The sequence below is a fragment of the Lolium rigidum genome, chromosome 1, assembly GCF_022539505.1.
Source record: "Lolium rigidum isolate FL_2022 chromosome 1, APGP_CSIRO_Lrig_0.1, whole genome shotgun sequence".
In the NCBI taxonomy this organism is placed as follows: domain Eukaryota; kingdom Viridiplantae; phylum Streptophyta; class Magnoliopsida; order Poales; family Poaceae; genus Lolium; species Lolium rigidum.
The window spans coordinates 254,276,835-254,348,242 of NC_061508.1; the positions used below are offsets into that span (position 1 = coordinate 254,276,835).

At 44.6% G+C, this 71,408-nt stretch overlaps 4 protein-coding genes and 4 non-coding genes across 11 annotated transcripts; 2 read left to right on the forward strand and 6 right to left on the reverse strand.

Moving 5' to 3' along the window:
- The first annotated feature begins 14,822 nt into the window (after positions 1-14,822).
- LOC124683520 lies at positions 14,823-17,278 on the forward strand. Of its 4 annotated transcripts, none has more exons than XM_047218017.1 (5): positions 14,823-15,146; positions 15,602-15,647; positions 15,747-15,819; positions 15,963-16,161; positions 17,187-17,278. In XM_047218017.1, exons 2-5 carry the CDS (start codon positions 15,606-15,608, stop codon positions 17,227-17,229), a joined length of 357 nt encoding a protein of 118 aa, XP_047073973.1. In that variant the 5' UTR covers positions 14,823-15,146; positions 15,602-15,605; the 3' UTR covers positions 17,230-17,278. The 4 variants fall into 4 exon arrangements, 3 of the variants coding, with proteins under 3 accessions (XP_047073973.1, XP_047073974.1, XP_047073975.1); XM_047218018.1 differs by having other exon boundaries at positions 15,969-16,161; XM_047218019.1 differs by having other exon boundaries at positions 17,213-17,258.
- A 4,776-nt stretch (positions 17,279-22,054) lies between these two features.
- LOC124683521 (plastid division protein PDV1-like) lies at positions 22,055-23,930 on the forward strand. The gene is made up of 2 exons (XM_047218020.1): positions 22,055-22,379; positions 23,253-23,930. The coding sequence occupies exons 1-2, from the start codon at positions 22,110-22,112 to the stop codon at positions 23,745-23,747; spliced, it is 765 nt and encodes a 254-aa protein (XP_047073976.1). The 5' UTR covers positions 22,055-22,109; the 3' UTR covers positions 23,748-23,930.
- Positions 23,931-27,655: 3,725 nt separating this feature from the next.
- LOC124692760 (ubiquitin-conjugating enzyme E2 10) lies at positions 27,656-30,722 on the reverse strand. Its single transcript, XM_047226194.1, has 4 exons — positions 30,530-30,722; positions 28,855-28,982; positions 28,155-28,259; positions 27,656-28,025 (listed from the first exon to the last, which is right to left on the reverse strand). Exons 1-4 carry the CDS (start codon positions 30,597-30,599, stop codon positions 27,882-27,884), a joined length of 447 nt encoding a protein of 148 aa, XP_047082150.1. The 5' UTR covers positions 30,600-30,722; the 3' UTR covers positions 27,656-27,881.
- Positions 29,156-29,227, reverse strand: TRNAH-GUG. Its single transcript has one exon. It is a non-coding gene; the product is annotated as a tRNA-His (tRNA).
- Positions 29,467-29,538, reverse strand: TRNAH-GUG. Its single transcript has one exon. It is a non-coding gene; the product is annotated as a tRNA-His (tRNA).
- TRNAH-GUG lies at positions 29,780-29,851 on the reverse strand. Its single transcript has one exon. It is a non-coding gene; the product is annotated as a tRNA-His (tRNA).
- TRNAH-GUG lies at positions 30,043-30,114 on the reverse strand. The gene has a single exon. It is a non-coding gene; the product is annotated as a tRNA-His (tRNA).
- A 5,358-nt stretch (positions 30,723-36,080) lies between the features above and the next one.
- LOC124692769 (BTB/POZ domain-containing protein POB1-like) lies at positions 36,081-43,554 on the reverse strand. Its single transcript, XM_047226205.1, has 6 exons — positions 43,344-43,554; positions 41,290-41,418; positions 37,886-38,004; positions 37,734-37,797; positions 37,133-37,412; positions 36,081-37,051 (listed from the first exon to the last, which is right to left on the reverse strand). The coding sequence occupies exons 1-6, from the start codon at positions 43,552-43,554 to the stop codon at positions 36,241-36,243; spliced, it is 1,614 nt and encodes a 537-aa protein (XP_047082161.1). The 3' UTR covers positions 36,081-36,240.
- Between the last annotated feature and the right edge of the window lie 27,854 nt (positions 43,555-71,408).

A 71,408-nucleotide genomic window follows, 5' to 3' on the forward strand; every position in this document is an offset into this window, starting at 1 on the left:
GCTTAAAAACTATTGTGGTATTGAATATGTACTTATGCACTTTATCTCTTATTAAGTTGCTTGTTGTGCGATAACCATGTTTCTGGGGACGCCATCAACTATTCTTTGTTGAATATCATGTGAGTTGCTATGCATGTCCGTCTTGTCTGAAGTAAGATAGATCTACCACCTTATGGTTAAGCATGCATATTGTTAGAGAAGAACATTGGGCCGCTAACTAAAGCCATGATTCATGGTGGAAGTTTCAGTTTTGGACATATATCCTCAATCTCATATGAGAATAATAATTGTTGCCACATGCTTATGCATTAAAGAGGAGTCCATTATCTGTTGTCCATGTTGTCCCGGTATGGATGTCTAAGTTGAGAATAATCAAAAGCGAGAAATCCAAAATGCGAGCTTTCTCCTTAGACCTTTGTATAGGCGGCATGGAGGTACCCCATTGTGACACTTGGTTAAAACATGTGTATTGTGATGATCCGGTAGTCCAAGCTAATTAGGACAAGGTGCGGGCACTATTAGTATACTATGCATGAGGCTTGCAACTTGTAAGATATAATTTACATGATACATATGCTTTATTACTACCGTTGACAAAATTGTTTCTTGTTTTCAAAATCAAAGCTCTAGCACAAATATAGCAATCGATGCTTTCCTCTTTGAAGGATCATTCTTTTACTTTTATGTTGAGTCAGTTCACCTATTTATCTCCACCTCAAGAAGCAAACACTTGTGTGAACTGTGCATTGATTCCTACATACTTGCATATTGCACTTATTATATTACTCTATGTTGACAATATCCATGAGATATACATGTTACAAGTTGAAAGCAACCGCTGAAACTTAATCTTCCTTTGTGTTGCTTCAATGCTTCTACTGTGAATTATTGCTTTATGAGTTAACTCTTATGCAAGACTTATTGATGCTTGTCTTGAAGTACTATTCATGAAAAGTCTTTGCTATATGATTCACGTGTTTACTCATGTCATTTACATTGTTTTGATCGCTGCATTCACTACATATGCTTTACAAATAGTATGATCAAGGTTATGATGGCATGTCACTCCAGAAATTATCTTTGTTTATCGTTTACCTGCTCGGGACGAGCGAAACTAAGCTTGGGGATGCTGATACGTCTCCGACGTATCGATAATTTCTTATGTTCCATGCCACATTATTGATGATATCTACATGTTTTATGCACACTTTATGTCATATTTATGCGTTTTCTGGAACTAACCTATTAACAAGATGCCGAAGTGCCGGTTCTCGTTTTCCGCTGTTTTTGGTTTCAGAAATCCTAGTAAAGAAATATTCTCGGAATCGGACGAAATCAACGCCCAGGTTCCTATTTTGCCCGGAAGCATCCAGAACACCCGAGAACCGCCAGAGAGGGGGCACAGGCCCACCAAACCCTAGGCCGGCGCGGCCAAGGGGGGCCCGCGCTCCCCTATAGTGTGGTCGCCCCTTCGACCTCCTGACGCCGCCTCTTCTCCTATATAAAGCCCCTGGACCTAAAACCTCGATACGAAAAAGCCACGGTACGAGAAACCTTCCAGAGCCGCCGCCATCGCGAATCCAAGATCTGGGGGATAGGAGTCTCTGTTCCGGCACGCCGCCGGGACGGGGAAGTGCCCCCGGAAGGCTCCTCCATCGACACCACCGCCATCTTCATCACCGCTGCTGTCTCCCATGAGGAGGGAGTAGTTCTCCATCGAGGCTCGGGGCTGTACCGGTAGCTATGTGGTTCATCTCTCTCCTATGTACTTCAATACAATAATCTCATGAGCTGCCTTACATGATTGAGATTCATATGATGATGCTTGTAATCTAGATGTCGTTATGCTAGTCAAGTGAATTTTACTTATGTGATCTCCGGAGACTCCTTGTCCCACGTGTGTAAAGGTGACGAGTGTGTGCACCGTGTGGGTCTCTTAGGCTATATTTCACGAATACTTATTCACCGTTATGAATGGCATAGTGAAGTGCTTATTTATATCTCTTTATGATTGCAATGTGTTTTGTATCACAATTTATCTATGTGCTACTCTAGTGATGTTATTAAAGTAGTTTTATTCCTCCCGCACGGTGTAATGGTGACGAGTGTGTGCATCCGTGTTAGTACTTGGCATAGGCTATGATTATAATCTCTTGTAGATTATGAAGTTAACTATTGCTATGATGGTATTGATGTGATCTATTCCTCCTACATAGTGTGAAGGTGACGAGTGTGCATGCTATGTTAGTACTTGGTTTAGTCGTGTTGATCTTTCATGCACTCTAAGGTTATTTAAATATGAACATTGAATTGTGGAGCTTGTTAACTCCTAGGCATTGAGGGTTCGTGTAATCCTACGCAATGGTGTTCATCATCCAACAAAAGAGTGTAGAGTATGCATTTATCTATTCTGTTATGTGATCAATGTTGAGAGTGTCCACTAGTGAAAGTATGATCTCTAGGCCTTGTTCCTAAATATCGCTATCGCTGCTTGTTTACTCGTTTTCTTGCGTTACTACTGTCTTTGCGTTGCTATCTGCTCATACTTATTCATACCACCTGTATTTCACTATCTCTTCGCCAAACTAGTGCACCTATTAGGTGTGTTGGGGACACAAGAGACTTCTTGCTTTGTGGTTGCAGGGTTGCATGAGAGGGATATCTTTGACCTCTTCCTCCTTGAGTTCGATAAACCTTGGGTGATCCACTTAAGGGAAACTTGCTGCTGTTCTACAAACCTCTGCTCTTGGAGGCCCAACACTGTCTACAGGAAAAGGAGGGGGCGTAGACATTAGTAGCATAATTTCTTTGGGCAGCATCAAGAGTTTTACTAGCATAATGAATAACATTCAACTTTTTATCTACTCGTTGTCCAAGAACAGCGCCTACAGCAAAATCACTAGCATCACACATAATTTTAAATGGTAAGTTCCAATCAGGAGTTTCAACTATAGGTGCAGTTGTTAAGGCTTTCTTTAGAGTTTCGAAGGCTTCCTTACAATCATCATCAAAAACAAAAGGTACATCTTTTTGAAGAAGATTAGTAAGAGGCTTTGAAATCTTGGAGAAATCTTTAATAAACCTCCTATAAAACCCAGCATGACCAAGAACACTACGAATACCTTTAACATCCCTAGGATAGGGCATCTTCTCAATTGCCTCAACTTTGGCTCTATCAACTTCAATACCTCTCTCGGAAATTTTATGTCCCAATACAATTCCTTCATTAACCATAAAAGTGGCATTTCTCCCAATTAAGAACAAGGTTAGTTTCTTCACACCTCTGCAAAACTTTATCAAGGTTCCGCAAGCAATTATCAAAAGAATTCCCATAGACAGAAAAATCATCCATGAATACCTCTACAATATTCTCACAAAAGCCATAAAAATAGCAGATATGCATCTTTGAAAAGTAGCAGGAGCATTACATAAACCAAAAGGCATGCGTCCATAAGCATAGGTTCCATAGGGACAAGTGAAAGTGGTTTTCTCTTGATCCTTAGTTTTAACAGCAATTTGTGAAAACCCAGAATAACCATCAAGAAAGCAAAAATGAGTATTTTTAGATAACCTTTCTAACATTTGATCAATGAAAGGTAAAGGGTAATGATCTTTCTTAGTAACCTTATTAAATTTTCGATAATCAATACACATTATATACCCTACAACTACTCTTTGAGGGATGAGCTCATCATTATCATTAGGCACAACAGTCATTCCTCCTTTCTTAGGAACACAATGCACAGGACTAACCCATCTACTATCAGCAATAGGATATATAATACCAGCTTTAAGAAGTTTTAATACCTCATTTCTTACCACATCCTTCATCTTAGGAATTAAACGACGCTGATGTTCAACAACAGGCTTTGCATCATCTTCCATATTAATGGCATGTTGGCAAATAGAGGGAGAAATCACCTTCAAATCACCAAGAGTGTAGCCAATAGCTCCTCGGTGCTTCTTCAATATTTCCAATAACCTTTCTTCTTCAAACTCTGAAAGCTTAGAACTAATAATAACAGGATATATTTTCTTATCATCAATATGAGCATATTTAAGATTATTAGGCAATGGTTTTAAATCAAAAACAGGATCCTCTTTTGGTGGTAATGTTGTACCTAGATCTTCTACAGGCAAGTCATGTTTAAGAATAGGTTGACGAAGGAAAATTTCATCAAGCTCATTTCTTTCTTCCCTAAAAACTTCACTCTCACTATTCTCCAAATGTTGCTGTAAAGGATTATTAGGAGCAAGAGCAATAGATGCACACTGTTCAACTCTAAAATCATTATTAGGCGAATCAGCTTTATAAGGAGTTTTGGCAAATTTAGAGAAATTAAACTCATAAGACTCACCAGCAAATTTAGTCAATATTTTCTCTTTCTTGCAATCTATAACAGCTCCACAAGTATTTAGAAAAGGTCTACCAAAAATGATAGGACAATACTTACTAGCAAGCAGTAACCAAGTACCAAAAAGTCAGCAGGATATTTAATCTTACCACATAGAACTTCCACATCTCGAACAATACCAATTGGAGAGATAGTTTCTCTATTAGCCAGCCGAATAACCACATCAATATCTTCAAGCTCACAAGAACCAATTTCGTGCATAATCTCCGTGTAGAGCTCATAAGGAATAGCGCTAATAATTGCACCAATATCGCATAAACCATAATAACAATGATCACCAATTCTAACAGATAGCATAGGAACACTAGTTTTCTTGGACTTATTAGGATGTGAAACAATATTAGAAGCATCTTCACAAAAACTAATATGACCATCCTCCACATTTTCAGTCACAAGATCTTTAACTATTGCAACAGCGGGTTCAACTTTTATTTGTTCTTCAGGTTCTACAGGTTTCTTTTCACTTTTATTAACCGCACTATTTATAACAGAGTATGATGCGTGTAGTTGACACGTCCGTTGGGAACCCCAACAGAATACTCCTTCATTTTAGTAGGGAAGGGAGTTTTTTCAATATAAGCTTCAGGAATAACATGATCAACAGTTTTAACTACAACACATTTATTTATAGATGAATCAATTTTATCTTTATACGGTTCATGATACTTATCAAAGTTCTTCTTAGGCAATTAATAATGAGAGGCAAAGGCTTTATAAAGATTTGCAACAACTTGAGAATCAAGACCATAAGTAGCACTAATGTTACGAAATTTATCAGTATCCATAAAAGCTTCAATGCATTTATAATCATAATTTATACCTGACTCTCTACCTTTGTCGATCTCCCATCCTTCAGTATTCTCCTGGATCCGATTAAGAAGGTCCCTTTTAAACTCTTATTTGTTGCGTGTAAATGATCCAGAACAAGAGGTATCCAGCAAGGTCTTGTCTTGAAAAGAAAGACTTGCATAGAAATTATCAATAATAATATTACCAGGAAGCTCATGAATGGGGCATTTGAGCATTAAAGACTTCAATCTCCCCACGCTTGGGCAATACTCTCTCCATCATGAGGCCAAAATTTATATATGCGGTTCCGATCCTTGTGAATTTCACTTGGAGGATAGAACTTAGAATAAAATCGGGGCACAATATCATTCCATTCAAGAGAATCCCCATTATCCAGTAATTTATACCAATGCGCCGCTTTACCAGACAGCGATATAGAGAATAGCTTCTTCCTCACTTCATCCATAGCAATACCTGCACACTTGAATAAACCGCATAATTCATGTAAGAACAGTAAATGATCTCCAGGATGGACAGTTCCATCCCCTGTATAGCGGTTATCCACAACACGTTCAATAATTTTCATAGGTATTTTGTATGGTACTTCTTCCTCACCTGGCGCCTCATCCACTACCTTTGCAGTAGTAGTAGATTTTCCAAATAAAAATTCAAGAGAAGATCTCTCCATAATGAATTATAGCAGCAGGCAGGAATAAAATCAGCACAAACAGTAAAAGTTTCCCTTACCAATTCCACTTACCAATAGCGCTTCACTCCCCGGCAACGGCGCCAGAAAATAGTCTTGATGACCCACAAGTATAGGGGGTGTATCGTAGTATTTTCGATAAGTAAGAATGTCGATCCCAACGAGGAGCAGAAGGTGTTGACAAGCAGTTTCGATGTAGGAATCACTGTAAATGCTCACGGACAAGTATTCAGGGGGTTTGATGTAGCAGTTGAATAAAGTACGAGTAAGTAAAATGCGAGAGTAACAATTGCAGCGAGTGGACCAATCCTTTTTAGCACAAAGGACAAGCCGGTTTGTTTACTTATAATGACCAAACGTTCTTGAGGACACACGGGATTTTAGTCTAGTGCTTTCGCTTCATATAGCCGATTAATCTTCATTGTTTTGATAAGTGTTGTGTGGGTGAACCTATGCTAATGCATCGACCTTCCTAGGACTAATACATACTTGTGATTATACCCCTTGCAAGCATCCGCAACTACAATAAAGTAATTAAGATAAATCTAACCACAACCTTAAACTCTGAGATCCTGCTATCCCTCCTGCATCGATATACCAACGAGGGTTTAGGTTTCTGTCACTCCGGCAACCCCGCAATTGGCAAACGAATACAAGATGTATTCCCCTAGACCCATAAAGGTGAAGTATCATGTAGTCGACGTTCACATGACACCACTAGAAGAATAACACCAAAACTTAAATATCATAACATTGAATATTACTCAACCATAATTCACTATTAACATTTAGACTTCACCCATGTCCTCAAGAACTAAACTAACTACTCACGAGACATCATATGGAACATGATCAGAGGTGATATGATGATGAATAACAATCTGAACATAAACCTTGGTTCAATGGTTTCACTCAATAGCATCAATAACAAGTAGAAATCAATACCGGGAGAGTTTCCCTATCAAACAATCAAGATCCAACCCAAATTGTTACAGCGGTGACGAGGTGCAGCGGTGGAGACGGCGGTGATGATGATGGAGATGATGGTGATGGTGATGGAGATGATGTCCAGCTCGATGACGGTGATGATGGCGTCGATTTCCCCCTCCGGGAGGGAATTTCCCCGGCGGATTTCAGCCTGCCGGAGAGCTCTTTTCTCTCTGGTGTTTTCCGCCTCGCATAGGCGGCTGTGACTCTTCGCGACTATCCCCCGGAGCTTAGGTTTTCGGGACGAAGATGTACGCGAAGGAGAGGAGGCCAGAGGGGGCTGTGGGTCCCCTCCCCACAAGGCGACGCGGCCAGGCCTTGGCCCGCGCCGGCCTGTGAGGTGGGCCCATGGCAGCCCTCCTCGGCTCCCCCTTCTGGCTCCCTTCGTCTTCTGGAAAAATAGGATTTTTCATATAAATTTCGTCAATTGTTGATCTTCCGAAATATTGCATTCTGACGGCGCTTTTTTCCAGCAGAATCCTGACTCCGGTGCGCGATCCTCCAATAATCATGAAACATGCAAAATAGGTGAAATAACATAAGTATCATCTCCAAATATGAAATATATCAATGAATAATAGCAAATTATGATATAAAATAGTGATGCAAAATGGATGTATCAGTACTTCCAAAGAAAACTAGGTTAACTTCGACTATCCCAGGCCATTTTGTTTCAAGTTTGTCTCATTGCAAATGTGCAATTAAGATAAATGTTGAGACAAATAGTAGAAATTCACATATTTGTGCTAAGTATCACAACCTAAACCTATCTTATGTGGTGTTATATATTGCACATCTACGCCTGATGTTTAGAGATGTCTTACCCAACTATTATATTCAGGCATATAAGGATGTGTATTATAAGCACAAAGTTGAATCTTCTTGGATTTTATTGGATTTTCATTGTTTGACTAGATCCATACATGAAGTTTGACTTTGATATGCAAATGCATGTTGCAATATCAAGCTCTTACTTGATGTTATAGATCTAGAGGGTAAAGGTATTCGTGTGAGGAAGTGATGAATTCTGAAGATTTTGAAGATAAGATGAAGGTTCACTAGAAGAAGGAAGTAAAGTTGTGGGAAGCAATCACAACAATCTGAAGGAAGGACCAATCAAAACTCACTTCTATCCTTAATCAAGGAGTACTTCAACATGAAAGTACCATGAAAGTGAGAAAAATAGTGAATATGGAGCAGTAGAAGTGGAGCCATATTCATTATGGAAGAAGGGGTTGCAAGTAGAGTCACTTACGATACTATCTTCATAGTATCAACAAGTGGTTATCTTGCAAAACAAACCCTAGAAGAAGCAAAATAGACAAGTGAAGTCGCAACTGGTATAATAAGACCGCAGCTGATATAGGATAATCATGAAGAGAAAGTATGTGAAGTGAGGTATATCTTAACTAAAACTATAAAAGTAGCCACAGCTGGTAGGTAGATATTGACTAGAACCATAAAATAGTCCACAACTGATATCAAGTAAGCCACATCTCGTGTTAGATAGTCTGCAGCTGGTAACAGATAGTCCACAGCTTAATCGTTCTTTCACTCTAAAGGAAAGAGGGATTCCGCAGCTGGTATCCCGTAGCTGGTGACATAGGCATCCCTAATGGGCCTGCCGAAGAAGGTACCCGGGGTTTACTGAAGGCCCACGACCCGAAGGATAAGAAGATTCAGAAGCCCGGGATACTATTAAGGAAAGCTAGAGTTGTAATAGGAAGCATTATTTGTAATCTTGCGGGATGAGTTAGAAACTTTCCCGGACTCTGTAACTTGTACATCACGAATCCCTCGGCTCCACCTCCTATATAAGGGGGAGTCGAGGGACAAAGAAAGCATCGAATCATTGTCTTACAAACCCTAGTTTTCATATCGTCGAGTACTTTTTGGCTGAAACCTTCGAGATCTACTTGCTCTCTACTTCCAACTAAACCCTAGTCTACAACCCGTAGGCATTGACAAGTAGATACCTTGTCAGCTGGTAAATATTTAGTTGGAGGATTCACAATGGATATCCACAATTGTGTGGATACACCACAAAGAATTCTTCGTGAGACTCTAGAAAAGTACAATGATTAGAAGAAAGGAAGTTTGAAGATCATTAGTAAACTCCAAGGGGGAGAGGAAGGCTAAAGGAGAAGTATTAAGATATGAATTGTAGTGTGATAGACGGAGAAAAAAAAGTCTGAACGGAGAGGAAGTCCGGTCTTATTTTTTATAAGGTTGTTGGGAAGTACCCATATGAAAGTACTCTGAGGAAGTTGTCAGACCAGAAGCCGAGGTTCATATCTCGAGGAAGTAAGGGTTAGACCTTAACTTGAGTGGGTAATTGTAATTACTCGAAACCAAGAGAACTTAAGTAAGTCTTAGATTATGAAGTTGGAGGAAGAAGATATCGGAGGACAATCAAAAGCCTAAGAAAACAAAAGACCAAAGGGTTTGACCATACCAAAACTAATGATTATTAGAAAGATTCCTTTCATGGAACCTAAAGAAACCAAAAAGAAAATCTAAAGGTATAATTGTTGCACCCCCATGGGGCTCTCACAGCGATTTTAGCTTCTCCACCGTCCGATCTTCCTGGCAGGTTAATCTCGGCCGTTGATTTCTGGCTCAGTTCTGCTAGCTAACCCCATGCAACGGCCAATTGTTACCCGCCTCCGGCTGCCGTGTGGGCTCCACCTTTGTCGGCCCCGCACGTCAGCGACCGTGGCTGGGATCTCCGTCGGTGCACATTGGCGTCGGCAAGGGGATCTCCATCCCGCAGGGGTATTTTCGATATTTCAGCGGTATGGGTATAAAAGGCAGCATCCCACGGAGGGAAACCCTAGCCGCCGGCCCTCCAATCGCCTCGCGTGCTCGTCTTCCCCAATCCCCTCCCGAGCCTCTCCTCCAAAATCCCCTCGCGATCTCCTCGCCTAATCCCGCCGCCACCTCCCCTCCTGCGCCTCCTCTCCCAATCACCTCCTGCACGAGCGACGCGCGGCGCGGCCGACATCAGCGTGGGCAACGGGCGGCGCGGACGACGGGTGGCGCGGCCAACCTCGGCGCGGGCGACGAGGGCAGCGCGAGCGACCTCCGCAGGAGCCGGCATGGCGGGGCGGCTCGGGCGACCTTGGTTACTCTGGCGAGGACGGCGCGGTCGCGGAGGAGTGCCGAAGGACGGCTAGCAGGGGCCGCGTGGGTGAGCGGGCGGCGCGATCGAACTCCGCCAAGGCGAGCTCCGGTAGAGGGAGGTCCGGCGCGGCATAGGTTCGTCCTCTCTATCTCTCTCAAATCCCGTCCCGCATCCCTACCTTCGCCAAGCTAACAGCGCCACGCCTCTGCTACGCCCGCGCAGGCAGCAACACCTCAGCCCGCTCAGCCCTAGGCCGCCAACAACCATGCAGCAGCACCAGCATGCTCAGTCCCCTTGCTGCCCGGCGACCTGCTGAGGTATGGCGTACGGCATCGCCCGATTCTCTGGCTTATCAGCCCCAACTTTCTCCTATTTTATGCACTCTCTCATCCTCTTCCCCACTAATTGCAGGAGGACGATGACCACAGCTTCTCCCCGAGATGACGACAAATATGAGCGGAGGAAGCCACCATGGATTCGTAGTTTAAGAATGGCATTTGGTGGACACTACTGTTTTTTTCATATAAACAACTCAGATGGCATAACTTGTGGTTTGTTTCAGCTTAATGAACAGGTCTCTGTATCGTATTTTTATTTGGTATGCCTTCTAGTGTTCATAAGCTCCATTAGAATTGTCTCTTATAAATATTGTGATTCTTTTTATTAGCAGGGCAACCATGCGTATGGACAAATCTCAGAGAGGTTTGTTGAATACTTCATGAATGTGCTGGAGGAGGAAATATTACGAGATTCAAATGTTTGTGTGTGTTTCCAAAGAGGTATGTCTTTATGCATGTGGAAGGTCACTCCATGGTTGAGTTTACAAGCTACAAACCCGTCGTTCAAAGAACTGGACTGGATGCGGAATTTGACTTCAGTGATGTAGAGCGACGGCGAGCGCAACACGTGGTGGAGCAGTCATGATGTCGGCAGTCAAGATGACATGCAGCGATCAAGGCCACGGGCGGCTCGGAGATCAGCGTACATCATGTGATGAAGAATGACCACTGTCCCATAATTGTACTGCCTTTTCTACATTATGTACTCTTGTGTCACAAAAGCTATGCTGTTTTGGGCTATGAGCTATGATTAGTTCAAACCTTTGCACTCTTGTTTTATTGTAGTGTTGATGAGAAGAGCAGACCAGTGAGGATGCCAATTGATGTGGTGAGGACTGATAGTTGCGGAGCATCGGCAGTGTGTCCATAGGTCTCGGTGGATGAGCATCGCTGGTTTGGTGAAGAAAAGCTAACACAGAGGAAGTGAAGAATGCTGCAAGCTATGGTTCTTATCTGCATTTAGGTAGCCGATTGTACTGAGGTAACCTTTCATGCCATGTAAACTCAATTGTACATAAGTTCCCATTTGTGTAAAATCTTAAATGGTTCTCCTATTTCCTCATCCAATATTTGGTGAGACCTTGTTGTTCCTGTAGCGATAAGGCTACTTTTAAGCACCAACAACACTCAAGATTCCGCTCCTTTTCAGGAGTTTTTTTCTGGAGCGACAACGCTTAATCTAGCGAGGGCTAACACCAGTGTGGTATTTTTTTTAGATCAAGGAGCAAAAACGCCCCAGCCTCTGCATCAATTGATGCACACGGCCTTTTATTATAACGTATCAAGTATTAAGTATGAGAAACATAAAGCAAACAAAAACAGAGCAGGTCCGACTTGGTTGCCACATAAATCAACCAATCGAACATCAGACATCTAAATAGGCTAGCCATACTCTATCCTATTATTATGTCGCCACCCAGTAGCCCGGTAGTAGAAATCCTGCGTAACCGCCAGTAGTCTGTTGCAGCCAGTATCCATATCCTTGCGCTGGTCCTCCGGTAGCAGGAAAGCCCATAGCTGTATCCAATGCACAGCTCGAAGAATTACCTGCAAAAAGTTAGTACCCTTTTGATTATTAAAAATCATATCATTTCTAGTGTTCCATATTGTCCAGCATATAGCAGATATACCAATCCGAATTTTGTTTTTATCTTTCTTTGGAACTCCATACAACCAGTTCCCAAACATGTTAGTAATACTCGTAGGTGGCGGAATATTATAAGAAAAATAAATCATCCGCCAAATAATAGTAGCGAATGGACATCCAAGGAACAAATGGTTAACAGTTTCATTTGCATTACAGAAACAACACTTCGGAGATCCTGTCCATCTACGTTTTGCCAAATTGTCTTTAGTAAGTAAAACCTTATTATTAAGAAACCACATGAAAATTTTTATCTTAAGAGGGATTTTGAGTTTCCACAAATATTTGCGCAGAAATCTAGTATGGCCATTCATATAATCAAGATACATAGATTTAACGGTGAAAATTCCCGAATCTGTCAGCTTCCAAACAAACTTATCAGGTTCCCCAGTGAGATTAATAGTTATAAGGCGTTGACACAAATGCAACCATTCAGTATATTTGTGATCGTTTAGACCTCTCCTGAAAGTAATATTCAACGGATTTTGAGCCAACACCGTGGAAACCAGAACATCTCTATGTTGCACAATGTTGTAAAGAGAGGGATATTGTTGTGATAGAGGAACATCCCCTAACCAAACATCTTCCCAAAAACGCACCGAACTACCATCACCAATGGTGAAATATCCTCTAGAAAAAAAACACCACCAGTGTGGTATGTAGCCTAAGGAAATTATATCTTCAGTATCTTCTCTGAAATAGCCTTTACATACTTGCATACTATAGAATCATGTAACTTTCCATCCTTGATGACTCTTGGCGATTCACTTTTCGTCTTTGCTGCTGCTTTTTGCAGGCTGAAGTGCTTGGAGTTGATCCTAGAGGAGTCAGTGTTCCGGTTGTTGGTGACCATGCATGGATCACTATATTTCCCCTCATGTCCTAGGTATCATATGTTGGTGCCATCACAATAGAAATTTTAATATTGACTATTAAGAAAAATTCTCTAGCTTTGGAGTATCAAATATTTGACTATTAAGAAAAATTCTCTATCTTTGGAGTATCAAATATTTTAATATTAAGAAATTTTAATATCCTCATTCTCTTCCGATGAAATCAAATATTTGACTAACCCCATACAAAATAGTAGTATCGAAGTTGTTGAGGTATGGTGTTGTTTAAAATTAGTAGATTAAAGCAAACACTGAAGAAAGACAGAAGGATAATTTACCATATATTTCTTGTCTTATTGGTTGATTATTTATAGTTCATAAAAATTACACTGAAGAAGAAAATTGTTATTTCGAAAATTCCCCTCCTCCACATTCCACACACAGTGCCATTGATTTCCCTTTCACATCTCCATATTCTTAATGGACATTCCATTGTATGGTTATGCGAACACCAGTGTGAATCTTGGAGTAATATCTGTGTAAGGGGTGTGCTATATTGTAAAACACTCCTAAATACTTGACACCGTTTAGCTATGGCCAACTCGGCAACCAAATTTCTTTTTATGTTTCAACATGTCTCATTTCCCACTGTTTTAAGTACTATTGAGATTTGAAATTCAACCAGAGGTATCTTTGGAAATATATAGAACCTATCTCAGCTAAAAATCAGTGTCATGGAACTGTTTTGAAAGTCAAACTTAATATCTACTGAACACTGCAAAGATTCCGGTCTGAGGGTCCCACTGGCACCTAATTTCAGCACCAAAAACACAGGAGATGGGTATATAAATTATTAACCCACCAACGTACCTCTTGCAAATTTTATCCAGTCACAAACTTTTTTTAATCACGAAACCGTTGGGCACTGAAGTTTTTCCTCTATAATCGTTGTTATTATTTGGTCATTTAGACTTGAAACAACTTAATAAGGAAAATGTAGTATTTTATCAAAGTGGAAAAATATCGAGTGTCAAAATATGGAGTGCTATTTTGCAGTTACAATGTACAATGTGTAGTATGATCGGGTAGCAAAGTACAAAGTGGTGTATGATTAAATTTCCCCTTTGCAGGTTAACCTATATCTCATTATCTACCAAGCTTCTCTCTGAACCGTGTGCTCCTGCTATGTCTTCCGATGGTTCACACAACCTCGGGTAACTCCTTTCTTAGTCCTGCTGCGTGTATGCATGTTTATATCGAACCATATATCACTCAGTCGGGTTCTGGTGGATGTGGTAAATGATTGTGATGGTGAGGAGGATCTTATTGAGTAGGAGACAAAGTTGCACTTATGTATGGTCAATTGGTCATAAGATGGTTCCATTTGGATAGATGAACGAACAAGCAGGCAATTCTATTGGTAATTCTAGCAGAGCAAGTAGTTGGTCTGATCTGCTGACCTATTTACTGATGTTGTTTTCATGGTAACCTACCTTGTCCTTTTTTTTACATAAACCTGCAAAAAAAATCTTTCATTTTTTCATGAGTTCACCTTGATGCAGATGACCGTCTACCTTTTGTCTGATCTCTAAATTGGTAATTAGTTGTTGGCACATTACGAGTACATATCACGCCTATGTCACCATCACACTCAAACAGATAATCGAAACATCTGGCAGATGAGTCTGGTTTTCCTCCATAGAAAGGCTACACCCACATAGGCTAGAAATTTCTGTACTTACAACTATCCCAAGGCACAAAGATGATATATTAGCGTGTATACTTATAATTGTACCAATATGCACATTTTATTCATGATGATAAAGTACACTTAAGATTGTCATAATTTCTTTCTTTTTTAGATGTAGCACATATAGTAATTTAACTAGATTTACATATATGGTTATTTTTAGCTGAAGATCACATGTGTAAAGTAGAACTCCAAGGCGTGCAGTGGCCCCTATCCTTAATGACAAAGTTTACATCCAATTTTAGTTGGAAAACCTGTTCAAGCGTTTATGTCATTGTTTCAAGCCTTTTCAAAAGGATTACCTAATAATCCTGTATCAATGATATTGTCTATATCGGTTCATCTGTATCCAACCTTATTCCTTTTCTTTCTTCATCCCTTCTATGAAACTGTATTGTAATTGCACTCATATTCGACTATATTTTATTGGTATAGACATGACTGGGTATAGATGCAGATGTATGTCTTCAACTTGGTTGACCTGTAAATCACCTAAAAGATGAACCAGCATGGCTCAGACATGCATAGCCTTTTGAGCCGGTGAAGGCTCGGATAACTGGTGGGCACCATAGTAAAATTTATGACTATAGAGTGATAGTTTTTAATCAGTTTGTGCTTTGTTTTATCTTACATTTATATGTTAGCTGCAGAATCAAGAGTTTATAAACATGTTTACCTGTTATTGTATCATTTTTATTATCATTTAGTCTAAATGCCTTTCCGAGTAAATCGTTGTGCGAGAAACAAACACTGGTGGCAAGATGTTTTATTCATAGTTTATTGCCCGCCCTTTTGGGGCAAGCCCTGATCTAACATTCTGATCTTAAGTGGTTACTTATAGTGGTCTTGCTTATGGTCTGTCGGTTATGGTTACACTTTTATGCAACCATGAGATCATGTTCTTGGAGTTGTCCCACTAAAATTCAAGAAAATGCTTTAGCATACCATGATTACTTATGCTGCATGATTGGTCTTCACATATATGCTCATACCCATCTTCTTTTCTTGCCGCAGATACATGGGTGATCGTGGTGATCGCCTCACTCCGGCTTGCAGTGATGTGTAATATCAAATGCCTGTTGCTTTGTGTCTAGATGTACTCCTGCCCCTTGCAGTGAATTGTAATATCAAACTTCTTTGTCTTGTTTTGCTTTTTCAGTGGCATAAAAAGAATTGGAATGAATGCTTATGTTCAGATACGACCCTTCAAAGTTATGGATATTCCTACACAGGTAAATGAACACCCTACTTATTTGTTAGTTAGTCAATCAGTTAGGTAAAATGAGTGACGCTCTCTTCCTCCACTGCTTAATGAGTGACCCCATGTGTCGCCCTGGAGTTGACGCCTACTGATCTACATTGCTTGTTGGGTGAGAACCAGGGCGCCCCTCAATTTACCTTACAGAGGTAATCAACGGTGGTGGCAAGGATTTGGAAGGTCCATATGAGCTCCTCCTTCTGGTGATGTTAGGCAGTGAGGTGATTGGAAAGATCTTCCTTGTCTCTCCACATCTGGGTGACCCATGCCTAACTGAAGATCCTAAGACCCTTCAAAGCTACGGATATTCCTACAGGTAAATGAGCGCCCTAACACATGCAACTTCAGCTACAATGCAGCTAGCAGCACAAATTTATTTATCACCAGTGAACCTACTGCTTATGCAATTGAACAAATGAATGGGCTTACAGGTCGACATGGTTGCTTGTACGTGCATTTCTCCTGTATGTGTTTCCTGCAGCTATTTGATATACAAAAATTCAGAGAATGCTTCAGGTTATGAGCAGCTAGGTCCAATTATTCCCGGGCAAACTTCAGCAGCTAGGTTTAGATCATGATTCAACTCATGAATGTTATCTGGATGTTAGTTATTTATAACTTGATATGTCTTTGATTTTATACCTCATGACTAGGAATATCATCTGTCATTTAGGTGATGCTTCAGTTCAGGCATGGCTATAAGAATTTCGATGCCATCATAGGACTGCAACTCCATTTTGGTGATATTTTGATTTTGTAACTATTGTACAAAATTTCTACTCAAAAAGATAATTCGGTGGTTTATTATTATAGCTTTAGGAAATGGAAGTAGATCATGCTATAGATGTCCTTGATTTCTATTTACTCTGTAGATGATGAAAATAGTTCTATCTTTTTGGGTGTCCCATCCTGCTGTTCGAACCTCACTATTGCATTTGGAAATAAAGTCTTGGATTGATTTTCTATGAAGGGATATAATTGAGTATCCTCATGTGCATATATTTATCTACCACTTCGCGTTGCTGCCTTCCACGCAACCTTGTGTTTTCCTATTTCAGAGATTTGCTGAGTAAGAAGAAAAGATAATGTTGTTCTGCAGATCCTAATTTTTCGTTCATCACATATTGCCTTTTCTTTTAGCATGAACATTGCTTAATTGCACTCTCAGCATTGTCGAACAGTCCCTTCTATTGTTCAATTAAATGTGATCAAAAGATTTATCTACTATTTTAGGGACAACTCCTTTGGGAAGTTTACAAGGATGCCTTATGTTCAAGTTAGAGCGATTATTGTATTTGGATGTTCTTTATGAAAATTCAAAAATATTTTCCTATATTTCAGTCTGCTAGGTTCCTACATGTGTCCAGATCTATGTAACTATTGACTACACACGAGTGGTGAACTTAAGTATTGAGCGAGGGAAGAAAATGTCACCAAGGTAACATACTGAAACACTTGAGAGTTTGTATCTGAGAAAATTTAACATTTACTACTCACATAAAAAGGCATGTACTAACATTCAGGTAGTAAGATATAATTATGGACAAGCAGCGCCCCTTCAGTTTAAGCAATAATTTAATTTAGTTAGGTTGAATTCAGTGTGTAATTTTATTCTAACCCAGTATATCTATGATATGCTATTTGCATAGATTTTTCTTCTTTAAAACGGAAGTCCCATCATTTGCTTGCATATTTGTTTGCCCACAACCAAAATGTGGCTTTATTAAACTGAACTTTCTTTAGCTTTTGCCCTACAGCTGAGAGCAGGTATTATTCCCTCATCAAGCATGCGATTCAATCTATTTGATGTTATCAAGCGATGTCATCTTGCTGCCAACTACTGCATTATTCAATCTATTTGCACATTCATGTATTATTATTTTGCCAATGGTTTACCTTAACTGTCTATTCATACATTGACTTAGTGTTCTACCTTAGTCTGGTGCCAACGCGGGCGAGAGCTGGGGCGGTATCGCCCGCGACGGGGCGATAGCGGGGCGAGTTGGCGGCGAGACGGCAGCGCGGGGCGACGGATCCACCGCCCGGCGGTACCGCCCGCTACCGCCCCGCTGCCGCCCGCGCTGGCGCGGAGAGGGAGGCGAGAGCAGGGCGAGAAGGGGGCGAGAGCGGGAGCGGCGCGCTGGCGGGTGGGGGCGGTAGCGGGGCGAGAGCGGGTGGCACGATTTGATTCGTCCACGTCAGCAAGCCGTTGGGTGATGTGGAGCAGAGAGAAGTGAGAGCTGGGACTATAGCCCGTGCACTGGCACCGTGGGGTGAGAGTGGGGTGAGAGTGAGGGTAAAAGCTGACGTGGCGAGGCTATAACCTGTGATGCATTGGCAGAGGACTACCGCTATGACTTTGATGTGAATCCAAGATTACTTCAGTCCAGTATAGTATATCGATGCAATAGTTAAAGGAAGAGGCCTACCGCTATGACTTCGATGGGAATCCTACAGATTACGAGGTTTGATCATCGTTACCTGAACTATCACTACTTGTGTGTTAGTACCTCTGGTCTCTCGTTTCGAGTATTGATCTCCGATCATGGAGTCATTGTGTTTGAACAGACTTTGCTTTAAACCTGAATGGTACCCACTCCATGTGTTTAGCTATTGTAATCTCTGAACAATGTGTTCATGTCCGTATTGTAATATATTTTCCTATTTTCTCACTTGTGTTTGGCACATTTCTCTACTTCATTATCTGTAATTACATCTCTGATGGTCAATGGAATGTTAACCACTCATGTTTCCTCTACATTATGGTGGTTCTCACACACGTCTGGTAGAAAAGGAATGCTTTAAATATTTGTTATTGTTTACAGTCTCTCTGTATGTTTATTTAGATTCTCCCGAAGTGTTGAGGTACCATTTAAGATTATTCGAGTCATTCTATATATCATATACATTTCCCCATTATCTTCGTTGGTTACTTTTATTTGGTCTCATTTTCTATGGTGGCTTGAAACATGTTTTTATAATCTAAATATTATTTGTTTATAAGAAAAAAATGTTAAGCCAAATATAGATATTTGCTTTTGTACTTCGTTCTGGAGCGCCATGCCTTATTCATGTGTCTGTTCTTTTGCACTTCACGTTTTCTTATATGTTTCAACTTCACGAGGTAATGACTTTGAACTGGATAATTCAAATTTATAAATATTATTGTTTTTTCAACTAATTTTTACTGTAGTTATACAAGATGTGAAATCCACGGGGTCGTGCGCCAAGGCGCACATCTAAATCTAGTAACTAGTATAAACTAGAAGCCATGATTGGATGAGCTAAATGAGTCTAATCCATTCGTAGGACTAAACCACCAGGACCATGCCTATTATAAATACCTTGCTAAGTACCATTATTATAGTTATGGTAGTAAGGGAAAACAATACCTTAATTTAAACAAATCCTTTAGAATTAAGGTTTGGGCACCGCAGCTGGTAGAACCAAGCTTTGAGTACCCAAATAGGAAGATGTCACCACAACCATTAGTAAAGTCATTAACATAATAAGATGTCCTAATCCAAGAATCTTTGGAGAGTAAGCCTATAAGCTTAGAGTGTTGGAAGAAATCATAGAATTGAAGAAAATATCAGTACCAGACATCAAAAGAATCTAGGAAGGATCTGAACAAGGGATATATTCAATTATATCTAATGAGATCACTAGGGAGTTTGAAAGGATTGTGATCTGTTCAAGTCAGTTCCACGTTCCGAAACCCGAGAGCGTTCGAACTTCGGGACGAAGTTCAGTTTAAGGGGGAGAGGCTGTAATATCTCAGGTTTAGAGGCAACAAAATGAGAGAACACCAAAGTGTGCATTGCATTCATGCATAGAAAATCCGGGGAATTTTCGCGCTTTCAAATAAAACTTACCACAGTAATTGAAGTTTTACTTGACTTGCTGGAATTGAAGTAGGTTGGGATGGCCTTTTGAATCCCCATCCGTGTGGATGACTGGCTCTACCGTCTATGATGGATTGTCCAAAGTACACCGTGGGTAAAGCCGTATGATCGGGAGACGTCTACCGGGGGTGTACGGGTGGACAAAAGGGTGGGTTTGCAGGGTCGCGGAGAAGGCAGTGATTGGCTTGGTTCTTATACTGGGCCTCACACCAAAGGAAGTGTGGACAGGGATATACTCCTGACCGGCAACAAGGATAAGTTCTCTTATGGGGTAAAGTAACGCACCTCTGCAGAGGGTATCAAAATTGTGGCTGTCACTCCCTGTTCGGGAAGGGAGCTGCGAACGCGGCGAGGAAAGGAACTCCACGAAGTTCTGTTCAACCTGTGAAGACTGACGGGCATAGTTTTCAGAATAAAATAAACCTTTTGAAGAAATGTTTACAAAAACTTGCATTCGCCTATGACTTTCTGGTTTGTGGTTGTAGCTAGTGCATGATACACCTATTTCCTAATATGAACTTGCTGAGTACGCTCGTACTCATTCCCTCCCATTTGAACCCCCTTCTTAGATCAAGGCACCGAAGGAGAAACTACCGTGGAACTCAAAGACAAAGGAGTCAAGTGCAACAAGGTGAAGAATCCAATCAAAGAAGTCAATGGAGTCAACTTCTGCATCAGATATAATGGAAACTTAGACTAGTAATAAAAGGGAACCTTTCCCTAATCATAGCACCTAAGTAGTTAGATTTCTATAGCAAGCCAAGTAGCTCTTAAAATTGGGTTAGCTATAAGTTAGACTACGAGTCGTTCTTCTGGAGCTTTATTTGAAGTTTTACCTCACTGTAAAGTAGGAGGTTGTGTTGATCTTATGTAAACAGTTCGTGTCTACTTCTGTAGACATACCTTGGACTCGCATATGTTTGTGTTGTACCACTCTGAGGGATGTAATATGAGTGGAACGGTGTTTCACTTGTGTTATGTCAACGATTTGTGTACTACACCATGCAGTGGTACGCTGGGTCACCGAATACACAAAGTCACGAAACTCGCACCCGTTCCCTCTGCTTTGTCCCAAACCACTCCCATCTATGTTGAGATATGTCACTTGTTTTCTATTTTAAACCAAATCGATTTGCAATTTTGGTCCAAGGGATATTCTGCATTTATTATTTCAATGCTGAGTTGCAAAAAATCTGTGGGAATCTATCGGTATTACTGGAATAATTGAGGATGCAACCCATGATGATCGAGCAGGGTCGGCTGTCCTTGAGCTTCTACTGAAGAGGGAAGACAACAGTCTGAATGGAATGCCTAATATTGGCTTGGAAGAAACAATCTCTATAGCATGTTGGTATCTCTGGTGGCTCAGGTGGTGTATTACAAATAATGAATCCATCCCATCTTTATATAACTGTAAAATGTATATCTTCTCAATGGTGGCAAATGCAGCTAAGGCAACAGTGGTGGGTGGTATTTCTCAAATCGTGAGATGGTCAAGACCTCAAGTCAGATATATAAAAATGAATGTTGATGCGTCATTTCATGTCGATCGCAAGGCGAGGGCCACGAGCTGGCGTAGCCGGGATCATCAGGGGCGCTTTGTTGCTGCTGCGTGTAAGTTTATACCGCATGTAACCTCGGTTGCTATGGCAGAGGTGATGGCTATGAAAGATGGTCTCAATTTTGCAAATCAATTTGGGTGTTCCCGGATCGAAGCGGAATCGGATTCTCTGGAAACTATGGAAGGCTGCACTGGTGATGACACCTGGTGGAGTGAAACTTCTGCGATCTTTGCTGATTGTCTGGACGTGACCGCAGGGCTTGATGATGTGAAATTTAAGCACTGTCCGAGAGAAGCTAATAAAGTGGCGCATGAGCTAGCTAGGTTTTGTTTTCAGAGTGCTAATTTTTGTAATTGGGTCGATGAACCCCCTAACTTTATTCTGCAAACTCTTCTAGATGATGTAATTATTATGTGACTCGCGGCGGCAGGTTCCACACACACTCTTTTCCTTCCAGGGTACCTGAGGGGGCTGGAAGATTTTTAATGAGGCGGCATGCTTGTTTGCTTAATAGAATATAATGGTTTGAAGTTTAAAGAAAAACCAAATCAATTTGCCACCTGTCTTCTCCAAAGTAGTACTTGCATATTTCGTCTGAGAAAACTGTGTATTGCTGAATGATTAGCCCTCTCGTGACACCACCATCATCACCACATGACACAAGGGAAAAAAAAGTAAAAGGAAAAAAACAAATCCCCAACCCGTCGTGCGCCGGGGTGCGGCCTCTGCCTTCTTTGTTCGACCCGCAGCCTCTCTCTGTCTCTCTCTAACGGCGACGAGCGAATCGTGCGAATGAGATGAGATGGGAGACGGCGGCGACGGGAGCGGAGGCGGAGGCGCTGCAGGAGCGCATCTGGGACCTCCACGACAAGCTCAGCCACGCCATCCTCTCCCTCTCCGCCTGCGCCGGCCTTCCGGGCTGCGGCTGCGGGCACGTGGTCGTCAAGGGGCGGCGGCCTGGAGGGTACGGCGACCTTGCGGCGGCGTCGGCCATGGTCGACGCGCGGGGTCTGCACGCCATCCGCACCGCGCTCGAGGACCTCGAGGGCCACCTCCACTTCCTCCATGTCAGTACAAGCCCCTCCCTCATCTCCTCCTCGTTTTTCTCTTTGTGATTATATCGCGTGAGGAAACCAGCCACACTTGATACTGCAATGGAACAGGTTGTTATCATGGCTATGCTTCCTCTTCCTTGCGCAATCGAACAGTTTCTCCTCGTTGTTAGCTAACTGCGGATCCATAAGTTCAGATTCAAATGAACAATCGCTAGAGACCGAGTTATTTTGATTTCTAGAAAACTTGCCCTTCCCATTCAAGACACTGTGGAAGGTGGGTGGCCGTGACCCGTGAGTGTATTGTGTGCTTGGTCCACAGAGGTTCCTCGTTTGACACTTCGCCGTGGTTGGGGGAAACAAACGATAGTAAGCCACATCTTTGTGAGCTGGATGATAGCTTTGTTTGCTCTCCTTGTTTGTCTGTGTCATGTTTCATTATTGCAGATCTTTGTATGCTTCAGCAATTTTGTCCTCTTGTGATTTGGGTGGTAGATTCACTCCTGAATGTATAGGTGTTCCGTTGGCACTTCTGTTGGCATGCATCTTCACTACAATTTTCAGGAGAATCTTATCTGTTGAATAGGGACCTCTCATTTCCCTTGTAGCCAATAATGGGGCCAAGACACCCAATTGGTACAGTTTGTTAGCCCTGTAGCTTGCCGTCTTCTGGCTAATGGGAGTTACCTATATAGCTTGCTCCTTGTTGTCCTCTTGTTTAAGGTATCAATAAGAACTGTTAAGATCTACAGTTTACTACCATAGAAGATTGAGTCTTCGCAAATAAGCTGATAAAAGGTTGCTGCTTCCTATAGCAGGAATTGCAAGTTTCACGATCATTTATTGCAAAACAATATGTGTCTTATTTTTGTCACATTTGTCTTGCAGGATGTTCAGTTACAACAGCGTGCTGAGCGAGATGCTGCGATTGCTAGGGTGCAGCAAAGTCGTATTCTCCTTGCTGCAAGGTTGGCTGAACATAGAGGAAAGAGGCATGGGGTCATTGAGGAAGCCTTAGGTTTTGTGGGAGATGTGCTTGACAAGAACCAATTTGTCTCGCCGGAAGATGTCTATGGGATGCACAACCAATCAGACGAAGATGAGGACCGCACGGGACATGGTTCAAACATGGTGGTGCGTGTGGTATCCTGCACTTTTGCTTTTGCCAAGAACATTTTAAGATTCGAGAAGATGGGTGGTGTGCTGGGTAATGCTGCTGTGCTTGCAGTAAGCATGCTTGCTTTCTTGCAGCTGCATCAGCTGGCCTTGGGTAAACAAACTCCAGCAGTTCAATATAGGAGAACCGATAATCGTTTTCATTCTGGAGGGTCAAGAAGAAACAGCAAAGAAAAGCATGTGGAAGTGTTATTAGCTAGAGGTTGAGGAATCATCGGACTGTTTGTACAGGAAGCTTCCTCCTCTTTTCAGTTTTCATCGGTTTTGTTAGGTCACTAGTCATTCAATTCTTTTGGATGGGCTGCTCTACAGTCTACCTTCATCATTATAAGGTGTACCACACAAGTTGTAAATGGTTTGAGATTAGCAATAGATGGAATACTGGAAGAATCTGCGAGCTGGTTTCTTTTTCTTCAACTAACTCAGAAGAATTGATGCTTCAAGGACTCTGCATTTGCTAGCTTATAAGGTACTAGCGCAACATATTACCTTTTGGGGTTACAAAATATTTGAATATGTTGGTTGGAGTTGCTGTGGGTGACAAAATTCATGTTCTATTGCTCAACTACCTTTATGGGATGAACTTGTTGAGGGTCCACGAGCTATTTTCTCCCTTACCAGCTTCTGGGCATGCAAATCGGGATGGAGCTTTTGAGGGCATGCTTCATTTTTTTGCCACTGCGACGTGCTCCATGACAGAAGGTTCTTTGCTTAACTGACTTCACTCTATGATATGTATATAATGGAGAAATAGTACAAGTACAACATGGTGCACGTGTCAAGTCTTCAGTCTGTGGAGTTGGGAATTGCTCTTTGTTGTGCCTTGTTTGTTCACACAAGTTAGGTAGTACTACTTTTTCTTTGCATATGTTCCCTCTCTTTGGAGATGCGAACTACTGGGCTGTTATATCGCTGCTTGCAGCAGCTTTGCCGATTTTGTAACCTCAGCGGTCGCGTGGTGTAAATCATTTGTGCCCGTGTTATGTTCTGTCAAAATGATATGTCTGCCGTTTTTGCCGGGTCATGTATTCTGGGAAAATGTTTTCGCCTTCTCATGTAAAGTTGGAATCAGTTGACATCAAAAGTTGGGTAAAGCACAAGAAGATGTGCTAATCTGGTGCTCGTTTTACTCTTAAAATAAGGAGCTGGCGTCTTCATTTAGAGTGCCATGACAAGATCTCTATCAGAATCTATAGCTGGCACTTTCGCAAAAAAAATATATATATATATATATATATATAGCTGGCAGCCTGGTTCTTTATCTTTTGTGAGCACCATCATAACGAAGATCTAGATCAACGCTGATATTATCTGAAACTAATCTCACTTTTTTCTTCATGAGGGAAATCGACCTCACCTTTTGGAAAGAAAGCAGCTCTGCATTTTGCAGTTCAGTATTCCTAGAGAAGTTTCGGTGCAACCAGAAATCAGCCCAGAGGCCACCTTTGAAGCGGGCATTGGATTCCCCTAACTCTTGGTCAACATTTGTGTGCTAGGGTATCTTATTCGTACGTTTAGTTCTCAGCAACCAAACATGACAGTTCTTCTGATGGCAGATCGTCTTGGTCATTTCTCAGCAACCAAACGCACGTTTAGTCGAGGCTGTGAAAAGCAGAGCAGGCAAACCAGTGCTCCAAGAGCTCTTTCACGGCTGCTTTTTTTTTTTTTTTTTTTTTTTTGCATTGCCTTCTTCTTTATGCTTTAGTTTTCTTTTCCTTTTTCCTTTTTTTTGTGGTGATAGCTTTAGTTTCTTCCTAGGGTTGAATGACGTTCAACGTTCTTCTATGTGATCCTTGATTGTAATTTTTTTTTTTGACGATCAGATTGTAATTATTTGAATGACGAACTTCTATATCTATAATACTCCCTAAAGAAGAAGGCACCGATTGATGCAAAGGCCAGGGTTACACTCCCCTTTAAAAAAACTGCTTGGAGCACACGGATTGCAGATCCAAGACATTGAAGAGGCGAAGGCGGCAAACTAGGACCAAGGATATGCAGGTGGTACTGAGGCTGCAAATCATGGCTCCTCTCTGCTCCTGGCGCTGTCGGTGATTAGAAAATCCTGATAGTATCGGTACGCAAGAGTTTATATTTCTGACCAACTCTGCTTTTAAAATAATTAAGATGGGTGGTTTAACACAAGATACTGCAGCATATCATAGCAGTAAATAAATTACATGAACGTCGCACCCGGATATAAAAAAATTGTTTGCAGAGGATAGAATCAGTTCATCATCCGTGGGTGTACTTAATCATGTCTCCAATGAAGTTATGAAGGGGGGCACTTGGGGTCACAGAGAGGGCAATTTGCCAAGCACTCGTCCCTTTCCTGGAAACATGGCAAGCCCGGTAGGTTCTGGCAGCAGAAACAGATATAATTACCACATGCATTCCTAGTGCAAAGTTTCAGAACAATCTTGCTCTGATGTAACGCCGTCGAGTTGACCAAGTTAGCTCTAGGATTCGCGTTCCTGTGATCGCTCCTGCCTCCATCTTCAAGACGACGGCCTGTTTTGCATACGATATATATTACGCGTTGATTTGTGTGCGCATGACAGATGATACACGCCAGAATACGCCATGGATGACACACCCACGCAAGATATATGTATGCTTACACTCGAACGTCGCTGCCAGGATTCCAAGGGACATGATGATCATCGCATACGCCAGAGTGCTCCCCCTCATATTGATCTCGAGCTTGTTGAAATACTAAGACAACCGGATATTGGTGTCGGCTAGAGTGTGGGAGCAACGGATATGACCGCCGCACACCGTATATGCCGTAATATAGAGCAGACATAGTGAAATATGCTTCCTATGATATATTTGTCTAAATATGGAAATTTAGAAAAATCTACAACACTTACTTTGGCACGGAGGAAATATAATTTTTTCTTTATGAGGCAAGATATATGTCAATTAATCTAAAAGATTATATGACATATGAATTCGTTACATTACGAACACAGTATATGTCAAATAGTATGAAAAGATTCAATCCTGTCATCCTTCAAATATGTCTCTATACTTTCCTATAATAACTGCAATTATTTTATTTATCTTACTGCCTTGTTTTAAGTATATTTAGTACTTTAGTTTATATTTTATTTATCTAAATTGATCCACCTTAAATAGAAAATATAAATTAAAATTAAATAAGAAAACAGAACATTCCCCCTCTAGTCCTAAAATAGAGTTTCTATTTATTTATTTTTATTGTATTACTTCTTGTTATACTGCATATATTAGATTTTTATTGTACTCCCTCTTATTTATATTATCTGCCACTAGTATGGATGTATCTAAAACTAAAATATGTCTAAATACATCTATATTAGTGGCAACTAATATGAATTGAATGGAGTAATTAGGTTCTAATTTAGTTTTCTCTCTGATTCAGCGAATAGGAGGATGTACTAGTATTCTAATTTTTATTTAGTAGTCTCTTATTGTAATATATAATTAAATAAAGAATAGAGCAATTCCTTTTTGCTAGGGAAAAAATATAAAAATATATTTTAAAAATACATATTTTGATGAAATTCCATTTTTTGGTAGTTTAGTTGGTTTTACTCTGTTTATCCTTAGCTTAATTCTGTTTTCATTTTAACGTATTCTGTAATGTAATGTAAATACAATGAAATTAATTTTGTAAAATGAAATTTTAATAAGCTAAATAAGAGTCGTATACGCTGTTTGGGGGCTTTACCAGGACTCACTAGAAAAACACCTGAATCCAAAATTAATCTAAAAAATAAATTCTATAACAGAAAAAAGGAGAAATGTCACATTCTGTCTTCTAAGAAAAAACAGAAATTATGTTTTTGCTATGGTAAGGACAATTACTTAAATACATACATAGTGGTAGAAACGCAAAAAGGTTAACAGATTTTATTACAATTACTTCAAATGCGTGCATAGTACTCCTCAATTTATTTCAATTAATTGTGGATCAGCCATTTTAATTAGAATGAGCCTGAGAAAGCTAGGAGATTCTCTGAAGCTTAATTCAGAATATCAACATGCCAATAGGGAACGTTGCCAATGAGGAAACAGCACCCAAGTTCCAATATAAAAGAGAGACAGAATAGAACAGGACAGCAATCAGGTCAAGCAGCGGAACAACTGGAGTTTCGGTTCCAGTTTCTTTCATTAATTTTGTTGTATGGGTGCACCCATATAGGCCTTCTGCCATGGTTTGGCAATATGGCATTGGAATTCAGTCAGGTGGGCAGTACATCCCATATAATACACCCCACATAGTAGAACAGGAACAAAGATACACGAGATGCAGCGAAGATGGCTACAGCATCTTCCACCTACAGACCTGCAGCTTCATCCCATCGCATACTTTTGGGTCCAGCTCCTCGCGGTGGACTCATATTTCACACGGTCGCTCTTGTACATGTGCGCGATCTCAGGAACCAACGGGTCGTCAGGGTTTGGGTCCGTTAGCAGAGAACAGATTGAAAGGAGTACCTGAGAATAGCAGCAGATTATTAGAACTGGAAAACAAAAGTCAACTGCTAGAACTCCAGTTCCATGTTATGGCATTGTGTTTGGCATGAAATGGTGTTACATAACTATTGAAAGGAAGAATCAAGTCACCTTGGAAACTGTCAATGCAGGGCTCCATTGCTCCTTCAAGATATCAAGACATATGCTCCCATTACTATTGATATTTGGGTGGAAAACCTTTGTCTTAAATGCAACCTGTAAAGTTACTTCCATTAGAATTAAGCTATAGCTCAACACAAGTATTTCAGATACACTTGAATTGTTAAAAAACACCTGGTCACGTACAATATAATCTTAGAAGAGAATTGTGCTAGCAATGGACAATTTAAGCGATTTAAACCACTCCTAGTCAACCACTCGACCATAACTATTCATACGCAATTGAGCATATAACAGGCATAATGATTTTCATTCTCGTTCTAAAGAGTTATTCGCTACAAGTTAACAAGATGACCGGGCATTGTACACTCAATGACCTCACAATAAGCACCATTTCATTAAAAACAATTACTAGAATATTTGTTATGAAACCTAGTGCATTAGTAGTTATCATACAATTTGTGGTACATGAAGAGATAACAAAACGAAGAAGTGCTTGAAGCTGAACCATGGTAGTAATTATGCACGCGCGCATGATTACATATGAAAAAACTATGCAAATGACATTGGCTTGGTATCTTATATCATTCCTTTGACCAACTTTGAAGTGCTACAGAAATAAAAATATGTATACTCCTAAGAAACAATGTTCAGAACATCGCCTGCACTGGAAATGATATTGACTCCATACCTTGGGTGGCTTGAACGGGTAGTCTGGAGGAAAGTGGATGGTAACCAAAAAGACACCACCGGCATATGGGCTTTCTGTTGGACCCATGATCGTAGCTTGCCAGTGAAACATATCTTCTGCCACAGGGCCTGTTCAGTGGTGGGAAAGAGCAGATGTTTTAGCCACACATTAAAGCCTCGATCTGAATTCTGTAATGCTATTGAAAACAGTGGAGTAAGATGATATACAGTGGAGTGGGAAACTGCTACCGCTATATGAAACAATGAACTGCTACCGAATTCGACAAAATAAAAATTGCACTTGTGGCTGCTGGGATTCGAGCCCAGGTCTCCACGGCCACAACGTGGAATTCTCACCACTAAACTACAGCCACTTTGTTGTAACTCAGCAGAAATCTTATGGCCATCTACAGTGGCAGGTATATTTGGTCCATTGCTACTGAACACAATGGAATGGAGTAAGAAGATATACAGTGGAGCACGAAACCGATACTGCGTGATGAAATAATGAACTGCCACCGAATTTTAGATACTAGCAAGAATAGTTCATAATCATTTTAAGTCCCTGTCAACAGCTAGAGGCAACTCTAGCGAAAAAACAAAAAAGTGCGATTGTGGCTGCTGGGATTCGAGCCCAGGTCTCCACGGCCACAACGTGGAATTCTAACCACTAAACTACAGCCACTTTATTGTACCCCAGCAGCAAACTTATGACCATCTGCAGTGGCAGGTATATTTTTGTCCATTGCTATTGAACACAGTGGAATGGAGTAAGATGATATACAGTGGAGTACGAAACCGATACTGCGTGATGAAATAAGGAACTGCCACCGAATTTTAGATACTAGCAAAAATAGTTCATAATCAATTTTAAGTCCCTGTCAACAGCTAGAGGCAACTCTAGCTACAAAACAAAAAAGTGCGATTGTGGCTGCTGGGATTCGAGCCCAGGTCTCCACGGCCACAACGTGGAATTCTCACCACTAAACTACAGCCACTTTGTTGTAACTCAGCAGACAAATTATGGCCATATTCAGTAGCAGCTATTTCGTCCACAATGGAGTAAGATGATACTAACATACTAGTGGATTAGGAAACTGATAACCGGTGATGAATAATGAATTGGTGCCGAATTTTAGATAGCAGCTAGAGGTGAGCTCAGCGACAAAAACAAAACAAATAGTGCGTTTGTGGCTGCTGGGATTCGAGCCCAGGTCTCCACGGCCACAACGTGGAATTCTCACCACTAAACTACAGCCACCTTGTTGGAACTCAGCAGACAAATTATGACAATATTAAGTAGCAGGTGTTTTTGTCCATTGCCACAGTTTTGGCATGCCATAGGCCAACCATACTACTTCTAGCAGTCAGATGCCTAATCGAAGAACCCTAATAAGGACTGCCGGTTTTATAGTGAAATTCCCACGAGCGCCCCCTCAATCCTCGCGTTGAGACGCCTAATCGAAGAATCCTCAACAGGCAATCGACAGATCTAGAAACGGCTGGCGCGAAAACCATACATCGTACTAGTACAGACAGGGTGGTAACCAAGCGCATCCGACACCGGGGAATCTCAAAGGAGATACGTATTAATTAACAAGTAGTAGAAACAGTTTAATAACTAACTAAGTAGCAGCAATAAATAAGTAGATCTGGCGGGCGGGCAGTCGAATTACCTGCGCTGCAGGAGGTGGGTGGATCCCGCTGCAGGTCCTTGAGCTCCTTGAGGATCCGCTTGGACGCCATGGCCTAATCTGCAGCAGCAAGCTCCGATCGAAATCGAGAGGAAAGTGAGGGACGGGATAGATCGACGGGGGCGCGCGTATAAGTAGAGGATGGTGGGGGTGGCGTGCGGCAAGGGAAGGGAAGGAGATTGGGTTCGGGTTTTGGTTGGATTGGAGCGGAGGACGGTCACGGCACGCGCACGCACGGGTGATGGGTGGGTCTCCGGAACCGGAAGCTTCTGGGCCTGGGAGCACGCGGTGACGACGTCGACGCGGACGCCGGGCACCTGCTAGGGTGGCCGGTGGCGCGCTCCGGCTCGGGTCGGTCTTGAACTCTCACGCGTGTTTTTCCCCGAAACATGGTATAATCGTAGACGTAGACGTTTCGTATATACGAACATATATTCACCTCTATAGGTATATATTCACCTCTATAGGTACATCCTACCTTTATGAGTATTTTTGAAAAAGAATGAGTTTAAGAGACTTACTCATGGTTTTGAAATTGACGATGCCACTACATGCGTCTACATGGAAATATCGTCTCTCACTGAAAAAAATATTTCATCTTTATAAGACACTAAAGTGTTAAACCTGAGGTTTAAACTCTGGTGAGCTAAGGGTGCCACTATCTTCCTTACTATCCAACCACAGGTTAATTCTCACCTCTCCTACGAGCCTGATTTTGCTACTCGACGTAGGATCGTGCATATTGCATAACTGGCTCAACAAGAGGGTTTTACAGCCAAATTACACGCTTCATATACACAAACCAATAATATTACAGATCGTATATTATTATTTTTCAAAAAAAAGTATGTAAAAGTTGATCGAGTTTTTAGAAAATAAAGCATTACCATGTCGTGAAATATATTTTCATACAATGTCATAGTTGATGATAATTTTTCTAAAGTTTGATCAAACCTTACTTGTTGTTTCACTTAAAATCTTAGTTATTGGAATGGATGAAGCAGTTATAAGACATTTTAGATATTTTAATGTGGGTTAGATACAGACCGAAATGATTCGAAATGGTGCACGCTAAAACACAACTTGATTGTTAAAAAAAAACACCTTTATATATGCATTTAGAAAAAACCTTAAACATAGCATAGAAGTGAACGGGAGGAGCATGTGTTATGGTTCTCTAATTCTACGATTGTTTTGGTCTGCGGAGTTTCAGAATGTAAGAATGAAAACAAATTGCATTATGATAAAATCTTATGATATTTCAAATTGTTTCACGCATCTAGTTGCATACAAAGACAAGTATAACTACCACACTACTCGTTTCCCATATCTTTCGATGTTTTCCATTGCCATATGGCTGCATACATAGAAATTGGACGTTTTCACACTCTTTTTACAGGGATTGGGCGTTTTTATTATCAAGGTTGATCTAAGGTCTCTTTTGCCAAAGGCATATGTAGTAATTTTGGAAGATTGTCGGGACTACTTTGCATGCAAGTTTATAGAAAAATTTCCTTTGATTCAACCTCGATTTCTTTTCTTCTTCTTTGTTTCAGTGTAACCTATGGCATGTACCTGGCTAGCAAGACTACACCGAGAGTTTGATGGCAAAAAAGATAGAAAGAGCCTAAACAGTTGTGAATCCATTTATGCCCCAACCTTGGAGCTTAGCTTATCTTGTGAGTCAGATCTTCATTCGTGGGATCGTCTTTTTAAAACGACCGTTTGTTTGTTATGTATGAAATGATGTGTATCTCTTTTGTCTTGCATTGGACTAGTTCCGATGGTCATTTTTATTAGCAGTATGTAATAAGATTGATATGTCCCTTAGATACTAGTAATTACAATGCATTGTATCTTACATAAGCCAAGTATGTATTAGGTAGACACACTTTTATTAAGAATGAAATGTCCATGGACGGTATATGAGATACTAGACCATAAAGGTGCGCGTTGCCGCACCCATCCATCTTAGGGTGAAAGATGATATAAATAGTTACGGAACAATATGCAATACAAACATCTAAGAAAAAAATGCACACTCCGAATTGCGGCTTCAAATAATCACCAAACCCGCCTATGTAATTTTGTTTGCATGATACCTTACAAATCTTTTGCAAATGAAATAATGGTTAGACGTAGCCATGAGCCCAGGATGTATGGTGTGATTGTGAAGCAGACAAAACAAAATAGAATATTGGATCTAACATTAACTACATCTGCATATTGGGTACCGCTATGGTAGGAAAGAAACTTTTTTTTTTTGAACTTATGGTAGGAAAGAAACTTGGTTACATGTCAGACTGGTTGTTTCTTTTGCTAGAGTTTTTGGAGCACCATGGAGCATGTACCTGCCAAAAGGGTAGTTATGATCATGCTCATCTGAACATCTAGTCACATATGAACAATTGTGGCAGTTTTAATAACAATATCAAAAGCAAAAGGAACAAAAAAAAAAGTGCCATAAAACCTAATTATGAAAATGAAGAGCGTCTCAAAAATCTGAAGTTGAAGTAAGTGAGACTATGCTTTTTAAAACTACTTTAAAGTTGCTGAAGCTTTTATGAAACTATCAGCTATATCTGAAAGATAACCTCCACTGAGCAGTACACACAGCACAATCCGAATAACTGGATGCATTAGTAAGCTAACAAACATCTACACACGAAATGGTGATAGGAATATAAAATCATTTGTGTATAAAAACTATTACTCCAAGTAACATCACATACTACTACAAAAATCCACGTCAGCTAACTGCTACTGGTTTTCAACCACCCGACCAGACTAATCATGTATTGAATCTTGCTAGCACGAATCATCCTCTCTAATGAAAAATTAGCACAATTCACAAAGGATTCTGGACAAAGAATAGCACAACTTCGCCACGACAAGAGAGCAATAGAGTTTTGACAGGAACTCCAAGGATAAACTGAATGTATCCCTTGCAAAACGGTCTGAGGGTAAGTAGTAAGCTAGAAGTTGAATGAACCCCCATATATAAATCTTTAGTAAAAGAAATAACCAACATGTGTTTAAGATAACCTTCCACCACCAAATGATATGAGCCTTAAGATGGCCTGGTCAAATCTATAGTAAAATGGAAACATCAATTAATACTTAGTAATCTACAGGAAAATGCCAAGATGGTAAGTCAGAAAACTTGTCTATTGGTGTAGTCGGCATAATAGTGGAGTAAGTGGACTTAAATTATGTATTGAACTTGGTGGCCATGAAAATGTAAGAAATCCCATGTACGTGCATGTCCATGGCTCCATTTACCGTCCCGGATCCCGACAACAAGAAATTATATCAAATGAAACGTCTTACGTCTCAGCATCGCCAAACCTGTTGTTTACATAATGCACCTGTATGTTCCCTCGGTCAAGAATCTGAAATGTGCAAAAACTTATGTTAGCAACTTAGCATAAGGGAAATAACTGAGCTATATCTACAATGCAATGAAGCACATTTACCCCGTTGCTCATCTTCACAAATAATTTGGTTGCTTCATTTTCTGAAGAAAACTCCACTTAGCCAGATACAACACCAAACACGGAAAGGAAGATCTAGCATGAAGCCCATTTCATATGTAGTCAGTTGCAACTTACGCTATCAGATCCGTCATATGGCATTTGGATCCAAGCACCAAACAAATCTACCAGATATTAAATAAAAGGCTTACACAATAAGAGACTGATGTAGTGAATCTTACCTCCCACAAACAAGTTAGAACATGAGGAGAAAGTGACACTCTGTTTACAGGATTGTGTCAATTAGAAAGTGGTATATGGGGCAAAGCATTTCTTACCCAATTCAATATCACCACTAAACCCTAGAAATTGTACCGAAACCAGTTAAGAATAACAAGCAGGCAGTGCGGGAAACATACTGAAACGAAAGATTGTCACATGGGTGCGTGTTGGAAATGAAATTGAAAATTACCTGGGAGTGCCCGGCTGGGCGCCAAAATAATTAAGGATTGCACAGGCGCTAGAGATGCTTCCATACATAAGAAGGTTTACTGTTGGCCGCATCCACACGAATACACGACAACCTGCCCTGCCTGTGTGCGCCGCCGCACACATCAAAGAGAAGCATCAATTGTCAGCAGATCTTGAATGGCCAGTGAGCTGATGGATGATACCTTGAACGAGGATTCGTCGTTCGACGATGCATCAGTGGCGATGCGTGTTGTTCCTCAACGGCGGAAGCGCGGTGACGGCGGCGCACTCGTGAGAGGAGAGATGCTAGTTGTGAAGGGAGAGGTGCGCGAGAAACACACCGGCGCCATTTGAGAGAGAGAACACACGCAAAGCACAAGTAGGCTCCTCAAATAAAGGAAGCGGAAGTGGCGATGTTCTAACTTACGCCCACCATCAATTTCCTCCGGCAACGGTAGTTTAATTATGCATCAATGACGGCGGCTAAAGGAAGCAGAGAAGATCTTGGAAAAAATGAGACGAAGCAGGGCGAACAAGAACCTAGCGAGGCCTATGCGTACACGGAGGAAGGGGAGTAGTCGACCAGGGAAGAAAAAATGGGCTAGCATGCCGAACTGCCCACACATCAGATACAGATCTTATGGGCTCTTACAGCCCAATTAACCATGACTTATCTAGCTCGATTTCGGGAGTAGCAGCCCAGCAAAGATGGGCTGGTCCGTTAGGCGCGGTTTGACGAAGCAAGCGACGTTCGGGAGAGAAGCGACGATCTCCAACGTGTAGATACGAAGGATCTGACGGCTGAAGGAACGAAATCACTGTGGTTAGTCTTAGCTGGTTCAGTTTTACTGTTAACTAATTAGAGGGGTTCATCCTCTCTACCGGGGGCACACCTAAAGGCCGCTCGGGGTTGATGCTGACGGTGACGCTGCCCACAATGATATAACTAAAGAGATCTTTTACGCAGATTAAATAGACAGAAACAACATCCTAGACACTTCGTATTTCTAGTTTGCTTGGGTTTCGACATGTTTCTGGGTCCACCATTGCCCTATACTGTTAGTTCTTCCGTTCTTCGTCACTAACAAAATCTAAGGTGGTGCCGAAGATACGGTGCCAAGGTGGAGCACTAGGTTAGGCCAAAGTGCAACAAGCTCCAAGGGTTAATTGTATCTGGTGGAAAGTTGAAGAACGAAACTGTGAAGCAGCATCGTCAAAGGTTGAGGCCTGAGATAACTTGCTCGTCTTCTTTGCCTTCCACTCTGCATCCTCTGTGTCACACTTCCTCATGCAGAAATATTCGAACCTATCCATCGGATCAAATTGGACGCATGATACGACCGTATACGACGACTTCCTTTGTCAAATTTGTTTTGCTGATTTGACCACCAACTTCCATCCTAGTCATCAAACTGGTCTCTTTGCCAGAGACAAGCCTGGTGGACTTTTTCGTGTGGATCAAGTACCTTCAGAAGTTTGAAAGGACTAAAGCATTGGAAATTCGACCAACTGCCAATTCAGCTCATTGGTCCAGTGTTAATTTTCAGTTTTCACAGTTCAATTAATGCATAGCATGACAACTTTCGATATAAAACAAGGGATTTTGCTTCTCGTTTCATAAGTGTCAGCCCGGTAAAAACAAAATGTTCTGACTCACACAAGATTTTCCGCACTAAGGCTCATCATTGCACGAATTTAGCCTTGAGCAACAACACAGATGAGGTTAGTAGTGCGTCAAGCACTATCTATCTATGGCTGCTTTATCGTCAATTCCGCTCTCAGATGTAGTACCCCGTTGATGAAGAAGAGGCTATCATCAGCCATAAACGATGGCCAGGGAATCGCAAAGAGATTCCGGTAGCCAACAGCCTTTCCACCAGTGAAGGTGTAGTAGCCCTTGTACTTGCTGACAAACTCCCCCGATGGCCTTGACCTTGCAGCAAACTCATAGTCAACGGTAACACTCGTTGAGCCTTTCTCTTGCATCCCTAAGAAGAGACCAAAGCAGTGGAAAGCACCTTGTTGATCCATGTTGCAATGTGCCGAGAGGAAGAATCCCTGTCCAGCAAGATGGAAGGCTTGCGAGTATATCCGCCCAGATGGGAAAAGTTTGGTACATTCCTCACGCTTCAGATCCAAATATGCGATGCACTGAGGATATGGTCGATCGAATTCCACCACCTTAAGCGGACGATATTTGTAAGCTCGTTCTGTATATTTCCCATAGGCCAACACATCTGCAGCAAGGGCGCGCTGTCGATGCGGTGCATCAGCCTTGTATAGAAGTGCATCAGTGACACTTTTAGTTGCTTGTTCATGATCCACATCATTGCATGCAAGGACCTTCCGCAACTTCCTGCATGTCATATGAGAGAAACGAACAAGTGGCAGCAAGTGAGTACCCAAGATTTCACGCCTTTCCTCCAATTTTGGGTATTGAGCACGCGCCCACTTGATCACGAAGTCATAGACTGCATCCTCTGATGCCACCTGAAGGTCATCACTCCATAGGATGGCTTCGATCCCAGCAAGGGGAATGTTCATCGCCTCATCCTGAAACCTGAAAAGAGGCATTCCTTTAGTGCACCATGTTGCTTCAATAATTTAGTAGTTTGCACTATTAATAAAGGAGACTACCCACTTGGTCAAATCCTTGTATTTGTTGGCAAGGAATTCCTTGGCAGCATCAGTCAGTGGCTGAACTGCAGCAGCCATTGAAATGCTGGAAGGCAGATCAAGATAGAGAAGTGCAGATTCTGTGGTCATCGGTAAGCTTCTTAGCAATTGACTGCAGTGTCTCATGCAAGAAACAACTTCAAATTTGTCAGACATCATCAAGATATCAAGCAGAAGGGCTGGCTGATTTGTTGTCAACTTTCCGCTGTAAATAAAGCTCAGAAGCTCCATAAGGGCATTTTCCTCTGCTCCAAGTAGAAATACAACAATCATACGTAAGGTAACTGATAACTGGAAAAGGAAACAGAAAAAATACGATGTTTGTTGTTGTTCGAAAATATTCAGGCGAGGCATATAATCCTTATTGACAAACGAAAAATGCAAATGGCACGGTATAGACAATCAACTGGATAACACAAACAAAAACTCAACCATTATACTGAGGCTGATCATATCAGTTCTACAAAATCAACAACTGAAATATTAAAGGAAACTATACAGAAGGTAAGATAGGATATTTAAAATTAAAATACTGAGTGTGCAGTATGCTAGAGCTCCCACATTACCTGAAGCAGTTATTCGAAGAGTTGCATGCCTCTGATCAGATTCTTTCATGCCATTTGAGAAAAGCTAACAAGAAGAATGTTATGGCATTATTAGCTTGATACAATACACTACAGTGCACACTGAGCTCATTTCATGCACGAATTAGAATTACCTTGTAAAAGAAAGGACTTTTTGCAGCTAGAATAGCAGAGCTGATATAGATAGATTTTACTCTCAAAACCTGATTACACTCCATATTCAATGATGAATCACTGCTTTCTCCATCCTCACCTGATAGAAATAAGAGAGTCCAATGAATCCAGTAGCAAATGGACAAATAGTATGAAGGAACAAAATGATGGATAGCAGCATCGCCTCTTAAGATACATGGGGCACAATATTCACATCTTTTGTGTAGACAGGGAATGGCACTTCATAAGCACAAGCACAACCAAATGAGGAGTATAATGCATCGAATCATATGGGGTATCAGTTATCAGTTTATCACATAGGCACAAAGATCAGAATTTTGGCTGGTTCAACAATCTAAGTTCGTCTGTCCACAAGGGTATCAATTGCACACAAACAGAACCACTCATAATTATTCTAGAATAGCTGACAGAAGTATAATGCATTAACCAAACCCAATTGATCCTAATTTAGGTGGAGTTGCAAGGATGATGTAATCAAGCCCATATAAATCTCAATTAATCAGTAGTGAAGTGAGGCCGTTTTCTTGCTGGAAGAAGAGCCGCTTCTTTTTTGCGGCGGGGGGCAATAAAATTATTACCTGATGTTTACTAAATATTGTAATTGTCAGGGCACTAGGTCAAAGAAAGGTTCCGAGTACCAACATGTCCCCTCAGTTCAAATACATTTGCAACAAGAAAATCAAATCCCTCTGGTACAATGTGCCAGCAGCTGGGTGACTTCTTTTGGGCTTAGGCTTATGCATAAGCCAGCTTATGAAAAATGGTGGGCAGAAACTGTGGTGAGGAGAAGCTCTTAGAAACTGTTCCTCCTATTCTTTTGGGCTTGTGACATTTTAGCTTATTTGTGGTGTTAAGTTGTGAAAAGTCCGAAACACCCTTAAATACAAAATTTGCCCAGCTCAATTCGTAACATCATTATCAATGAGCAATAAATAATCTAGACCATTTTTGTATATTACAACACGGAGTGCAATAATCATATCTGAGGAACGGGGGCAAAATAAACGGAGGAAAAATCCATGCGCATATCTAGACCACCATTCATCCATTAAACATGCATGTATGTGCATCTAAGCTGTACCAGCATCCGATTGCAGCGCCCCAGCTAAAAGAAATCAAAGATCATGCTAACAGGAAGACAGACGCGAGCTGGCCTGGTGAACTGGATCGGACGCTCACGTGTTCCAATCGAGCCAGGGCAGTTGCTCCGCGTGCCTGACAGAGGCGGAGCAGGTCACGTCAGTCGGCGGGGCTCCTGCCCCATGTGCTGGGAGAGATCCTGGGCTCTTCGGCGGAGGCGGAGCAGATCACGCTGGAGTGGATGATGAGGGCGAGCTAGGGAGACGGACGGGCGGGCGGGCCAGGCTTCAGCAGCGTGCCCACGACCGGCGGAGGTCGGAGGAGACGGGCGGGAGGCAGGATAGACGGAGAAGATGCGGGCGAGCCGCGGAGTATACGGCCAGTGGCGGGGAAATTTGGCCGCCGGCGGAGACCCTACATGGCATGCTTGTTTCTCACAGGGGGAAAGTGGACGGGAGGGAGAGAACAGGGTGTCGCTTGGGTTGACTGCGGTGGCAGTTTGGTGTAATTAATGGGAACAGAAGGGGTAGTGCCATATAGCGTTTGGTTCATCTGTGGAGAAGCTTGGGAAACTGCCAGAAACTGGTCCAGAGCAGTTTCTGGGTATACACAGGATTGGAGCTTCACGGTGAAATTAAGCTGGCCTCAAGCTGGACACTTCTTTTGGGATTCAGCTGCCTACAACCCCGAAGCCGGTTCACAAGCCCAAAAGAAGTCAGCCCAACTCTAAAAGCACAGATGACCAGTACCAATGATTGCTAACAATAAGGAAATGAGAAAATTCCTAATTTGACACCGGATGAAAATGTTCTTCCTTATTTGACACCGGAAAATAAAATCTTCCCTGTTTGACACCGAGTCAAAATTTTGTTCCTTATATGATATTCCTTCCATTTTGTTACACTGTTCCCTCCAGGTTCCCAAATAAACTGTCAGTTATTTTTGCTTCATGCCCTCAATTACCCCTTGCTGTACAAAACTGTTCGCTTTTGTTGCGCATGGTCAACGTCGTGACTCGTGAGCATCTCTGCCATGCCAAGGGCACGGTCAACGGTGTCGGTTGGGGATGTGATTGCACCATTGCTGAGAAGCGGTCAGCGTGTGTGGAGATCGAGAACGGGTGGCCAGCGCAGAACAGAGCCCTGGCGGTGCGGAGGGGCGCGCTGGTCTGCAGCAGCACGGTGGAGGTGGTGCCGTGCAGTGGGCGAGGTCATGGATTACGACTCGAGAGACTAGTCTAGACTAGTCGAGCGACTAGTCTAGAAGTCACAACTTGGCTTCTGACTCAGGTGTTCGACTCGACTCAAACCATGAGTCTATCGAGTCGAGCGACTAGTCCTGGACTAGTATAGACTACTCCTAATGTGTGAGTCGATCTACTCAATTTTTTCTTGACAAGTCACCTGCCTAGGAACCCTAGCGCTATTCTCAGCCCGCTTATGTTGGTCTTGTGCTGTTTGCTGTGGACCTATGTTGAACTTATATGTTTACCGTCTTCATATATCCTTTCCATGCCTTCAAATATATTTTATATTGTTATATATATTAGGTATTATATTATATATTTATGTTAGTCCACGTCAACTAGTCTACTGTGAGTCTAGTCTTGACTAGTCCATGAGTCGGTACCCTGACGACTCGGCTCGACTCTTCGACTCGTAATCATTGGACGAGGTGCTCGCGGGCGACAGGGAAGTTGGGGCGGTGGGCGGAGATGGGCCCTGGCTGCGCGGGTGTCATGCTGTTGGCGAGGCGCGGGAGTTCGGCAGCCAGCGGTAGGAGCCCTGCCGGCAAGGCCAGCCCATTGCCATGTGGGCGGAAATTGGAGGCAGCGCATCTGCATCGTGCTCGGCGCATGGGCGGAAATCCGAGTAGGACGAACGGGAATTTCGTGGGATCGTTTTGTTTTCCCAACTGGATCGCTCTCCTAGTAGAGCCTCACATGTACAGGAAAAATTAGTCACATAGTAGCAGGGGCACTAGGCCAGAAGGGTCTTTTTAGCTGTCCTTTAACACCGTTAGTAGCCAAAACAGACGGAATGCCATATAAGGAACAAAATTTTAACTCAGTGTCAAACAGGGAAGATTTTATTTTCCAGTGTCAAATAGGGAAGCACATTTTCATCTAGTGTCAAATAAGGAATTTTCTCTAAGGAAATCTCCATAAAATAACGTCAAAGTTCTGGCATGGGTGCAGAGAATTTTGTGTATATTTCTGTATAACTTTCTAAACCTGAACCCCAAATATTTGGACAACATAATTCAGAATTTCAATTGCACTGACCATCTTGTCCAACATCAGGTGGAGATTCTTCTATCATAGCTACAGGCTCCTCACTAGTCTCCTCATAGGTATCACGTTCTTCTGCTTCAACTTTGACCTTTGCAGTTTCCAACATATATTTTCCACATTCTGGAGGCATGGAATGGTAGCACAAAGTTATTAGAGAAAAAAGAAGGTGTTACATCTAGGGCAAGAACAGGATTAAAGAGAATGTAGAACTATGAAAAATAAAACGTCAAAGAAATGCAAATCGTAATAGAAATGCAATAGATTAAGACCATAATGACGGAAAAGATATTAAAGTAAGAAAGCATAGCAAGAGTGCATTAGATTCAGAACATAATGACAGAAAAAGATCAAATCAGCAAAACACAAATCCTAGTACGTTATGCCATGACTTGAGGGTTGTTGTAATCCGTGAGAGTATTAGGGAAAGGGAGGTAGCAGGGTGGTGGTGTATCATCGAGCAACCATCTGTGGCGCGGATGATTTGTAAATCGAACTCTTCTGTCTTAATATAGACACGCAGATTCCTGCAAGTTCTAGAAAAAAAGGAAGGTAGCAATAGCTAAGTTGAACCGTGAGGCAAGTGGTGTGAGCCATGGTTTAGCCTTGCTAGGGAGAGTGCAGGAGAGAACTGTTGTATGGCTCGGGAACTCACGGCCGGAAATCGCTTAGGCGATAAAGGCCGACTGTACTACTCTTGTTTAATTAATATACTCTCTTTTCCCGGGGAAAAAACCAGCATGTGGCCAATGAACAAGTAAAATATACTGAGCACACTCAAAGTTGAAATTCAGAATGAAGTAGTATGCAACCAAAGTATATTGAGTACTCTAATTTTACCCAGGACACCAATAGAATGTTAAATAACTGGTTAAGATTAAGAACCTCTAGTTCATTACGGTTATCTCCCTCCCCTTTATATGCACTCAAATATAGAAAGTTAGAAGCATTATTATATAACACGTGAAAATCAATGTTACCCATTACAACAAACGCATGCTCAGCTGAGGCAGCTATTGGACAACATTTGGTCGTGTTATTGTAATTAAAGGTGGTAAAGATTAGTATAAACATTGCATAAAATGCTGATAGGAGAGTGAAATGAAAACAAGAAACGAGTAAAACATGATAATAGAAAGATTAACCGAATGTTTTTTACATGCATCATACCAAACATCCATGGAATTCATTTTAAAATGTGCACATATTTCAAACTAGTAAGCTCTGCTGAGTATTCCCAGCGAGACAAAAAAAAAAGTAGAAAGTTCACTATACATTGGTAGAAATAGAGCAGACTAAAGCTGCTAGTCAATCAAGCAAACAAAACATCACGTATCATTATGAAGTAATAATAAAGGGGACCAATAGATGACTACTCCCTCACTCCGGTACTTGTTTAAGAGTTGCATTCTAATTTCTAAAGAAGTGCTCACATACTACAACATTTTCATTTTTCAAAGTGAACAAAAAAGTCATCTGAACTTCAGACCATTTTCATAAGAACTATTAAGGTATCATCAGCCACGGGTTGTTATTTATCAGGCAATAACCAAGCTAGGTTTTGTCCCCAAGTTACACAAGTTATTCCATCTACTGAGCTTGTATCTGGTTCGGTGACAGTGTGAAATGCTGTTTGTAATCCATTATGACCATATTAGGTGCAGTGCCCTAGAGGTGTTGTTCTCCTATGGACTTCAAGGGTTGAGTAAGACCCTTCCCCAAATTCTGCCTACCATTGTCATATAGTAGGTAAATTCCTGGGAGGTAAGAACTGAAAGCTTAAAAGCAAATCAAACAACAAGTTGGGAATCATAGCTTTGACTTTGATGAAAAGGAAAAGGCGTTTCACCCTCTTTCACCCATCCTAACCTAAGCCTTTTTTTGACACCTAAATCCCCAACATACAGTCAGAAAACAAACCAGATACAGGAAAAGGTAGTGCTCCCCCTTTCCCCATTCCCCCACCCACCCACCTGTTGCGCCGTCAAATCATCATTACGAATTCAAATTCAAACCCAGGCGACCCCAAAATCCCAATCCGTCCTCACCTTTCTCTCGGCGTAGCTCGTCCCTGCGCCGCTTTCGGTGGCGCGCCCAGTCGGCGACGGAGGAGCACCCCTCTCCGGCGCCGCCCTTGGCCCCCGTGGCGTCGTCCCCGGGGGCGATCTCGATCCGCAGGACCCGGTCGGAGAAGTTGACCTCGTTGAAGGCGAACTCGTAGCTCGGGCCGCCGCTGGCCCGCGAGAAGTCCGGGTCCATCCCCGCCGCCGCTATCCCTCTTCCCCCCTCCAATCCAATCCAATCCAACGCAACGCAACCCAATCCAACCCACCGCGCGCGCCGCCTCACCTCCGCTCCGCGGAAACGCCCGCAGCAGGCATCCTCGCCGGCGTCGGGGCCGGAACCCTAGCCCGGGGGAAGGCCCTAGAGAAGGGTGTGGTGGGGGCGAAGAGTGGGAGGAGGAAGAAGAGAGGCGTGGTTGCGATGGGCAGGAAATGCGAGGGTGGTAAGTGCGAAAGAACTGGGAACGGAGACCGCTTAACTACGGGTCGGATGCCGGTGGGCCCCGCGTGTCGGCGGGGGCGGGGTTTGGTCGGCGATGGGATATGTTGTGCCTTGCTTCGGCGACTCGGCGTTGATGAGTTCGAGTTGGGTGGTTGGTTGCGATTAGAGCATCTCCAGTCGCGTCCCCCAAACCGTCCCCCAAACCGCGCCGGATTGAGCGTTTGGGGGACGTGTTTTGCTCGTGCCGCGTTTGGGGGACGTCGCTCCCCAGCCGCGTCCCCCAAACGCCGCCCCTAAATGAATATTTGTGCAGGAAAATAAAGGTTTTCATTCAATTTTGATTATATATTACAAAGTTTGAATGAAAACGGCTAGATTTCATCTAAACCTAGGCTACCGACCGCCCGCGGCGCGTTCGACGGCCCCGCCCGTCGTCGCCTCCCCTACGCCGCAGCTCCTCCTGCGCGCGCCTCCTCTCCTTGCGTTCGGCGGTGGCCGAGACGGTGCCGCTCCCGCCGATAGTCCTCTTCCGCCGTCCCTGCTCGGGCCGGCGGGAGGAGAGCTCGATGGCGCGACGAATCCGCGCCTCTTCGCGGGCACGAGCGTCGTCCCGGAGCTTCTTCTCCGACTCGAAGGACTCGACGAGGGCGCGTTGCCGATCGGCCGTCTCGTCGGGTGCGGCCCGTCGTCGTCGGACCACTCGAACTCGTCGTCGTCGTCCTCCACCTCGGTCTCCTCCGCCTCGGCCTCCTCCTCCTCCATTGGCGCCTCCTCCTCCACATCTGTTGGCGCCTCCATCATCGCCGCCGCAGCCTCGGCGGCCGCCGCCAACTGCTCCTCCCGCCTCCCCCATAGCGCCGTAAGCGCCGACTCCCGCTGTCGACGCTCCTCCGCCGTCGCCTGCTGCTGGAGCTCGATCGACTCACGCCGCCGGCGCTCGATCGAGTCACGCCGTTCACGGAACAGCGCCCGCCGCTCATCGCGCCGGCGCTCGACCTCGTCAGCCCACCGCTGGTCCATCTCCGCCCGGTACCGGCACCGTCGCGCCTCCTGTAGAGTCGAGGCGTCAGACGCCGCAACGGTGGCGTCCTGCTGCTCCTGCCACGCTGCTGCCGCCGCGGCCTCGCCAGCAGCGGAGGCAGGGGCGGAGAACGCCGCAAGATCCGCCGCCTGCTGCGCCTCACGCCGCTGGCGGGCCTCCTCCTCGAGTGCCTCCTCGAGTGCCGCACGCCGCTGCCGGCTCGTCAATGGAGGAGACGGCGGTGGAGGGAAGTGGTCATCGCCGGGCGGTTCGCCATTGCCACCGGTGATGGAGGAGACGGCCGTGGAGCGACGAGGGCTGTGTTTGGTGCCGGCGGGGTGTGGTGGCTACCATTGATGAGCCGGGAGACCTTTTATAGACGCCGGCGTCGGGACGAAAGCGCGGGAACAGACGAGAAGCGGCGGGAAGATCGCGCGGGAACGGGCGGTGGCGTGCGAACGCCGGCGACGCGTGGAGGCTGCGCAGCGGCGACGAGACGTCTCGCCGCCCCTCCGTCGCCATTAAGGCAAAGATGCCGGCTGCGCGCGAATAACTACCGTCGCGAGGTAGGCGACCGGTTAGGTTTAAATTAACTATGCCGGCGACGCGTCGGCCCGCGCCTCCTCGCCTCGCTTTCGTTGTGTCCGGCGTCCCCGGAGCGTCCCCAGTGGGACGGGGACGGGCTCGGGGCGCCGGACACCGTATCGGGCCGCGCCGGACAAAAAAGGGCTTTGGGGAACGCGGCTGGAACGCTTTTTTTGTCCGGCGCGCCCCAAATCGCTTTGGGGGACGCGACTGGAGATGCTCTTAGGCTGGACGGGAAGGACGCGCGGAAGCGGCAGGTTTGGGGTCACGGGGTTTGCCCTTGCCGAGTGAATGAACATGATGTGGGTGAGAAAAATGTGGGGTTCATCATTTTCTCGTGTACTTTTCCTTGTGTCCTTGGACATGCATGCATGAGGCATGCATGATTTGTGCAATTGGGATCCGTATATGATTGCACAATGCCAGATTCTGTTCTTGACCTTTATTTGTTATAGAGAAACAAATGATTTTGGGTTGGTTGACAGGATTTGTTGGGTAAGCAACGATGACATCTACTGGGTGAATGGTGGTTTGCCTAGAGTAAATTGCACTAGGGATGATGGAGATGTACTCGAAGAAAAGCTCTTTTGCAGAGTAAGTCATCTCTCGGTTTCGCTCATATGATATGTTCACCTCCTGACACCGCCAAGATTTAGGACGGAGGCAACAACACCGGAGCTAGGACGATCATGAGCAAACCAAAGCTACCAGCAACAGCAACAGCAACAGCAACAAGAACGAGTTCATGAAGAAAATCAGGCATGATCTCGTTGAATATACAGAGCAACCTTGCGCACGAACAAAATTGGGCCTGCCTTTCCTTGAATACAAAAGCATGCTAGCTAGCCATTGGGGTTGTGTAATGTCCCAGGTTTAGAGACGATCGAGGGGTAGATTTTAGAAAGGGATGTGCATTGCATCGTAAATTCTGGGGAAATTTCGCGCTTTTAAAACAAAACTGCATCGAAGGGGGACAGGTTTCTCTCTCGACATCTTACAGGGTTAGGGTTTCGAGAGTGCAACAAACTTGTTCCTACTCAACTAAATTAGGGTTTTGAGAAGAGAGAAGAGATATTGCATCACAATCTTAAGTTGCATGATTGAATTCAAATTTAAGTTGCATGGTTGAATTCAAACCAAAGTTGAATTTGAATTTCAAATTCAAACATTAAATAAATAACCATAATTCAATTATGAGGAGATTCATTAAGTAAATTGTAAATAAAACACATTATGAACAATAAGTAAAGCTCATTAGAGAAAACCTTGAGCTTTATTGATTATCACACATGATACATTGTCTTTACATTATTCACAATTAAAATAAATATAACATATTACAAGAATTGGAAAAAAATGAAAAATGAAAAGAAAAAGGAAAGTACAATTCAATGATCCATCCTAAAACTACAAGTTAATATTCATCTAGACACTTGAGCTTGATGATCTTCATGTCCATTTGATCAATTTGATCCCTGCACACAAACACAAAGAAAACAAGTTATGCCAAGTGGCAGGTTAAAAATCAAATAGAATTGGAGAGGATATGACCAAAGCTGCCGAGCTGATCCACTCTCAGCCAAGAACCAAGCCATATACCAAGCACTTGCACACACACACACATGGTCACGTGTGCATGCCCAACAAACACACACGAGCCGGTGAGTCACCACAAGCTCGCCAGGCCAAGCTGTCGACCAGGAAGGCAATGAAAGGGAGGTATAAAAACCTCCACAGTAAACCCTAACCAGTTCATCGACACTAGCAGCTGGGTAAGTTCATCAAGAACACAAGAACACTTAGAACAGGAAGAACATCAACCCACCAGAAATCATCCAGGGACAGTTTCACCAAGAACTGTCAACTGTGAACAAGCACAGGATGGAGTAGAACAAGCTCAAGCTAGCCAGGAGGAGCAGGGCAAGCCTAAGCCATCAACCAGAAGCAAAACCTCTACACCAACACATTTCTAGGAGCTGGAGTGAGGTATACCAGTAAATCATGAGCAAGCAAGGTTTTGCTCATACTAATCCAGCATATGCACAAGTCACAGAAGCAAAAGATGGTAGAACCCTGTTTGTGTCATCATTTGGCTGTAAAGCCATTTGGTGCAAGCAAATATGGGTAAAGAGCATTAGGAAATCATCCTATGGGAACAACAGTTATGCAAATTAATGCATAACTGAAGAAATCCAGCAAAAGATGAAGTCACAGCTAGCCTAGCCCACACACTTAACACCTACAGCTATTTATGCCATCAGACTATAGACAATTTCTTGTCTATATACTTTGTCAACATCAAAAGGCCACTGGAAGTCCAATAGTGGATCAAGCCAGTGAACAGCTATTCCATTCCAGGAAGCAATCACAAACCATGGCAAGTCACAGAGAGGGGAGCAACCATGACAGCATCACAAGTGTTGCCAGGGCCACCTCAACCCTGAGTCAGCACAAGAACCTACACATCATTATCCATTTGGATTCAGTAGAGGGCTAGGGTACACAACTGAGTGTTGGCATCCATCTAGCCCTGTCACAGTTAATAGGATGATCACAACTGCAAATCAGCTCACATCACTTATCCATTTCAGTAAATCCAGGCAATACAGATAAGTGAACAACACAAATAACCAAAGCACCAGGGCCTTGCTGATGATCCCAATAGATCATTGCAAGCAACAGTTGCTGCTTAAGTAAGCACCAGCACACACTAGGACCAGCCTGTGTGATACACACACATCACAGGTTGAATAGAAGTGAAGCACCTAAACAACACAGCAGCTTTTACAAGCAACTGGTGATCATATGATCATCAGAAGCTTGCTAGAGCATGCCAGGGCATGCTAGGGCATCACTGGCATCAACACATGAATCATATAAATTAAACAGCCACAGTTAAGCAACAATTGAATCACGAGACAATTACATAAACCATTTTTATGATTGTATCCAGAAGCATATCATCAAGGAATTGATGTATATGGACAACAATTAAGCAAGGCCGAGCCTACCATGAGCCAACAACCTTTAATCATCACCCAAGCAGCACTGGTACTTGCTAAACAACAAGAATCACTCACAGTAGTGAACCGGGGAGCCAGAGCATAGCACAGCACAAGCAAGCAAGCAACAGCAATGGCTAGAGATGCTCAGATGAGCATCTAGACAGATAATAGCATGTATAACCACAAGGGTGAGCAGAGACATGAAACAAAGGAGGCATACGCCACAGTAAGATTTGCACACGCGCATAGACTAGGGCAAGCGTGGCAGCAGCAGCACATCAAATAGCATCAGCAAAGCCGTAGCACAAGCACAGCAGCTTGCAGCCATGGCGCGTGTAGGCAGCAGCAGCTAGCGCATCAAGACAACACCAGGACGAGCATGGCGCAGAGCCCATTGGCAGGGCCAACATCTCCATAAGGAGAAGCAGGCCAGTAGACAGAGCTAGACGAATAGGAGGAGGAGAGAAAGGAGGAGAACGGGGGCACTAACCTGGAGCAGCACCACGGCGTCACCGTGGCGGCACGGCGGCACAGCCTGGCCACAGCAGCACCAAGCCATGGCCAAGCCAGGCGGTCGCCGAGGCGCAGGGACTCCAGCGCAATCACGGCGGGGCACACGGCCACGCCACGGCGCTAGGTTCGTCGGCAACGACGAGATCGCCGCGGAACCCCCACGGCCATGTCGCAGAGGTGTTGGGGGAGAGCGGTGACGGCGAGGAAACACAGATCGGTGCGCCGTCGTGCGGCCGTTCGATTGCGACTGATCTCGCCGGCGGGGATGGTCGGTGGCGGCCAGAGTAATTCGGCGACGGCGCAGGCGACCACGGCGTCGCGAGAGAGAGAGAGGAGAGCTAGGGTTCGCGAGGGAGAAGGAGAAGGGGACGGGTGCATCCGACCGAGCCGGATGTGCGGCTCGGGTTAGGGTTAACCGCTGGGCCACCCTGACAGGTGGGCCCGAGGGGCATTTTTGCCATTTCACAATTCATTTAAAATACGAAACTTTGAAAATGCACAATAAATGTTTCCTAGCTCTAAAAAAATAATTAAAAATATGAAAACCACTCAGTATAAAAAACTCTATCATAATAAAATATGAAGTAGAATTTTTGAAGATTAACAAGAATAAGTTCAAATTTGATGATTAAAATAATTATTTAAAATCACATATATTATTTTCAATAATGAAAATAAGTCCATAAATTCTTTTGGACTTTAAAAAAACACCTTGACAACATTTCAAGGTTGTATTTGCCCTAAATAAAGTATCTCCAAATTATTCTTAGTATTAACCTCTCACATGAAATAATAACGACATCGGAAGGGGGGAACAAACCCTAAAATTGGAATCATGCATCAATGCTTCTTTAACCATTGCCCTTATCGGACAATGATGCTATTTTTCAACAACGAGAGGACAAGGGTCGGTCCACACCATCCAAGCTGCAACACTTTGCAGTATTCAGGCAAGTTCATCACTTGCTCATGTCATTTGAGTATCTTTATCAAATTACTTGCAACGTACTATGATTATCATTATTGCATAAAAACCAAAAACCACTATTTTCATAACTATGAATATGACTATGTGGTTGGCAATGGAACCATGGATTGTGTTGATATGGTGGAGGTTCCATTGCAAGGGTTTATATCCATCTAGGATTAAACAACAAATGTCGTCCGAGTGATTCTTGTGCCGTAATACCCGTGTTAACCATAAGATCCGGAGTGGGACGGAGTAGTCAAAAGTGTTTCCACCTCTCGTTCATCAACGGATGCGCTTTACCGTAGTACACTTGTAATCCAAGGGGGCAAGCGGTGAGGCTGGGGAGTCCTAAGTCCCCATGGCATTGTCCGTAGTACACTTGTCGCCCGAAGGAGCAAGCGGTGAGGCTGGGGAGTCCTAAGTCCCCACGGTATTGCGGTCTATGATGGGTTGTAGCTGCCGGCGTAGGAATGTATGGTAGAGCCCTGCATTGTTGTCGTGGTCGGGGCCCATCCTTAAATGGTGTAAGTGAACCGGCGTGGACCCAGGGTCGGAGTTTGCAACAAAGGGTGGGTGTTCGAGGTAGCGGAGGAACATGATTGGCTAGACCTTATACCGGGCCTCACACCATAGGAAGTGTGGACGGGAAAGCTGCCCGGTTGGCACCAAGGTTAAGATCTCTTATGGGTAAAGCAACACACCTCTCCGAGTGTAATGAATCGTGACTCGTCACTCCCTGTTCCGGGATTTGGAGCTGCGACACGCTGCCGGAAAGGAACTCCATGAAGTTCTAGTAAACCGGTGAAGGCTGACGGACATAGCTCTTCGGAATAAAAGCAACCTCTTGAAGAAATGTTTATCAAAACTTGCATTGGTATTAGACTTTACGGTCTAGTATCGTAGCTAGTGCATTAAACACCTCTTTTCTATAATGAACTTGTTGAGTACGCTCGTACTCATACCACTCTTAAATCCCCTGCTTAGATTGTCTGAACCATCTGGAGGAGGACAACGACAACCCTGAAGGAGCCGACATCATCGGCTATGAAGAACCAGACCTCTCTGGAGGTGTCGAAGGTGTAGACTACCTTATAGTCTACGGAACCGGGGAGGGTTCCGGTGGAGAACAAGCTTAGACCGATAGAGAGTAGTAGTAACCGAGCAGTACGAACTTCTAGTACTTAACTGCTCGTTGAAATAAATGTACCACTTATTAAGACTATTATATTGTAAGTTAAGTTGGGTCCGTCTCGAACCCAGGAGTATTCCTCTTAGGACCCAAGAGGAGCTCCGAGATGATATGTATATTATGTTTGTAATAATAAATGAATGAGTTATGGACCTGCTATGTTCTGTTGTACTACTCCGAGGGATGTAATATTTGCGGAATGGTACTTCGTGAATGTTATATCAACGGCCGGCATACTACAACATGCGGTGGTATGCGAGGTCACCACGGTTGGTATCAGAGCAAAAGCTTTGACCTTAGGTTGGAACCTAGTAAATGGGACGGAACGTTAGGAGTCAAATAGGATTAGTAAAGAATTCTCTAAAAATATGGTGTATATTCACTTGAGAATAAAACAATCATATGTTTTAGTGCTATAATTCTTTATTATCACTATTATGATGCATTATTACTAATCTTATATTCTTTCTATTCTACAGCCAACTATGGCAAGCTCACGCCCGGGACGAAACGTGAAAGTGAAGCCGTCAAACTTGAGTGAATACGACGGAGGACTCGCAGATATTCTTTGTGCCATGTTGCTTGAATTTGGGTGCGATCCCCAAATTCAAGTGATGAAATACTGGTACTATGATGGACCAGTATTGGCAAAGTGTAGGGTAGGGCTAAGACTTCCCGAATCCTTAGGAATGAGCGTAGTAATGCCAGCAGGTGAGGCTAGGACTATTAACACAGCCTACCACATAGCCGTTATGAGAGCCATAACTGATATAGCATAAGACGAAAGAGCTTATGGGTTCCGAATTCACACACATTCCTCATATGGAGGAGGAAGACGATCCTATGCTTAACCACTTCAAGTTTGCAAAACGCAAACCAGCAGAAGCCGCTAAGTATATGGATAACAGCCGCAACCTACTGTCATTGTTATATCAGCTGAACCGTCATCTGACGGGAGCAATTGATACAATGCTAGAGGAGTTCACTGAGCCGAAGGAGGTGACCAAGGAGAGTGCACCTATGGAGAATGAGGTTCACACGCCAGTTTATTCAGCTGGTGATTACATTAGCATTGATCATCCCGAACAACAAACCACACCCATGACACCTAGGTATTTTCCTAGTAGTTCCCATGGAGGTTATGAGGGTGGAGAGGAATCCGGAAACAATCAGCGTTCCGTGACTCCTATAGAAAACTCCACGGGTTGGCGTTGGGGATCTATCATCGGAACCCACGGTGGTTCGAGTTAGATATGACGGGGAGATGAATGAGGACGCCACGACCCAGAACCAGAGTTATCCGTGGAATGGGGAAGAGAATGGAGGGAATCTGATACAGGTTGAGTCGGATACAAATGTTGGAAATACCTATGGTGGAGTCACAGGGGAGTACACCCGATGGGTGGACTATGATGCACTGAATGACCAGTTCTTGAACACCGATTTCTCCCTGGGATCATCATCTGATTCCGACTACCAGCCGACGGGGAGACCTTATGTTCCAGGTTTTGTCAGGAGGACTACATGTTCGACCGGATGGAAGCCTGGAATGTACCGGGAGTGAAGAACAGCTAGTGACCACCAAGGGAGGCGAAACTACAATACATAAGTACCACATGTATTGTAGTATGTAATATTTTGTAGAAATTTGTACATATACTTTAATAAGTGAGTTTGCATACTCACAACGTCATTGAGTATTGTAATAAGACCACTTATGTATGTATATACGGGGTATATGTTTTGTATGATTTGGATTTGCTTCTTGATTTCCATTGCGTGACTAGTTCTGTGCACAAAGTTGAGCTCAGAAAGCTTGCGCATGGAGTAACTATGAGTACCACTTTGTGTTGCAGAACTAGGGGGAAATGTCGGGATTGACGGGTGAGGAGAGCGAAGCGCGGCGTATGGAGCGCGAAGCCAAGCAGAAGGAAGAGGCTGATGAAGCAGCCAGAAATCAGTTTCCACCACCACCACCCATGACGCAGCAGAACTTCCTCCAATATATGCAAATGTTGGAGGAGAGGCAACGTGTGACATTGGAGCAGCAGAACAAGTTCTTCCAGGAGCTGCTTCAACAAAACAAGGCGGAAAGGCCCGAGAACCAGGGAGTCACCTTGTCTGACTTCCAGAACACTAAGCCTATATCCTTCGCATACGCTCCCGAACCAATGGACGCGGAGGATTGGTTGATGGACACGGAGAGAAAGCTCAACATCGTTGGATGCAATGACCTGGAGAAGGTCAGATATGCAACACACTTATTGTGTGGACCTGCCGCATCGTGGTGGGACAATATCGTAGCCGTTTATCCGGCTGAGAAGGTATTTACCTGGGAGGAGTTTAAGAGGAAGTTCAGGGAATCTAATGTCCCTGGGAGCATCGTGGAACTGAAGCGTCGAGAATTTGAAAGTCTCGAGCAGAAGGATAAAGCTATCCTGACATATGTCAGGGAATTTTCGAAGTTGTCTCGGTATGCGGTTGAGGAGGTCAACACCGAGGACAAGAAGAAGAAGAGGTTCTTGCGGGGGTTAAGTCCCCAATTCAAGGTTCAGCTCAGGATGATGCGAGCGACCGAGTTCCAAGAGTTGGTGGATGCAGCCATCACTCTTGAAGATGATTTCAAGCAACTGCAGGAGGAGAAGAGGAAGAAGGCCAAGTTTGAGCCTAAGAGATTTGTCAGCAACAAGCCCAATACCAGCTTGAGTTTCAAGCCAAGGTACAACAACAACAACAACAACAACAACAACTACTACTACTACAATAGCAGGAGGAACCAAGCGTTTCAGACTGCAAATCAAATTGTTTGCCGTAGCTGTGGACTCTCAGGACATTTTTCCAAGGATTGCAAGAAGCCAAAGATAATATGCTTTGGTTGTCGCCAGGAGGGGCATATGTTGAAGGACTGCCCCAAGAGAAATACTGGTGGAGGTCAGTCAGGAGGAGGAAGCCGTGGAGGAAACACCGGAGGGAACTGGAAGAACAAGAAACCCTTCGGCAAGTTAAACTGTACCAGCTTGGAGGAGGTGGTTAACCCCAAACAAGCAGTGATAGGTACGCTCCAGATACTTACTCATCCTGGCAAAGTACTTTTCGATACTGGTGCAACTACATCATTCATTTCTCAGCAATTCATCATCAAACATGGGATTAGTTGCACTAAGTTAGATAAACCCATAACCATACTTTCCGCGGGGGGAACGATAGTAGTAACCCATACCAAACAAGGACAAGTCATTATGATCAATAAATGCGCATTTGACGCGAGACCTGTTCATTTTACCGATGAAGGACATTGATGTCATTCTTGGTATGAACTGGTTAGAAGCTAACGGAGCATTAATCGACTGTGTGAATAAGACCGTGTCTTTGAAAAGCCCCGATGGAAGTAGAATGATCTACCAAGGAGACAAGCATACACAGATTGGAGTAGAGCTACAATTGAATAGCATGAAGGAAGTGAAGTTGGAAGATATACCTGTAGTAAATGAATTCCAGGATGTGTTTCCTAAGGAATTACCTGGAATGCCACCAGATAGGGAGATAGAATTTACTATCGACCTAATCCCAGGCACCGCTCCGATTGCTAAAGCACCATACAAGATGGGGCCTAAGGAGTTGAAAGAACTTAAAGAGCAATTGGATGACTTAGAACAAAAAGGATTCATACAAGAGAGTATCTCACCATGGGGATCACCAGTTATCTTCGTGGATAAAAGAGATGGAGGTAGAAGGATGTGCGGAGACTACAGGAATTTGAACAATGTTACCATCAAGAACAAGTACCCACTTCCTAGAATACAAGATCTATTTGATCAAGTAAGAGGCGCGGGAGTCTTTTCCAAGATTGATCTAAGGTCTGGTTATCACCAGATAAAGATCAAGAAGGAAGACGTTCCGAAAACAGCCTTTGTCTCGAGGTACGGACATCATGAATACCTAGTAGTACCTTTTGGATTAACCAACGCCCCAGCAATTTTCATGAATCTCATGAATAAGATCTTCATGCCATGTCTAGACAAGTTCGTAATCGTATTCATCGATGATATCTTGATCTATTCCAAAGATAAAGCTGAACATGCTGAACATCTGAGGATAGTGTTGAAAACATTGAGAGAACACCAACTCTATGCCAAATTCAGTAAGTGTGAATTTTGGCTAGATCAAGTAGAATTTCTTGGTCATGTCATTAGCAAGGATGGAATAGGCTGTGAACCCGAGCAAGGTAGCAGCCGGTTTTAGATCAGGAAGCACCAAAGACCAGTCAAAGAAATCCGAGGATTCCTAGGAATGGCGAGGATACTACCGGAGGTTCATTGAAGGATTCTCCAAGATAGCGAGGACCAATGACCAAACTATTAAGGAAGAACACACCATTCGTGTGGTCGGAGGAGTGTGAGAAGAGTTTTCAAACTCTGAAGGAGAAACTCACCGCAGCACCGGTGTTAGCAGTTCCGGAGGATGGCAAGGACTACACCGTGTACTGCGACGCATCCAAACATGGATTGGGTTGCGTACTCATGCAGGATCGGAAAGTGATATCTTACGGATCAAGGCATGTCAGACCTCACGAAGTGAATTATCCAACACATGACTTAGAGCTAGCAGCAGTTGTATTTGCACTTAAAACATTGAGACATTTTCTCTATGGAGCCAAATGTGAGCTCTATACGGATCATAAGAGTCTCAAGTACTTATTCACCCAGAAGGAACTCAATATGAGGCAGAAAACATGGCTTGAACTAATCAAGGATTATGATTTGACCATCAATTATACTCCAGGAAAGGCTAATGTTGTAGCAGATGCCTTGAGTAGGAAGAGCACTGGAGGTGTGGAACAAGAATTATCACCGGAGTTGAGGAAGGAAATAAGTCAAGCCCAAATACAACTTTGGGAGAAAGAAGCTCATGAAGGACTATCGGCTTTACAAGTGGCCGATGAGCTAAATGTTAACTTAAAGAATGAGATAATGATGGGTCAATTGGACGATCCATTCATCGTAGAGGAGATGAGAAGGATAGATGAGGGTAGACCATCAGAATTTCACCGAGGAGAATCAGGATCACTATGGTTTCAGAAGAGGATTTGCGTTCCGGATATTGCTGAGATTAAGGAAGTAATACTCCGGGAAGCTCACCAAACACCATATTCCATACATCCGGGAAGTACAAAGATGTACATGGATCTTAAGGAGCTATTCTGGTGGAATAATATGAAAAGAGAAATAGCACAATACGTAGCGGAATGCCATACCTGCCAAAGAGTGAAGGCTGAACATCAGAGTCCGGCAGGAAAGTTACAACCTTTACCCATCCCAGAATGGAAATGGGAGGAAATAGGAATGGATTTCATCACCGGACTACCTATGACCAATAAAAAGAAGGACATGATATGGGTAATCGTGGACCGGTAGACGAAAAGCGCACACTTCTTAGCGGTAAATCAGCAGGATAAAGGAGAAAAACTCATCGATCTTTACATCAAAGAGATCGTGAGTAAACATGGAGTGCCCAAGAAGATCGTGTCAGATCGAGGATCCGTGTTCACCTCAGCATTTTGGAAGCAACTACATGAAGCTTTAGGATCCAAGTTAGATTATAGTACCGCCTATCATCCTCAGACAGGTGGACAAACAGAAAGAACCAACCAAATCCTAGAGGATATGCTTAGGGCTTGTGCCTTAGATTTCGGAGGATCATGGGAGGAGCATTTGCCACTAGCAGAGTTTTCATACAACAATAGCTATCAAAGCAGCATCAAGATGGCACCGTTCGAAGCTCTGTACGGAAGGAAGTGCAAATCACCCATATGCTGGTACGAAGCTGGAGCAAGCAAGGAGTTTAATCCTGATTATGTCAAAGAAAAGCAACAAATCATTGACATTATAAGAGATAGGATGAAAATAGCCCAAAGTCGGCAAAAGAGTTATGCTGATCAGAAGAGAAGAACATGGGAGCCACAAGTTGGAGACATGGTATATCTCAAGGTGAGCCCGATGAAAGGTCTTCAGAGATTCGGAGTAAAGGGGAAGCTAAGCCCTAGATACATCGGACCTTTCAAGATTCTGAGTCAAAACCGAGGGTTAGCCTTTGAATTGGAACTACCGGGGAGGTTATCCCAAGTTCACAACATATTCCATGTGTCGCAACTCGAGAAAGTGTTTAAAGACCCCGAGATGAGCCGGTATCACATGATGAGCTCGAGTTACAACCAGATTTGACATACATCGAGAAGCCAGCGAAGATTCTCGAGGAGAACTGGAAACAACTCAGGAATCGAGCCATAAAATACTGCAAGATACAATGGAAGCATCATCCCGAGAGGGAAGCCACTCGGGAAAAGGAGGAAGACTCGAGGAAAACATACCCGAACTCTTCGGGTATTACAACCACAACTTCGGGATGAAGTTTTCTTTAAGGGGAAAGGCTGTAATGTCCCAAGTTTAGAGACGATCGAGGGGTAGATTTTACAAAGGGATGTGCATTGCATCGTAAATTACGGGGAAATTTCGCGCTTTTAAAACAAAGCGCATCGAAGGGGACGGGTTTCTCTCTCGACATCTTACGGGGTTAGGGTTTCGAGAGTGCGACAAACTTGTTCCTACTCAACTAAATTAGGGTTTTGAGAAGAGAGAAGAGATATTGCATCACAATCTTAAGTTGCATGATTGAATTCAAATTTAAGTTGCATGGTTGAATTCAAACCAAATTGAATTTGAATTTCAAATTCAAACATTAAATAAATAACCATAATTCAATTATGAGGAGATTCATTAAGTAAATTGTAAATAAAACACATTATGAACAATAAGTAAAGCTCATTAGAGAAAACCTTGAGCTTTATTGATTATCACACATGATACATTGTCTTTACATTATTCACAATTAAAATAAATACAACATATTACAAGAATTGGAAAAAATGAAAAATGAAAAGAAAAAGGAAAGTACAATTCAATGATCCATCCTAAAACTACAAGTTAATATTCATCTAGACACTTGAGCTTGATGATCTTCATGTCCATTTGATCAATTTGATCCCTGCACACAAACACAAAGAAAACAAGTTATGCCAAGTGGCATAGCCACTTGGCAGGTTAAAAATCAAATAGAATTGGAGAGGATATGACCAAAGCTGCCGAGCTGATCCACTCTCAGCCAAGAACCAAGCCATATACCAAGCACTTGCACACACACACAACAAGCCTGCTCACAAGGCTGTGTGCATGCCCAACAGCACACACAGGCCAGTGAGTCACCACAAGCCTGCCAGGCCAAGCTGTCGACCAGGAAGGCAATGAAAGGGAGGTATAAAAACCTCCACGAGTAAACCCTAACCGGTTCATCGACACCGACGCAGTTGGGTAAGTTCATCAAGAACACAAGAACACTTAGAACATGAAGAACGACAACCCACCGTGAAATCATCCAGGGACAGTTTCACCAAGAACTGTCAACTGTGAACAAGCACAGGATGGAGTAGGACAAGCTCAAGCTAGCCAGGAGGAGCAGGGCAAGCCTAAGCCATCAACCAGAAGCAAAAGCTCTACACCAACACATTTCTAGGAGCTAGAGTGAGGTATACCAGTAAATCATGAGCAAGCAAGGTTTTGCTCATACTAATCCAGCATATGCACAAGTCACAGAAGCAAAAGAGGGTGGAACCCTGTTTGTGTCATCATTTGGCTGTAAAGCCATTTGGTGCAAGCAAATATGGGTAAAGAGCATTAGGCAATCATCCTATGGGAACAACAGTTATGCAAATTAATGCATAACTGAAGAAATCCAGCAAAAGATGAAGTCACAGCTAGCCTAGCCCACTGTTGACCGCCAAAACCACCCACCGGCGGGCGGCGACAGTCAGCACCGTAGAGCCGGGAAGAGCCTAGAGCTGCGGCTGGCTGAGACCCCTCCGAGCGACGGCCCGCAATGCTCTTCTGGTCACACGCGGCGATGCGAAGTGCAGGGCGTGCCACCTGACCTATACCTGGTCGGGAAGGTGATGGGGATGCCTCGCTTAGTTCCCGCATGGCATACACGTAAACATTAAGTACGAGCCTCGATCGGCTCTCGGGTTATCTTGTGAATCGGCTCAAAGAGCCGATTCACTCCATGATCCGTGCGGGGTGCACGAATACTTGGTGATCCTGCTTGATCAAGATAAAGCTAATGAGATCTACGACGATTTAGGGTTTTCACCGCATAATCGGATCATCCTACTCCGGGTTGGGCCTCGCGGCCACGCACGGTGCTCATAAGCCGATCCTAAACAAGGCCAAAGAACCAACAATGAAGTTGATCCACGGAACATCCTGTTTAGGACTTGCGAACGCCACCCTACGTGCCACTCGGATCCTCCCCCTTTGTAAGGCCTAACTATTGCGGATATTAAACTAATCCTTGCAGAGCAAGGAGCAATCGTAACGGATCAGATCTACTAAACGATGAACAAGCAGGTGCCGCCCCCACGCCTGAGATAGGCGTGAGGGCGGCTAGATATGCAAGGGTTGCACTACGTAAGCATGTTTATACGAAGAGCAATGCCAACCCTAACACATCTATGATAACTACGTTGCCCGCCATCAAAGACGCTTCAGTACGGGCAACGCATGAACAACGTGGAGCTTGTCTTGCCTAGATCGCAAGATGCGATCTAGGCGACATGTCGCTTACCTGATTGAAACCCTCGAGACGAAGGAGTTGGCGATGCGCCGAGATTGGTTTGTTTTGGGGTGAACGTTGTGTTGTTGTCTATTCCATAAACCCTAGATACATATTTATAGTCCAGCGGACTTTCTAATTCGGACGTGCACCTAACCGTGCACGAGTAAAACTCTAACTTTTAATCTAAAGACACGATCTACTATATTACAGATATAATGGGCAATTCAGCCCAATCTCGTGTATAAGGCCAATTCTTGTTTTTCCTTCCATGTATATCTTCAAATCTTTCTCAATCGTGGCCCACCTCTGACTCGGTCAAATTCTGGTGATAACACATGCCCCCCTGGTTTTGGAATTGGTAATTCCAAAATCACTCTGTTTTCCTTCGTCGGGTCATGTCGTGGCGGAACCGTTGCAGTATCATGATGCCTTGCCTTCTCGACTTCTCCGCGTGGCACCACTTCCTCGGAAACTGCTGTGGCATTGAATTTCCACTATATCCCCTTTTATTTAACCGCCATGAACAGTTCTTCTCTGCATCCTCTTCGCATTAGCACTCCAAGAGCCCTCCTGCGCCACCATGTCTTCCTCCTCCTCTGCCCCATCGGATCTTGCCAGCCAGTCCTCTACGTCCCGCGAGCCGACGCCGGAGTACAACCCGGCGGAGGACCACGCGGCCAACACCCGCCGCGCCATTGCGGCCGGGGAGGAGTCTAGCCACGACTTCTCCATCTGGTCAGAGGACGACAAGTCCCTGACCGACGGGGAGAGCGACCTCCGCTTCCTCGCCGTTGGGGAAACGGAGGAGGAGAGCGCCGACGACAGCTTCTCCTGCGACTTCACCTCTTCCGAGGAGGAGGGGGAGCAGGAAGAGGAGGAGGAGGACGACGACGAAAGCTCCTCCGACGAGCCGCCGGCCAAACGATTCTGCGCTTGGCCGGGTAATCTTAGCGACTTCGACAGCGATGAGGACGACGCTGACGAAGAGGATGAAGACAACGAGGGCCCGGACGGCGGTCATTGGAGCGACGACGAGCCCGCCGGGAGCAGCGCCGATAGCGGCGATGACGGTGACGATGAGGGCAGTGATGGCCCATAGATAGGACCTCTAGAATAGGGCCAGTAGTAGTAGATGGGGCAATGTATCCCCTGGTGTCTCCTTTTGAGAGCAATCAGCTCTTCATGTAAGAAATCTCGCTTATCAATGAAGATCCCCTCCCCAATCTGATTTTGCCGACTTCTTCTTAGTTCAATTTAGCCGATTCCCTCTTCTACTGACCTTGCCGATTCGCCCCCTTTGCCAATGCGTATTGAGCCGACAGCACCGCATCGGTTCTCTGAAATTCACCCTTCTTCAACTGATGATTTTCTAAATCTGGTGGAAAATGCGGGATCTTTAGGGAAACCTTTTGAACTTTTCCAACCAATTCCAATAATCCTCTTCAGTACTCCTCATTGTGAAGAAGGTTGCAATGTAAGAGCAGCCGATGGTATCCTCATCGGCTCTTTCAACAGAGTAAAACAGAGCATCCACCAGGCTTGCTGCCCCCCGAGCCCTACTCGAGCCTGCTGCCCGCTGCCCCCCGAGCCTTATTCGAGGCGAGAATGACAGAGAGAATGCGCCAAAGCCGATCCTCTTTCTTCCTCAGACAGCCGATAATCTTCCGTTTCAGCTGAACTGACCCCAAAGATTGGAAATCCTCGACGAAAAGGTTCAGGAACTCGGATCGGCTCGAAGCAGCTGAAGAAATTTCCATTGTTTTATTCCCTCGAAGCAACAGAAGGCACCACTGCTGGCCTGGATTTGGTGGAGACTCGATAAACATCGCATAATTCCACTAGAGTCGATGGCTGCGCATCGGCTGTTTCTCAATTCAAAAGTCGATGCCCTTGCATCGGCTGTAAATAAAAAAAAAATTTTTTTTACTGGCCGATTTTCTCCTATCGGCCCCCAGTATTACTGGCCGATTTTCTCCTATCGGCCCCCAGTATTCATTGCACACACGTACCCCTGTATCTTGTTCATGTACCCCTGCATCTGTTCCCCTATTTAGGTGCCCCCCGAGCCGAATCTGTTAAAGAATGGCAGATATCGGCTCTGTAATTCGCACGTCGGCTCTTGATAGGGTCAAAGGTGAACACAAGCAGAACATGTGGTGAGGATAATTTTGGCCGATTGCTGGGATCGGCCTCCATAACGATTGGAGCGCTGACTGAAGGTTTCGTAATGTCCCTTCATAGACCTTTGGGGCCGATCACAAGGATCAGCCTCGCCAAGTTGCACGTTGCTTTGCTCCGACTACATGGTCAGGCCAGTAGATAAAACCAGCTTAACCCTTCCCTTTGTTACATCGATACGCTCGCAATCGTCCAAGTTGATGCCTGAGAGGGGTTCTTGGCCTGCTGCCTCCCATGCGTTCATGCCAGCCGTTGAAACTTCGGCTGAGTCGTCAGCTTGGACAACCTCTACCTCATCTCCATCCCACTGTATTATGCATTGGTGCATCGTGGAGGGGATACAGCAGTTGGCGTGGATCCAATCTCTTCCCAGCAGCACAGCATAACTGCTTGTGCTATCAACGATGAAGAACGTTGTAGGGATAGTTTTCCTCCCTACGGTCAGATCCACGTTCAGAACTCCTTGTGCCTCGGACGCTTGGCCGTTGAAATCACTCAATGTTACGTTGGTCTTGATTAGATCCGAGCTAGAGCGTCCTAGCCGACGTAGCATAGAGTACGGCATGATGTTAACCGCCGCTCCGGTGTCCACCAGCATCTTGTTTACAGGCCTCCCATCGATATATCCTCGCAAATATAGGGCCTTCAGATGTCTGTAGCTCTTATCTCGTGGCTTCTCAAAGATAACCGGCCGTGGGCCGCGATCAAGTTGTGCCACGGATGTCTCATCTAACCCTGGAGCACTGAACTCTGAAGGGAGGATGAACACCATGTTCGTGCCAGCCGATGATTCATCATCGGCTCTCCTTTGCTTGGGACGCCACTCCATTTTCCTTGGGCGACCCTCTTCATCCAGGGCTCGCTGAACCTTTGCGGCCAGATCAGGCCGTGCCTTCCTTAGCGTATGCAGGTATAACCTTTCGGCTTCCTCCAGGCCGCGCAACCGCTGAACCCTGCGTTTCTGTGAACGGCTGAGTCCGTCAGGGCACCACCTTGGACGGTGGTACCTGTCTTCTTCTTCTTCTAGCCCCTCGTCTTCGGAATCTTCAATATCTGCCCAACGAGGTGACTCAGCACGTTTGCTTGGTGGTGGGAGAGGCCCTAAGCGCTCAAACACAGACACGTTGGCTGCCTCCTTCTTCCTCTTGTTGCATTCTGGGCAATCGCCGATTGTGGGCAATCGGCTCATTCCCGAATCCCAGCGAGTGTCCGAAGAAAGGGCAGTCCCGGTGTCCGGCGTTGTCATCTTGCTCCCTTGATGTGTCCGTGGCACGGCGCTCGTGCTCCTCCTCCTCGTGATCCTGCCGACGATGTCTTCTGGCTTCTCTAGCCAGACGATCTCCTTCATCATCATAGTTGGACCGTCGGCGTTGGTCATACTGGTTCACATATTTGTTGAGGAGGTGATCAGAGAGAGGTCGTTGATATCTTATATTTTTCACTTCTCCCTCTGTGACGTAGCGCTTGCCATCATGAGGGAGCCGATCGCGTGGAGCGGCCTCCTCTGTATCCTTGCTATGAGAGCAGCTGCCCTCATCTCCATCTTTGCCAGAGTGGTTCCCAGGTCCTACCATGTTGATGCTGAACGTGGGACCTGGCTGGCAGCCCCTGGGGTAGATGACTTCTACCATGTTAACAGCGGGGAAGGGCTGGGTGTCTACCTTCATGGCGTACTGGTTGAAAATTAAACGCCCCTTCTCTATCGCCGCTTGGATGTGTTGACGCCACACCCTGCAGTCGTTGGTGGCATGGGAAAGCGAGTTGTGGAACTTGCAATACGGCTTTCCGTTTAGCTCTTGCACCGTGGGGAATTTGAGACCTTCAGGAATCGTCAACTACTTCTCTTTGAGCAGGAGGTCGAAGATTTGTTCAGTCTTGGTCACGTCAAAATCAAATCCCCTAGGCGGCCCTGGTGGCTTGACCCATTTGCAGGATACAGGGGTTCCTCCCCGAGTCCATTCAGCCACTGCTATCTCTTGGTCTCCCGCAGGCACTTCACCTTTCTCTGTATCAACCATGACTACTGCATGCTTGAACTTGTCTTGGTACGAGTCCGGGTGGCGCTGTTCATATGCCGATAGTTTCGAACCATGTGCGCCGGCGAGGGATAATCTGCTTGGGAGGCCATGTCCTTGAGCTGTGTTGCAAGGCCAGCCTACCGCCAATTCGACTGCTTCCTTTTCAGTTATACGAACCGAATAACATCGGTTCCTCAGGTTCCTGAAGCGCTGGATGTACTCTGTCACCGTTTCTCCGCGCTTCTGACGTAGTTGTGCTAGATCGGCAATGCTAGACTCGGAAGCTTCTGAGTGATATTGCGTATGGAATTGTTCTTCCAATTGCTTCCAAGACTGGATGGAGTTTGCTGGCAAAGAAGTATACCATCCAAAAGCCGATCCCGTGAGGGACTGTGAAAAGAGCCTCACGCGTAGCTGATCCGACACTGAAGCCGGTCCTAGTTGCGCCAAATATCGGCCGACGTGCTCGATGGAGCTGGAGCCATCTGATCCACTGAATTTGGAGAAGTCAGGGAGCCGATATTTAGGTGGCAGCGGGATCATCTCGTACTCGTCGGGGTACGGCTTGGAATAGCCGATTGCCCTCCTTTTCGGCATCATGCCGAACTGGTCTCTTAGTATGGCACTGATCTGATCCGCTGTGCTGGCTGCAGAAGATGCACTCTGAAGATTCGCCGGGGTGGCGTACTTAGCCCGCCATGTTTGCTTTTCCAGCTCTGGGCCAACTGCAGGAGCTGGGCCCGGGAGCTTCGTCGGGGTGGCGTAGTTAGCTAGCCACATTTGCTTGTCAAGCTCTACTGCTGACGTTCCTCCTATCTTTGCCGGAGTCCCTGATGTTGTGGCCTGGTTTGTGAGTGCCCAGCTACCACAATCTGGCACATACGTGCACGCGTATCCTTGAGGGATCTCCTTAGGCATCTCAGGCAAGACCTGGTAGTCATTAGGGTCACCACCAATCTTGTAGACGACGAATGCCGGTGTAGCCGGCGCCTCGGGTGGTGCTGCCAACGCATATGGCAGCGGTGGACGGGACTGGAGTGGCAACTCTCCTTGATGCGTCCCGAGAGCTGGTCCTGACGGCGAGTACTGGTGGCTCATGATCTCCTGGATCACGCGCAGAGCGAGACGCTCCAACACGTTGACCAAGTTTTCAGAGTGGCGATGTAGCGAGTGAGCCACCAAGTAGTTGATCTCCTGCCGCAGGCCCCTGGTGCGTTCCTCCGACGGGGTAGAGAGATCTATCCCATCGAGTGCACCTTGTGGTGAGAAACCCTTCCATCTGATGCCATGGGTACGGGTTCTCTGGAAAGAGCCGATGAGGTCGGCTTCGAGGGTGGCCTTGATCTCGTCATATTGCTTCTTGAAGTCGTCAGGCAGCTCCTCGTAGGTGACTGGCGTGCCGTCCGCCGCCATCTCAGATGTAGATGGCGATGTGGTTGATGTAGATGATGGTCCCACCGAGCGTGCCAGAATGTGTTGACCGCCAAAACCACCCACCGGCGGGCGGCGACAGTCAGCACCGTAGAGCCGGGAAGAGCCTAGAGCTGCGGCTGGCTGAGACCCCTCCGAGCGACGGCCCGCAATGCTCTTCTGGTCACACGCGGCGATGCGAAGTGCAAGGGCGTGCCACCTGACCTATACCTGGTCAGGAAGGTGATGGGGATGCCTCGCTTAGTTCCTGCATGGCATACACGTAAACATTAAGTACGAGCCTCGATCGGCTCTCAGGTTATCTTGTGAATCGGCTCAAAGAGCCGATTCACCCATGATCCGTGCGGGGTGCACGAATACTTGGTGATCCTGCTTGATCAAGATAAAGCTAATGAGATCTACGACGATTTAGGGTTTTCACCGCATAATCGGATCATCCTACTCCAGGTTGGGCCTCGCGGCCACGCACGGTGCTCATAAGCCGATCCTAAACAAGGCCAAAGAACCAACAATGAAGTTGATCCACGGAACATCCTGTTTAGGACTTGCGAACGCCACCCTACGTGCCACTGGATCCTCCCCCCTTTGTAAGGCCTAACTATTGCAGATATTAAACTAATCCTTGCAGAGCAAGGAGCAATCGTAACGGATCAGATCTACTAAACGATGAACAAGCAGGGTGCCGCCCCCACGCCTGAGATAGGCGTGAGGGCGGCTAGATATGCAAGGGTTGCACTACGTAAGCATGTTTATACGAAGAGCAATGCCAACCCTAACACATCTATGATAACTACGTTGCCCGCCATCAAAGACGCTTCAGTACGGGCAACGCATGAACAACGTGGAGCTTGTGCTGCCTAGATCGCAAGATGCGATCTAGGCAGCATGTCGCTACCCGATTGAAACCCTCGAGACGAAGGAGTTGGCGATGCGCCGAGATTGGTTTGTTTTGGGGTGAACGTTGTGTTGTTGTCTATTCCATAAACCCTAGATACATATTTATAGTCCAGCGGACTTTCTAATTCGGACGTGCACCTAACCGTGCACGAGTAAAACTCTAACTTTTAATCTAAAGACACGATCTACTATATTACAGATATAATGGGCAATTCAGCCCAATCTCGTGTATAAGGCCAATTCTTGTTTTTCCTTCCATGTATATCTTCAAATCTTTCTCAATCGTGGCCCACCTCTGACTCGGTCAAATTCTGGTGATAACACCCACACACTTAAACCTACAGCTATTTATGCCATCAGACTATAGACAATTTCTTGTCTATATACTTTGTCAACATCAAAAGGCCACTGGAAGTCCAATAGTGGATCAAGCCAGTGAACAACTATTCCATTCCAGGAAGCAATCACAAACCATGGCAAGTCACAGAGAGGGGAGCAACCATGACAGCATCACAAGTGCTGCCAGGGCCACCTCAACCCTGAGCCAGCACAAGAACCTACACATCATTATCCATTTGGATTCAGTAGAGGGCTAGGGTACACAACTGAGTGTTGGCATCCATCTAGCCCTGTCACAGTTAATAGGATGATCACAAGCCGCAAGCGAGCTCACATCACTTATCCATTTTAGTAAATCCAGGCAATACAGATAAGTGAACAACACAAATAACCAAAGCACCAGGGCCTTGCTGATGATCCCAATAGATCATTGCAAGCAACAGTTGCTGCTTAAGTAAGCACCAACACACACTAGGACCAGCCTTTGTGATACACACACATCACAGGTTGAATAGAAGTGAAGCACTGAAACAACACAACAGCTTTTACAAGCAACTGATGATCATATGATCATCAGAAGCTTGCTAGAGCATGCCAGGGCATGCTAGGGCATCACTGGCATCAACACATGAATCATATAAATTAAACAGCCACAGTTAAGCAACAATTGAATCACGGACAATTACATAAACCATTTTTATGATTGTATCCAGAAGCATATCATCAAGGAATTGATGTATATGGACAACAATTAAGCAAGGCCGAGCCTACCATGAGCCAACAACCTTTAATCATCACCCAAGCAGCACTGGTACTTGCTAAACAGCAAGAATCACTGATAGTAGTGAACCAGGGGAGCCAGAGCATATCACAAAGACAAGCAAGCAAGCAACAACAATGGCTAGAGATGCTCAGATGAGCATCTAGACAGATAATAGCATGTATAACCACAAGGGTGAGCAGAGACATGAAACAAAGGAGGCATACGCCACAGTAAGATTTGCACACGCGCATAGACTAGGGCAAGCGTGGCAACGACAGACACGACAAATAGCATGAGCAAAGCCGTAGCACAAGCACGGCAGCTTGCGGCCATGGCGCGTGTAGGCAGCAGCAGCTAGCGCATCAAGACAACACCAGGACGAGCATGGCGCAGAGCCCATTGGCAGGGCCAGCATCTCCATAAGGAGAAGCAGGCCAGTAGACAGAGCTAGACGAAGAGGAGGAGGAGAGAAAGGAGGAGAACGGGGGCACTAACCTGGAGCAGCACCATGGCGTCACCGTGGCGGCACGGCGGCACAACCTGGCCACGGCAGCACCAAGCCATGGCCAAGCCAGGCGGTCGCCGAGGCGCAGGGGCTCCAGCGCAACCACGGCGGGGCACACGGCCACGCCACGGCGCTAGGTTCGTCGGCAACGACGAGATCGCCGCGGAACCCCCACGGCCATGTCGCAGAGGTGTTGGGGGAGAGCGGTGACGGCGAGGAAACACAGATCGGTGCGCCGTCGTGCGGCCGTTCGATTGCGACTGATCTCGCCGGCGGGGATGGTCGGTGGCGGCCAGAGTAATTCGGCGACGGCGCAGGCGACCACGGCGTCGCGAGAGAGAGAGGAGAGCTAGGGTTCGCGAGGGAGAAGGGGACGGGTGCGTCCGACCGAGCCGGATGTGCGGCTCGGGTTAGGGTTAACCGCTGGGCCACCCTGACAGGTGGGCCCAGGGGCATTTTTGCCATTTCACAATTCATTTAAAATACAGAAACTTTGAAAATGCACAATAAATGTTTCCTAGCTCTAAAAAAATAATTAAAAATATGAAAACCACTCAAGTATAAAAAACTCTATCATAATAAAATATGAAGTAGAATTTTTGAAGATTAACAAGAATAAGTTCAAATTTGATGATTAAAATAATTATTTAAAATCACATATATTATTTTCAATAATGAAAATAAGTCCATAAATTCTTTTGGACTTTAAAAACACCTTGACAACATTTCAAGGTTGTATTTGCCCTAAATAGAGTATCTCCAAATTATTCTTAGTATTAACCTCTCACATGAAATAATAACGACATCGGAAGGGGGGAACAAACCCTAAAATTGGAATCATGCATCAATGCTTCTTTAACCATTGCCCTTATCGGACAATGATGCTATTTTTCAGCAACAGAGGACAAGGGTCAGTCCACACCATCCAACTGCAACACTTTGCAGTATTCAGGCAAGTTCATCACTTGCTCATGTCATTTGAGTATCTTTATCAAATTACTTGCAACGTACTATGATTATCATTATTGCATAAAAACCAAAACCACTATTTTCATAACTATGAATATGACTATGTGGTTGGCAATGGAACCATGGATTGTGTTGATATGGTGGAGGTTCCATTGCAAGGGTTTATATCCATCTAGGATTAAACAACAAATGTCGTCCGATGATTCTTGTGCCGTAATACCCGTGTTAACCATAAGATCCGGAGTGGGACGGAGTAGTCAAAAGTGTTTCCACCTCTCGTTCATCAACGGATGCGCTTTACCGTAGTACACTTGTAATCCAAGGGGGCAAGCGGTGAGGCTGGGGAGTCCTAAGTCCCCACGGCATTGTCCATAGTACACTTGTCGCCCGAAGGAGCAAGCGGTGAGGTCGGGGAGTCCTAAGTCCCCACGGTATTGCGGTCTATGATGGGTTGCAGCTCGCCGGCGTAGGAATGTATGGTAGAGCCCTGCATTGTTGTCGTGGTCGGGGCCCATCCTTAAATGGTGTAAGTGAACCGGCGTGGACCCAGGGTCGGAGTTTGCAACAAAGGGTGGGTGTTCGAGGTAGCGGAGGAACATGATTGGCTAGACCTTATACCGGGCCTCACACCATAGGAAGTGTGGACGGAAAGCTGCCCGGTTGGCACCAAGGTTAAGATCTCTTATGGGTAAAGCAACACACCTCTCGCAGAGTGTAATGAATCGTGACCTGTCACTCCCTGTTCCGGGATTTGGAACCGTGAACACTCGCCGGAAAGGAACTCCATGAAGTTCTAGTAAACTGGTGAAGGCTGACGGACATAGCTCTTCGGAATAAAAGCAACCTCTTGAAGAAATGTTTATCAAAACTTGCATTGGTATTAGACTTTCTGGTCTAGTATCGTAGCTAGTGCATTAAACACCTCTTTTCTATAATGAACTTGTTGAGTACGCTCGTACTCATACCACTCTTAAATCCCCTGCTTAGATTGTCTGAACCACTTGGAGGAGGACAACGTGTTGCGGTCAGAAACCCACCGGCGGGCAGCGACGGGCAACACCGTAGAGCCGGGAATCTCCCAGGACTGCGGCTGGCCCTGGTCCCTCCGAGCGACGGCCCGCAAAGCCTTCTGCACACACGTCCGATGCTGTTGCAAGGGCGTGCCACCTGACCTATACCTGGTCAGGAAGGTGTTGGATGATGCCTCGCTTAGTCTCCTGCATGGCATACACGTAAACGTTAAATACGAGCCTCGATCGGCTCTCAGGTTGTCCTGTGAATCGGCTCAAAGAGCCGATCCACCCATGATACGTACGAGGTGTACGATCGGATGGTGGTCCTGCTTGATCAAGATAAAGCTAAAGCGACCTACTATGATCTGGGGTTTTCACCGCATAATCGGAACATCCTACTCGTGATCGAGCCTGGCGGCCACGCACGGTGATCGTAGACCGACCCTAGACAAGGCCTAAAAACCAACACGAAGCTGATCCTCGGAACATCCTGTCTAGGGCTAGCAAACTACACCCTACGCGCCACTCTGGATCCTTCGACCCGTTTGTAAGGCCTAACAATGCAGATATTAAACTAATCCTTGAAGAAACAAGGAGCAATCATAACGGATCGGATCTACTAAACAATGATCAAGCGGGGTGCCGCCCTTACACCCGTGACAGGCGTAAGGGTGGCTAGATGCCTAAGGGTTGCACGACGATAGCATATGATACGAAGAACAATGCTAACCCTAAAACATCTATGATAACTACGTTGCTCGCCATCAAAAAGGCTTCAGTACGAGCAACGCATGAACGGCGAATAAACGTGTGCTGCCTAGATCGCAAGATGCGATCTAGGCAGCATGGTGCTTACCCGGAAGAAACCCTCGAGACGGGAGAGTTGGCGATGCGCCGAGATTGGTTTGTGTTGAACGTTGGTTGTTGTTTATTTCATAAACCCTAGATACATATTTATAGTCCGGGGGACTTTCTAATTCGGGCGTGCACCTAACCGTGCACGGGTTAAACTCTAACTTCTAACCGACACGTATCCTACTATGGTACAGATACACGGGCAATTTAGCCCAACCTCTCCGTGTCAGGCCGCTTCAGAGATCCTCAACGCGTATATCCTTCAAGCCCATCTCTCTTACGGCCTATCTCCTGATTTGGCCAAAATCTGGTGATAACACATGCCCCCCTGGTTTTGGTAATGATAATTTCAAAACCACTCTGCTTTTCCTTCGAGGGGTCATGTCGTGGCAGAGCAGAACCGTCGCAGTATTTTTCATCATGACGACTTGCCTTCCCAACTTCTACGCACGATTTGACGAGTTTTTGGCACCACCTCCTCGAAAACTGTTCGAACGTTAAACCTCCACTCCATCTTCTTTTATTTCACCGCATCGAACAGTTCTCCTCCTCATCCTCTCCGCATTAGCACTCCAAAAGCCCTCCTGCGCCACCATGTCTTCTTCTTCCTCCGCCTCATCGGGACTTTCCATCGAGTCCTCTTCCTCCCACGAGCCGACGCCGGAACGGGACCCACGGGAGGTCCATGCGGCC

Excerpts from the sequence above, each read along its gene's own strand:
- LOC124692760 (XM_047226194.1), bottom strand. The coding sequence starts at position 30,599 with ATGGCGTCCAAGCGGATCCTCAAGGAGCTCAAGGACCTGCAGCGGGAT. Across the intron at positions 28,983-30,529 it reads ACCCACCTCCTGCAGCGCAG|GCCCTGTGGCAGAAGATATG; the intron begins GTAATTCGACTG and ends ACCACTGAACAG. Across the intron at positions 28,026-28,154 it reads CTGCATTGACAGTTTCCAAG|GTACTCCTTTCAATCTGTTC; the intron begins GTGACTTGATTC and ends TGCTATTCTCAG.
- LOC124683520 (XM_047218017.1), top strand. The coding sequence starts at position 15,606 with ATGGGTGATCGTGGTGATCGCCTCACTCCGGCTTGCAGTGAT. Across the intron at positions 15,648-15,746 it reads TCACTCCGGCTTGCAGTGAT|TGGCATAAAAAGAATTGGAA; the intron begins GTGTAATATCAA and ends TTGCTTTTTCAG. Across the intron at positions 16,162-17,186 it reads AGCTACGGATATTCCTACAG|TCTGCTAGGTTCCTACATGT; the intron begins GTAAATGAGCGC and ends CCTATATTTCAG.
- LOC124692769 (XM_047226205.1), bottom strand. The coding sequence starts at position 43,554 with ATGGACCCGGACTTCTCGCGGGCCAGCGGCGGCCCGAGCTACGAGTTC. Across the intron at positions 38,005-41,289 it reads ACCTGATGTTGGACAAGATG|GTGAGGATGGAGAAAGCAGT; the intron begins GTCAGTGCAATT and ends TATTTCTATCAG. Across the intron at positions 37,413-37,733 it reads TCTTCGAATAACTGCTTCAG|AGGAAAATGCCCTTATGGAG; the intron begins GTAATGTGGGAG and ends TACTTGGAGCAG.
- LOC124683521 (XM_047218020.1), top strand. The coding sequence starts at position 22,110 with ATGAGATGGGAGACGGCGGCGACGGGAGCGGAGGCGGAGGCGCTGCAG. Across the intron at positions 22,380-23,252 it reads GCCACCTCCACTTCCTCCAT|GATGTTCAGTTACAACAGCG; the intron begins GTCAGTACAAGC and ends TTTGTCTTGCAG.